This window comes from Antedon bifida, chromosome 1, assembly GCF_963402885.1.
Source record: "Antedon bifida chromosome 1, ecAntBifi1.1, whole genome shotgun sequence".
Lineage (NCBI taxonomy): Eukaryota > Metazoa > Echinodermata > Crinoidea > Comatulida > Antedonidae > Antedon > Antedon bifida.
The window spans coordinates 12,706,522-12,778,610 of record NC_136226.1 but is presented as its reverse complement, the minus strand read 5'-3'; the positions used below and the strand labels follow the sequence as shown (position 1 = coordinate 12,778,610).

At 32.6% G+C, this 72,089-nt stretch overlaps 2 protein-coding genes and 1 long non-coding RNA gene across 3 annotated transcripts; 2 read left to right on the top strand and 1 right to left on the bottom strand.

Annotated features, from left to right (window-relative positions):
* The first annotated feature begins 27,404 nt into the window (after nucleotides 1–27,404).
* LOC144852055 (uncharacterized) lies at nucleotides 27,405–47,721 on the top strand. The gene is made up of 40 exons (XM_078709752.1): nucleotides 27,405–27,464; nucleotides 27,727–28,159; nucleotides 28,897–29,064; nucleotides 29,416–29,535; nucleotides 29,791–29,984; nucleotides 30,102–30,186; nucleotides 30,373–30,558; nucleotides 30,820–30,924; nucleotides 31,023–31,292; nucleotides 31,485–31,637; nucleotides 31,935–32,119; nucleotides 32,394–32,574; nucleotides 32,804–32,926; nucleotides 33,192–33,320; nucleotides 33,985–34,104; nucleotides 34,461–34,703; nucleotides 35,090–35,203; nucleotides 35,503–35,625; nucleotides 35,959–36,078; nucleotides 36,449–36,577; nucleotides 37,037–37,171; nucleotides 37,441–37,563; nucleotides 37,939–38,061; nucleotides 38,445–38,573; nucleotides 39,109–39,351; nucleotides 39,499–39,624; nucleotides 39,929–40,054; nucleotides 40,326–40,454; nucleotides 40,651–40,760; nucleotides 41,216–41,456; nucleotides 41,656–41,799; nucleotides 41,910–42,035; nucleotides 44,231–44,343; nucleotides 44,771–44,948; nucleotides 45,224–45,311; nucleotides 45,484–45,518; nucleotides 45,670–45,986; nucleotides 46,146–46,235; nucleotides 46,541–46,671; nucleotides 47,296–47,721. Coding segments are annotated over exons 1-40 (5,949 nt in total). The 3' UTR covers nucleotides 47,297–47,721.
* A 207-nt stretch (nucleotides 47,722–47,928) lies between these two features.
* Nucleotides 47,929–53,126, bottom strand: LOC144842824 (ADP-ribosyl cyclase/cyclic ADP-ribose hydrolase-like). Its single transcript, XM_078699377.1, has 7 exons — nucleotides 52,756–53,126; nucleotides 51,784–51,913; nucleotides 50,041–50,259; nucleotides 49,700–49,773; nucleotides 49,210–49,302; nucleotides 48,581–48,667; nucleotides 47,929–48,378 (listed from the first exon to the last, which is right to left on the bottom strand). Exons 1-7 carry the CDS (start codon nucleotides 52,965–52,967, stop codon nucleotides 48,306–48,308), a joined length of 888 nt encoding a protein of 295 aa, XP_078555503.1. The 5' UTR covers nucleotides 52,968–53,126; the 3' UTR covers nucleotides 47,929–48,305.
* A 2,309-nt stretch (nucleotides 53,127–55,435) lies between these two features.
* Nucleotides 55,436–65,517, top strand: LOC144842855 (uncharacterized). The gene is made up of 4 exons (XR_013612187.1): nucleotides 55,436–55,565; nucleotides 63,738–63,827; nucleotides 64,548–64,603; nucleotides 64,896–65,517. It is a non-coding gene; the product is annotated as an uncharacterized LOC144842855 (long non-coding RNA).
* The last annotated feature ends 6,572 nt before the right edge of the window (nucleotides 65,518–72,089 follow it).

The following is a 72,089-nucleotide window of genomic DNA, read 5'->3' as shown; positions in this document are numbered from 1 at the left end:
TAATAATTTCTACTTGAACAACATAATAGTGCACTATTCATTCTTAAAGAAAGTGACCTGACGAAAGCCGCCCCATTAACAAACATTGCTCGATTCACTAGTAGACCAAATATTGATAGATTGATTGATGGATTGAATTGATTGAATTCGTTTGTTAACGTATTTAAGAACATACAGCTAAATATTAGTTGAAAAAAGAAACGTGCAACAGTTTGATTTTAAATTCTTGCCCATTGGCTTAATCCGTATTTGCATTTTAATGTTTATTAGGGAAATTGGTGTGTGGACGTTTAGTTCCCCAATGTCGGATGGTAAAAAATCGATGATAACAAGAAAATACGTATTTTAGTTTAACTGATATGTTTCCTATTGATGCAAGCCAAAAAATAGCGTTATTGTATTGAGCCGTGGTCACAGATTTGATAAATTACACTTCTAAAGTGGTAATTAGGTAACGAATACAATTAAATATACTTAGCACTGTTTGTATAATATCGACTTACTAAAATACACATGGTACAGTTAAATGTCAATTTTTAAAATTATTTTTGCAATTATCAAGGCCATATACATGACTGCAGTCTCGTGCTCAAGTCAGTGTTTACCGAACAACCGACCAACCGACCGACATAATAAGCTGTAGAGTCGCGTTGCACGCGACTAAAATCACACCACGCCAGGATGTTTGAACCATTTAGGGCTTACCACATGTGTCCTTATAAATTGATAAACTTAATATTGTCTCGATTATTTAGTTTAGTATTTAGTTTATTTACTTAATAAAGCCTACAGTACAGTATTAGTATTACATGGGATTGCACAACACCGACCGCAGATATACATATGCTGGCAAACAAGAGTGTTTAGTGTTTTTGTCACCGCCAGACAAAATTTGATGCATTTACTAATGCGAGGTATGAATATACCAAAAAACGACAAGAAATTATTTTAAGATAAGGATGGAATTTAATTACAATAATACACACAAAATACAACAAATGTTAAGCCTAAAAATATAGACTTGGTGCATCTTCAAATTAGGTTTGTTGGTGATTCATTATTAATTTCTTATTTCAACAACATCCTAAATTTCTTATATTTATTCGACCAGCAATGGTATATAATTACAACATAAATACAGGTTTTTTAAAACTCTTGACAGGTGCAATTTGAGTAAAATTTGCTATTTACAAAATGTTAAAAAGTAAATATTAAAACGAATATTAATAATGTTGTATTATATTTTGTGTTCTCTTTGCGTACCGTATTCTGTTTAATTGCCATAGGAATACAGTATAATGTACAGGTTGTGTGAACAACTTGTAATAAATAACTCATAATTTAGTATATTGTTTGTTTGTTTTTTGTTGTGAAATTTGGAATTAGGAATTTGCCTATTGTAATTTTGAAAGATAAGAATGTGTTATCGATACACTTAGATATTTAAATTAATGTTTGTTTAAACAGTTATCATACCTAGAATATGATCACAGTCCATTTTGTACTTTATTGGAAGCATGCAGTTGGTGGGTTTGCACATACGAAAAATACTACGAAATCATTGTGACTTTTAGCAGCCAAATTGAAAGGAATTAATTGAGGCCTACAGCAGATAATCTAAGAATTTTCAAGATACACTAAGGAGCAGGAATTGATCTCGATTTATTGTTTGTCTAAAGTAATATACTAGGCTTACGGATGCCGGTTCTTGATAATGTTCATACACAATTGGCAGAATATTTGTAAATAGGTATACGGTAATGCATTAACCCGGATCATATCAAAAAGTGTGGAAAAATCTATTGATTTTATTACCGATTTCTAAAGACATTATTTGAATTATTTCGGAGAGATAAATCAAAATTGTTACTGTTATACATACAAGAACTATACATTGAATAATGACTGAGAGGCTCATGGAAATAATACGGATTTACAACCTTACATAATATTGTTATATTTTGTTAATGACAATACGACAATGGAGTTAAAATACATCATTGTGATGGTTGTTGGCATTTTCATTTGCTCTCAACAAAATATAGTAGTTAGAGGTAAGTTTCATGATTTAACTATGAATATACAAATAGTTTGGGGTTTTTCCAGACTGACACGGAGGTCCCCGACTGACGAAACAGGTTTAGTAGACCCACACATTGTAGTCCACAAGAAGTGTTGTTTCACATTGATTCTACTTACATTACCACTTGCTGGATGTGGGTATAAATGTATAGGCTATATTCAGCCTCTGAGACCCACAGTCATGCCATATCGCCCAGAATGGTGCTGACATCCATTTTCTGCCAGCACCGATTCCAGTCTAATTACCCTTTTTGTCTTTTCTATGGGTCGGGTTTAGACATTATTTTATTATTTTAACCAGATTAATAATAAATTGATACTATTTTTGTGAAGAACAATATTAACAAGAAATATTTCTTGTTCTTTCTTCATTAACTAATGCTTTTTTTTAATTGATATTCTATTTAATAATTTAATAAATAATGATTTATTATAAATAATTTAGGTTTGACAATCAGTAGTACTGTAAAGATTGTGTATAGTCTGGAATGCTCTATTTAATCATAAAGCAGGGTCTATTGGCTATTAAATACATAACTGTTTTGAGGATGTAGATATATTATGATTGAATCCAGTTTTCCTTCTGTAGTTGCTTTAGCTTGTCGATCATTCAACTTTTATTTCAGAACAAAATCCGTAGCCTACTGATGTACAGAACAAAAATATAATTACTGTTCATATTCCGAGGCGTTACTCACTAAGTCACATACCCAAACATTCCAGTAAACAACATTTCTAATTTCCCAAAAACTTCGTCGTACAGCCGCCGACAAACGTACTCCCTAATCAAACAATTCTTCATCTACTAGAGGGTGAGCTGGCTTCACTCGCTCCCCCTCTAGGACGTGTAGACGATGGTTCTCGAAATGATAATGACTCGGGTAAAAAGTTTTAGAAGGACATTCTGGTTATGGTTACCATTATTTAAATGCTTTTGATATTCGTAAAACTAAACCTACTCACTAACCTGTTTCACAGTGTCTTAGATAATTAATTTACGTAAAGTGTTTATTGTAGATATGAAAAGTGGTAAAAAAGAATAACAAATGCTTGGTAAATGTATGTAGATAACAATCCGAAGAAATCTACTAAAAATAGTATAATTGTGTTATAAATATAATACAATATTGTGTGTATAAATGTGGATGGGCGTTTATTAGATGGTATTTGGATGGGGGCGGGGGGGGGGGGGGGGAGTGGCGATAATTGTTTTAATTGATGTTTTATTGGGGAGGTGTTCCGGGCATTTATTCAAATAAATACCATCCTAATTGGTATAATTAATACATTATTCCGCGACACAGTGAGCCGTTTTGGCCTAAGAAGGAAGACGTTTTAGACGGCTTGCAACATGGGCAGAAGTATCCCAGGGTCCCGACGGGACACAGATAGCGCACAGTATACATAAAGTCCTGGCAGCTTACTCAACAACTCAGCTATCGGGGTTTCATTCGATTTCAAACAAAAGACATCAATGACGTCAATTCTCTCGATGTCATTTTATATAATTATTTCCCACAATTTACTCCTATGTTTTATGAATATATTTAATTTGATCTGTATGTAATACTATACCTTCACACGCGCGGTCCGAAAACAAACAAAAACCAAAATGGCTATCGCCACCAAACACCAACGGCCAACTTAGTTGAAAAACAACTCCCTGGTTGAAACCAACCATGCAGGGAACTTGCAAGGTGATTGACACACCTTACCGTGAACCCGGAAATTACTTCTACCGCACGTAGAGTTTAAATTTACCGATTGAAATCAGAAAATTTCTTATAAAACCCTTTATAATATCTTCCTAAGATAGAAATATGGAACAATAGCGTAGTACTGAAAACTAATGTTATCAAATCTACGTTTCGCGGAACATCTGAGATAGATAAGGTAGATATCCAAGGCGAAGATTAGTACCGAAGTTTTTCCATTGTGCTCGCCTATGTCAGAATTAACCATAATTTATATATAGATACACACCAGGGAAGCTTCCCTGATGATAAACTCCATACGCCAAAACTATTTACCATAGGTGAAGGATTTGCCCATTATTCAATGATTATCTTTGGGGCGGTACAGCTTTTTATGCAGCGGCGGAGCCTAATATTGGCGTGTCTGATTGGTTGACTTTAATAATCCAATAAAATAAATTAAGAACACATAAATCAATACACATATTTTTGTTAGAGCACAGTGACGTTTTACAACGTGGGGGAGGCGTTTATTTTTTAAGTGTAATATTATGGTAACATGTGTAGTAAATAAATATAACAAGTACAACACAATTAATATAGAAAAAGTGATAAAATATAATAAAAATGGTATCAAAATGTTTGGTAAATTGTTGATCATGGCAGTCAATTAATTCTACTACAAATAGAAATGTGTGCATTTATTCAAAGCGGGGCGTTTGTTGGAATAGGCTAAATACGGTATTTACAAATGAAATATTTATTATACATTTATGGTAAACACATATAGGTACTTAAATAAATAATAATAAATGAATTGATTGAAAGTTAGATAAAATATGGTATGGTATAAGACATTTTGTATAGTCAAAAATAATCCTCAATAAAATTAGAATCCAAAAAAAAACATGGATATCATAAATGTATCTTATGCTTATTCCCTGTAAGTTTAAAAAAAACATTCATTTCATTAATGTTATTGTTACTTTACAGGAATCACAACAACAGAATATACTACAATTGTTGTAACTGTGTTTGAAAATATGACTTCCGAAGAGACAACTGAATTGTCTACTACTCAGTTTACCTCAACAATGTATGAAGATACAACGACGGCGGAAGAAGCAACAACAGAGAATGAGATATTAACGACAAAAGAACCAACAACAGTTGATACAACTACAAGTGAAGATATAACATCTGAGGATACAAAAACCAAACTGTCTACCACTGAGGTTGATTTTACAACAGAGAATGAGATATCAACAACAGAAAACCCAACAACAGGTGATAAAATACAATAAAACAAATGGTATCAAAATGCTTGGTCAATTGTTGATCATGGCAGTCAATTAGTTCTACTACAAATAGAAATGTGTTTTAATTTAAAATTGTGTATATAATGCATGTGGCGGGGCATTTACTAAAAGCTGGGCGTTTGTTCGAATAAATACGATATTTACAAATGAAATATTTATTATACATTTATAGGTACATAAATAAATAATAATAAATGAATTGATTGTAAGTTAGATAAAATATGGTATGGTATAAGACATTTTGTATAGTCAAGAATCCTTAATAAAATTAGAATACAAAAAAAAACTTGGACAGACATGGATATCATAAATGTATCTTATGCTTATTCTCTGTAAGTTTAACAAAACATTCATTTCATTAATGTTATTGTTACTTTACAGGAATCACAACAGAAAAAAATACAATTTTTGTAACTATGACTGAAAATATGACTTCCGAAGAGACAACAACTGAATTGTCTACTACTCAGTTTACCTCAACAATGTATGAAGATACAACGACGGCGGAAGAAGCAACAACAGAGAATGATATATTAACGACAGAAAAACCAACAACAGTTGATACAACTACAAGTGAAGATATAACATCTGAGGATACAACAACCAAACTGTCTACCACTGTGGTTGATTTAACTACAGATGAAAAGATATCAACGACTGGAGAAATTACAACTGCTGATACAATTTCAAGTGAAGGTATGACTTCCGAACATACAACTGAAGTGTTTACCACTCTGTTTGACTCTACAACGGACAAGAAAATATTAACAACAAAAGAACCGACAACAGTTGATACAACTACAAGTGAAGATATGACTTCTGGGGATACAACAACCAAACTGTCTACCACTGAGATTGATTTTACAACAGAGAATGATATATCAACAACAGAAAACCCAACAACAGGTGATAAAATACAATAAAACAAATGGTATCAAAATGCTTGGTCAATTGTTGATCATGGCAGTCAATTAGTTCTACTACAAATAGAAATGTGTTTTAATTTAAGATTGTGTATATAATGCATGTGGCGGGGCATTTATTAAAAGCTGGGCGTTTGTTCGAATAAATACGATATTTACAAATGAAATATTTATTATACATTTATAGGTACATAAATAAATAATAATAAATGAATTGATTGTAAGTTAGATAAAATATGGTATGGTATAAGACATTTTGTATAGTCAAGAATCCTTAATAAAATTAGAATACAAAAAAAAACTTGGACAGACATGGATATCATAAATGTATCTTATGCTTATTCTCTGTAAGTTTAACAAAACATTCATTTCATTAATGTTATTGTTACTTTACAGGAATCACAACAGAAAAAAATACAATTTTTGTAACTATGACTGAAAATATGACTTCCGAAGAGACAACAACTGAATTGTCTACTACTCAGTTTACCTCAACAATGTATGAAGATACAACGACGGCGGAAGAAGCAACAACAGAGAATAATATATTAACGACAGAAAAACCAACAACAGTTGATACAACTACAAGTGAAGATATAACATCTGAGGATACAACAACCAAACTGTCTACCACTGTGGTTGATTTAACTACAGATGAAAAGATATCAACGACTGGAGAAATTACAACTGCTGATACAATTTCAAGTGAAGGTATGACTTCCGAACATACAACTGAAGTGTTTACCACTCTGTTTGACTCTACAACGGACAAGAAAATATTAACAACAAAAGAACCGACAACAGTTGATACAACTACAAGTGAAGATATGACTTCTGGGGATACAACAACCAAACTGTCTACCACTGAGATTGATTTTACAACAGAGAATGATATATTAATGACAGAAAACCCAACAACAGTTGATACAACATCAAGTGAGGTTATGACTTCTGAGGATACAACAACCAGACTGTATACAGATGAGAAAATATCAACGACTGGAGAAACTACAACTGCTGATACAAATTCAAGTGAAGGTATGACTTCTGAAGATACAACTGAAGTATCTACCACTCTGTTTGACTCCACAACGGACAAGAAAATATCAACGACAGAAGAACCGACAACAGTTGAAACAACTACAAGTGAAGATATAACATCTGAGGATACAACAACCAAACTGTCTACCACTGTGGTGAAATTAACTACAGATGAGAAGATATCAACGTCTGAAGAAATTACAACTGCTGATACAATTTCAAGTGAAGGTATGACTTCCGAACATACAACTGAATTGTCTACCACTCTGTTTGACTACACAACGGACAAGAAAATATCAACGACAGAAGAACCGACAACAGTTGATACAACTACAAGTGAAGATATAACATCTGAGGATACAACAACCAAACTGTCTACCACTGAGGTCGATTTTACAACAGATGAGAAGATATCAACGTCTGAAGAAATTACAACTGCTGATACAATTTCAATTGAAGGTATGACTTCCGAACATACAACTGAATTGTCTTCCACTCTGTTTGACTCCACAACGGACAATAAAATATCAACAACAGAAGAACTGACAACAGTTGATACAACTACAAGTGAAGATATGACCTCTGACGATACAACAACCAAACTGTCTACCACTGTGGTGAAATTAACTACAGATGAGAAGATATCAACGTCTGAAGAAATTACAACTGCTAATACAATTTCAAGTGAAGGTATGACTTCCGAACATACAACTGAAGTGTTTACCACTCTGTTTGACTCCACAACGGACAAGAAAATATCAACAACAGAAGAACCGACAACAGTTGATACAACTTCAAGTGAGGATAGGACCTCTGACGATACAACAACCAAGCTGTCTACCACTGTGGTGAAATTAACTACAGATGAAAAGATATCAACGTCTGAAGAAATTACAACTGCTGATACAAATTCAAGTGAAGGTATGACTTCCGAACATACAACTGAATTGTCTACCACTCTGTTTGACTCCACAACGGACAAGAAAATTTCAACGACAGAAGAACCGACAACAGTTGATACAACTACAAGTGAAGATATGACTTCTGAGGATGCAACAACCAAACTGTCTACCACTGAGGTTGATTTTACAACAGAGAATGATATATTGACGACAGAAAAACCAACTACAGTTGATACAACTTCAAGTGAAGTTATGACTTCTGAGGATACAAGAACCAAACTGTCTACCACTGTGGTTGATTTAACTACAGATGAGAAGATATCAACGTCTGAAGAAATTACAACTGCTGATACAAATTCAAGTGAAGGTATGACTACCGAACATACAACTGAATTGTCTACCACTCTGTTTGACTCCACAACGGACAAGAAAATATCAACGACAGAAAAACCTACAACAGTTGATACAACTTCAAGTGAAGTTATGACTTCTGAAGATACAACAACCAAACTGTCTACCACTGTGGTTGATTTAACTACAGATGAAAAGATATCAACGACTGGAGAAATTACAACTGCTGATACAATTTCAAGTGAAGGTATGACTTCCGAACATACAACTGAAGTGTTTACCACTCTGTTTGACTCTACAACGGACAAGAAAATATCAACAACAGAAGAACCGACAACAGTTGATACAACTACAAGTGAAGATATGACTTCTGGGGATACAACAACCAAACTGTCTACCACTGAGATTGATTTTACAACAGAGAATGATATATTAATGACAGAAAACCCAACAACAGTTGATACAACATCAAGTGAGGTTATGACTTCTGAGGATACAACAACCAGACTGTATACAGATGAGAAGATATCAACGACTGGAGAAACTACAACTGCTGATACAACTTCAAGTGAAGGTATGACTTCTGAGGATACAACTGAAGAGTCTACCACTCTGTTTGACTCCACAACGGACAATAACATTTCAACGAAAGAAGAACCGACAACAGGTGAAACAACTACAAGTGAAGATATAACATCTGAGGATACAACAACCAAACTGTCTACCACTGTGGTGAAATTAACTACAGATGAGAAGATATCAACGTCTGAAGAAATTACAACTGCTGATACAATTTCAAGTGAAGGTATGACTTCCGAACATACAACTGAATTGTCTACCACTCTGTTTGACTCTACAACGGACAAGAAAATATCAACGACAGAAGAACCGACAACAGTTGATACAACTACAAGTAAAGATATAACATCTGAGGATACAACAACTAAACTGTCTACCACTGAGGTCGATTTTACAACAGATGAGAAGATATCAACGTCTGAAGAAATTACAACTGCTGATACAATTTCAAGTGAAGGTATGACTTCCGAACATACAACTGAAGTGTTTACCACTCTGTTTGACTCTACAACGGACAAGAAAATATTAACAACAAAAGAACCGACAACAGTTGATACAACTACAAGTGAAGATATGACTTCTGGGGATACAACAACCAAACTGTCTACCACTGAGATTGATTTTACAACAGAGAATGATATATTAATGACAGAAAACCCAACAACAGTTGATACAACATCAAGTGAGGTTATGACTTCTGAGGATACAACAACCAGACTGTATACAGATGAGAAAATATCAACGACTGGAGAAACTACAACTGCTGATACAAATTCAAGTGAAGGTATGACTTCTGAAGATACAACTGAAGTATCTACCACTCTGTTTGACTCCACAACGGACAAGAAAATATCAACGACAGAAGAACCGACAACAGTTGAAACAACTACAAGTGAAGATATAACATCTGAGGATACAACAACCAAACTGTCTACCACTGTGGTGAAATTAACTACAGATGAGAAGATATCAACGTCTGAAGAAATTACAACTGCTGATACAATTTCAAGTGAAGGTATGACTTCCGAACATACAACTGAATTGTCTACCACTCTGTTTGACTACACAACGGACAAGAAAATATCAACGACAGAAGAACCGACAACAGTTGATACAACTACAAGTGAAGATATAACATCTGAGGATACAACAACCAAACTGTCTACCACTGAGGTCGATTTTACAACAGATGAGAAGATATCAACGTCTGAAGAAATTACAACTGCTGATACAATTTCAATTGAAGGTATGACTTCCGAACATACAACTGAATTGTCTTCCACTCTGTTTGACTCCACAACGGACAATAAAATATCAACAACAGAAGAACTGACAACAGTTGATACAACTACAAGTGAAGATATGACCTCTGACGATACAACAACCAAACTGTCTACCACTGTGGTGAAATTAACTACAGATGAGAAGATATCAACGTCTGAAGAAATTACAACTGCTAATACAATTTCAAGTGAAGGTATGACTTCCGAACATACAACTGAAGTGTTTACCACTCTGTTTGACTCCACAACGGACAAGAAAATATCAACAACAGAAGAACCGACAACAGTTGATACAACTTCAAGTGAGGATAGGACCTCTGACGATACAACAACCAAGCTGTCTACCACTGTGGTGAAATTAACTACAGATGAAAAGATATCAACGTCTGAAGAAATTACAACTGCTGATACAAATTCAAGTGAAGGTATGACTTCCGAACATACAACTGAATTGTCTACCACTCTGTTTGACTCCACAACGGACAAGAAAATTTCAACGACAGAAGAACCGACAACAGTTGATACAACTACAAGTGAAGATATGACTTCTGAGGATGCAACAACCAAACTGTCTACCACTGAGGTTGATTTTACAACAGAGAATGATATATTGACGACAGAAAAACCAACTACAGTTGATACAACTTCAAGTGAAGTTATGACTTCTGAGGATACAAGAACCAAACTGTCTACCACTGTGGTTGATTTAACTACAGATGAGAAGATATCAACGTCTGAAGAAATTACAACTGCTGATACAAATTCAAGTGAAGGTATGACTACCGAACATACAACTGAATTGTCTACCACTCTGTTTGACTCCACAACGGACAAGAAAATATCAACGACAGAAAAACCTACAACAGTTGATACAACTTCAAGTGAAGTTATGACTTCTGAAGATACAACAACCAAACTGTCTACCACTGTGGTTGATTTAACTACAGATGAAAAGATATCAACGACTGGAGAAATTACAACTGCTGATACAATTTCAAGTGAAGGTATGACTTCCGAACATACAACTGAAGTGTTTACCACTCTGTTTGACTCTACAACGGACAAGAAAATATCAACAACAGAAGAACCGACAACAGTTGATACAACTACAAGTGAAGATATGACTTCTGGGGATACAACAACCAAACTGTCTACCACTGAGATTGATTTTACAACAGAGAATGATATATTAATGACAGAAAACCCAACAACAGTTGATACAACATCAAGTGAGGTTATGACTTCTGAGGATACAACAACCAGACTGTATACAGATGAGAAGATATCAACGACTGGAGAAACTACAACTGCTGATACAACTTCAAGTGAAGGTATGACTTCTGAGGATACAACTGAAGAGTCTACCACTCTGTTTGACTCCACAACGGACAATAACATTTCAACGAAAGAAGAACCGACAACAGGTGAAACAACTACAAGTGAAGATATAACATCTGAGGATACAACAACCAAACTGTCTACCACTGTGGTGAAATTAACTACAGATGAGAAGATATCAACGTCTGAAGAAATTACAACTGCTGATACAATTTCAAGTGAAGGTATGACTTCCGAACATACAACTGAATTGTCTACCACTCTGTTTGACTCTACAACGGACAAGAAAATATCAACGACAGAAGAACCGACAACAGTTGATACAACTACAAGTAAAGATATAACATCTGAGGATACAACAACTAAACTGTCTACCACTGAGGTCGATTTTACAACAGATGAGAAGATATCAACGTCTGAAGAAATTACAACTGCTGATACAATTTCAAGTGAAGGTATGACTTCCGAACATACAACTGAATTGTCTACCACTCTCTTTGACTCCACAACGGACAATAAAATATCAACAACAGAAGAACCGACAACAGTTGATACAACTTCAAGTGAGGATAGGACCTCTGACGATACAACAACCAAGCTGTCTACCACTGTGGTGAAATTAACTACAGATGAAAAGATATCAACGTCTGAAGAAATTACAACTGCTGATACAAATTCAAGTGAAGGTATGACTTCCGAACATACAACTGAATTGTCTACCACTCTGTTTGACTCCACAACGGACAAGAAAATATCAACGACAGAAGAACCGACAACAGTTGATACAACTACAAGTGAAGATATGACTTCTGAGGATGCAACAACCAAACTGTCTACCACTGAGGTTGATTTTACAACAGAGAATGATATATTGACGACAGAAAAACCAACTACAGTTGATACAACTTCAAGTGAAGTTATGACTTCTGAGGATACAACAACCAAACTGTCTACCACTGTGGTTGATTTAACTACAGATGAGAAGATATCAACGTCTGAAGAAATTACAACTGCTGATACAAATTCAAGTGAAGGTATGACTACCGAACATACAACTGAATTGTCTACCACTCTGTTTGACTCCACAACGGACAAGAAAATATCAACGACAGAAAAACCTACAACAGTTGATACAACTTCAAGTGAAGTTATGACTTCTGAAGATACAACGACCAAACTGTCTACCACTGTGGTTGATTTAACTACAGATGAAAAGATATCAACGACTGGAGAAATTACAACTGCTGATACAATTTCAAGTGAAGGTATGACTTCCGAACATACAACTGAAGTGTTTACCACTCTGTTTGACTCTACAACGGACAAGAAAATAACAACAACAGAAGAACCGACAACAGTTGATACAACTACAAGTGAAGATATGACTTCTGGGGATACAACAACCAAACTGTCTACCACTGAGATTGATTTTACAACAGAGAATGATATATTAATGACAGAAAACCCAACAACAGTTGATACAACATCAAGTGAGGTTATGACTTCTGAGGATACAACAACCAGACTGTATACAGATGAGAAGATATCAACGACTGGAGAAACTACAACTGCTGATACAACTTCAAGTGAAGGTATGACTTCTGAGGATACAACTGAAGAGTCTACCACTCTGTTTGACTCCACAACGGACAATAACATTTCAACGAAAGAAGAACCGACAACAGGTGAAACAACTACAAGTGAAGATATAACATCTGAGGATACAACAACCAAACTGTCTACCACTGTGGTGAAATTAACTACAGATGAGAAGATATCAACGTCTGAAGAAATTACAACTGCTGATACAATTTCAAGTGAAGGTATGACTTCCGAACATACAACTGAATTGTCTACCACTCTGTTTGACTCTACAACGGACATGAAAATATCAACGACAGAAGAACCGACAACAGTTGATACAACTACAAGTAAAGATATAACATCTGAGGATACAACAACTAAACTGTCTACCACTGAGGTCGATTTTACAACAGATGAGAAGATATCAACGTCTGAAGAAATTACAACTGCTGATACAATTTCAAGTGAAGGTATGACTTCCGAACATACAACTGAATTGTCTACCACTCTCTTTGACTCCACAACGGACAATAAAATATCAACAACAGAAGAACTGACAACAGTTGATACAACTACAAGTGAAGATATGACCTCTGACGATACAACAACCAAACTGTCTACCACTGTGGTGAAATTAACTACAGATGAGAAGATATCAACGTCTGAAGAAATTACAACTGCTGATACAATTTCAAGTGAAGGTATGACTTCCGAACATACAACTGAAGTGTTTACCACTCTGTTTGACTCCACAACGGACAAGAAAATATCAACAACAGAAGAACCGACAACAGTTGATACAACTTCAAGTGAGGATAGGACCTCTGACGATACAACAACCAAGCTGTCTACCACTGTAGTGAAATTAACTACAGATGAACAGATATCAACGTCTGAAGAAATTACAACTGCTGATACAAATTCAAGTGAAGGTATGACTTCCGAACATACAACTGAATTGTCTACCACTCTGTTTGACTCCACAACGGACAAGAAAATATCAACGACAGAAAAACCTACAACAGTTGATACAACTTCAAGTGAAGTTATGACTTCTGAAGATACAACAACCAAACTGTCTACCACTGTGGTTGATTTAACTACAGATGAAAAGATATCAACGACTGGAGAAATTACAACTGCTGATACAATTTCAAGTGAAGGTATGACTTCCGAACATACAACTGAAGTGTTTACCACTCTGTTTGACTCTACAACGGACAAGAAAATATCAACAACAGAAGAACCGACAACAGTTGATACAACTACAAGTGAAGATATGACTTCTGGGGATACAACAACCAAACTGTCTACCACTGTGGTTGATTTAACTACAGATGAAAAGATATCAACGACTGGAGAAATTACAACTGCTGATACAATTTCAAGTGAAGGTATGACTTCCGAACATACAACTGAAGTGTTTACCACTCTGTTTGACTCTACAACGGACAAGAAAATATCAACAACAGAAGAACCGACAACAGTTGATACAACTACAAGTGAAGATATGACTTCTGGGGATACAACAACCAAACTGTCTACCACTAAGATTGATTTTACAACAGAGAATGATATATTAATGACAGAAAACCCAACAACAGTTGATACAACATCAAGTGAGGTTATGACTTCTGAGGATACAACAACCAGACTGTATACAGATGAGAAAATATCAACGACTGGAGAAACTACAACTGCTGATACAAATTCAAGTGAAGGTATGACTTCTGAAGATACAACTGAAGTATCTACCACTCTGTTTGACTCCACAACGGACAAGAAAATATCAACGACAGAAGAACCGACAACAGTTGAAACAACTACAAGTGAAGATATAACATCTGAGGATACAACAACCAAACTGTCTACCACTGTGGTGAAATTAACTACAGATGAGAAGATATCAACGTCTGAAGAAATTACAACTGCTGATACAATTTCAAGTGAAGGTATGACTTCCGAACATACAACTGAAATGTTTACCACTCTGTTTGACTACACAACGGATAAGAAAATATCAACAACAGAAGAACCGACAGCAGTTGATACAACTACAAGTGAAGATATGACTTCTGAGGATGCAACAACCAAACTGTCTACCACTGAGGTTGATTTTACAACAGAGAATGATATATTGACGACAGAAAAACCAACAACAGTTGATACAAATTCAAGTGAAGTTATGACTTCTGAGGATACAACACCCAAACTGTCTACCACTGTGGTTGATTTAATTACAGATGAGAAGATATCAACGTCTGAAGAAATTACAACTGCTGATACAAATTCAAGTGAAGGTATGACTTCCGAACATACAACTGAATTGTCTACTACTCTGTTTGACTCCACAACGGACAAGAAAATATCAACGACAGAAAAACCTACAACAGTTGATACAACTTCAAGTGAAGTTATGACTTCTGAAGATACAACAACCAAACTGTCTACCACTGTGGTTGATTTAACTACAGATGAAAAGATATCAACGACTGGAGAAATTACAACTGCTGATACAAATTCAAGTGAAGGTATGACTTCTGAAGATACAACTGAAGAGTCTACCACTCTGTTTGACTACACAACGGACAAGAAAATATCAACGACAGAAGAACCGACAACAGTTGATACAACTACAAGTGAAGATATAACATCTGAGGATACAACAACCAAACTGTCTACCACTAAGGTCGATTTTACAACAGATGAGAAGATATCAACGTCTGAAGAAATTACAACTGCTGATACAATTTCAAGTGAAGGTATGACTTCCGAACATACAACTGAAGTGTTTACCACTCTGTTTGACTCCACAACGGACAAGAAAATATCAACAACAGAAGAACCGACAGCAGTTGATACAACTACAAGTGAAGATATGACTTCTGACGATGCAACAACCAAACTGTCTACCACTGAGGTTGATTTTACAACAGAGAATGATATATTGACGACAGAAAAACCAACAACAGTTGATACAAATTCAAGTGAAGTTATGACTTCTGAGGATACAACACCCAAACTGTCTACCACTGTGGTTGATTTAACTACAGATGAGAAGATATCAACGTCTGAAGAAATTACAACTGCTGATACAAATTCAAGTGAAGGTATGACTTCCGAACATACAACTGAATTGTCTACTACTCTGTTTGACTCCACAACGGACAAGAAAATATCAACGACAGAAAAACCTACAACAGTTGATACAACTTCAAGTGAAGTTAAGACTTCTGAAGATACAACAACCAAACTGTCTACCACTGTGGTTGATTTAACTACAGATGAAAAGATATCAACGACTGGAGAAATTACAACTGCTGATACAATTTCAAGTAAAGGTATGACTTCCGAACGTACAACTGAAGTGTTTACTACTCTGTTTGACTCTACAACGGACAAGAAAATATCAACAACAGAAGAACCGACAACAGTTGATACAACTACAAGTGAAGATATGACTTCTGGGGATACAACAACCAAACTGTCTACCACTGAGATTGATTTTACAACAGAGAATGATATATTAATGACAGAAAACCCAACAACAGTTGATACAACATCAAGTGAGGTTATGACTTCTGAGGATACAACAACCAGACTGTATACAGATGAGAAGATATCAACGACTGGAGAAACTACAACTGCTGATACAAATTCAAGTGAAGGTATGACTTCTGAAGATACAACTGAAGAGTCTACCACTCTGTTTGACTACACAACGGACAAGAAAATATCAACGACAGAAGAACCAACAACAGTTGATACAACTACAAGTGAAGATATAACATCTAAGGATACAACAACCAAACTGTCTACCACTGAGGTCGATTTTACAACAGATGAGAAGATATCAACGTCTGAAGAAATTACAACTGCTGATACAATTTCAAGTGAAGGCATGACTTCCGAACATACAACTGAAGTGTTTACCACTCTGTTTGACTCTACAACGGACAAGAAAATATCAACAACAGAAGAACCGACAACAGTTGATACAACTACAAGTGAAGATATGACTTCTGAGGATACAACAACCAAACTGTCTACCACTGAGGTTGATTTAACTACAAATAATAAGATATCAACGATAGAAGAAGCAACAACAGTTGATACAACTACAAGTGAAGATATAACTTCTGGGAATACAACAACCAAACTGTCTTCCACTGTGATTGATTTAACTACCGATCAGAAGATACCAACGACTGAAGAAACTGTAACTTTTGATACTACTTCAAGAAAAGGTATGACTTCTGGGGACACAACAACCAAATTGTTCACCACTGTGGTTGATTTCACAACCGACAAAGAGATATTAACGACGAAAGAACCAACACCAGTTGATATAACTTCAAGTGAAGATATGACTTCTGGGGACACAACAGCCAAACTGGATACCACTATTTTTGATATCACAACAAACAATAAGATATCAACTATAGAAGAAACAACAACAGTTGATATAACTACAAGTGTAGATATGACTTCTGGGGATACAACAATCAAACTTGCTACCACTGTGGTTGATTTTACAACCGTCAAAGATATATCAGCGACAGAAAATCCAACAACAGTTGATACAACGTCAAGTGAAAATATGAGTTCTGAGGATACAACAACCAAACTGTCTACCACTGTGATTGATTTAACTACCGATGAGAAGATACCAACGACTGAAGAAACTGCAACTGTTGATACTACTTCAAGAAAAGGTATGACTCCTGAGGACAAAACAACCAAACTGTCTACCACTGTGGTTGATTTCACAACCGATAAAGAGAGATTAACGACGAAAGAACCAACACCAGTTGATATAACTTCAAGTGAAGATATGACTTCTGGGGATACAACAACCAAACTGTCTACCACTGAGGTTGATTTTACAACATATGAGAAGATATCAACGACAGAAGAACCGACAACAATTAATACAACTACAAGTGAAAATATGAGTTCTGAGGATACAACAACCAAACTGTCTACCACTGAGGTTGATTTAACTACAGATCAGAAGATATCAACGACTGAAGAAACTGCAACTGTTGATACTACTTCAAGAAAGGGTATGACTTCTGGGGACACAACAACCAAACTATTCACCAGTGTGGTTGATTTCACAACCAACCAGGAGAAATCAACGACAGAAGAACCAACAACAGTTGATACAACTACACGTGAAGATATAACTTCTGGGGATGCAACAACCAAACTTGCTACCACTGTGGTTGATTTCACAACCGACAAAGATATATCACCGATAGAAGAAACAACAACAGTTGATGCAACTACAATTGTAGATATGACTTCCGGGGACACAACAACCAAACAGTTTACCACTGTGGTTGATTTCACAACAAATAATACGATATCAGCAACAGAAGAACCAACAATAGTTGATACAACTACAAGTGAAGATATGACTCCTGGGGAAATAACAACCAAACTCGCTACCTCACTAAGAAAATCAACAACAGAAGAAACTACAACTATTGATACAATTACAAGTGAAGATTTGACTTCTGGGGACACAAAAACCCAACCGTTTACCACTGTGGTTGATTTTACAACAAAAAATACGATATCAACGACAGAAGAACCAACAATAGTTGATACAACTACAAGTGAAGATATGATTTCTGGTGAAATAACAACCAAAGTGGCTACCCCTGTGGTTGATTTCACAACCGATAAAGAGATATTAACGACGAAAGAACCAACAGCAGTTGATACAACTTCAAGTGAAGATACCATAACTTCTGAAGTTGCAACTTCTGTTGCTTCTACATCAACAGGAGAGACAATAGTTGGTCAAACAACATTAACATTTGGCACTTCAAATATAATAACTACAAAAGAAAAGCCGGCTACCGTGGTAACTAATTACGACACAACAAGATTATTTTCAACGATTGATATTACAACAGAAATTCCAACTATAAATAGTATATCAACATCTGTCCTCTCTACATCTATAGAAGATACAACAGATAGTCAAAAAACTTTGACATATGGAACAACTGAAGTTGGCACTTCGAAAATATCAACTACGATTGATGTTGCAACAGAAAATCTAATGACAGATACTATATCAACTTCTGTCGCTACTACATCTACAGAAGGAACAACAGATAGTCGAACTACGTTAAAATATGGAACAACTGAAGTTGGCACTTCGATATTATTAACTACGATTGATATTGCAACAGAAAATCCAACAACAGATACCATATCAACTTCTGTCGCTTCTACATCTACAGGAGCGACAACAGATAGTCGAAAAACATTAAAATATCGAACAACTGAAGTTGGCACTTCAAAATTATTAACTACGATTGATATTGCAACAGAAAATCCAACGACAGATACTATATCAACTTCTGTCGCATCTACATCTACAGGAGCGGCAACAGATAGTCGAACAACGTTAAAGTATGGAACAACTCCAGTTGGCACTTCAAAATTATTAACTACGATTGATATTGCAACAGAAAATCCAACGACAGATACCATATCAACTTCTGTAGCCTCTACATCTACAGAGGGGACAACAGATAATCGAACAACGTTACAATATGGAACAACTCCAGTTGGCACTTCAAAATTATTAACTACGATTGATATTGCAACAGAAAATCCAACGACAGATACTATATCAACTTCTGTCGCCTCTACATTTACAGGAGCGGCAACAGATAGTCGAACTACGTTGAAATATGGAACAACTGAAGTTGGCACTTCAAAATTATTAACTACGATTGATATTGCAACAGAAAATCCAACAACAGATACCATATCAACTTCTGTCGCTTCTACCGCTACAGGAGCGACCACGGATAGTCGAACAACTTTAAAATATGGAACAACTCCAGTTGGCACTTCAAAAATATTAACTACGATTGATATTGCAACAGAAAATCCAACGACAGATACCATATCAACTTCTGTCCCATCTACATCTACAGAGGGGACAACAGATAGTCGAACAACTTTAAAATATGGAACAACTCCAGTTGGCACTTCAAAATTATTAACTACGATTGATATTGCAACAGAAAATCCAACGACAGATACCATATCAACTTCTGTCGCCTCTACATTTACAGGAGCGGCAACAGATAGTCGAACTACGTTGAAATATGGAACAACTGAAGTTGGCACTTCAAAATTATTAACTACGATTGATATTGCAACAGAAAATCCAACAACAGATACCATATCAACTTCTGTCGCTTCTACCGCTACAGGAGCGACCACGGATAGTCGAACAACTTTAAAATATGGAACAACTCCAGTTGGCACTTCAAAAATATTAACTACGATTGATATTGCAACAGAAAATCCAACGACAGATACCATATCAACTTCTGTAGCCTCTACATCTACAGAGGGGACAACAGATATTCGAACAACGTTAACGTATGGAACAACTCCAGTTGGCACTTCAAAATTATTAACTACGATTGATATTGCAACAGAAAATCCAACGACAGATACCATGTCAACTTCTGTCGCCTCTACATCTACAGGAGCGGCAACAGATAGTCGAGCAACGTTAAAATATGGAACAACTCCAGTTGACACTTCAAAATTATTAACTACGATTGATATTGCAACAAAAAATCCAACGACAGATACCATATCAACTTCTGTCGCCTCTACATCTACAGAAGGGACTACAGAAGGGACAACAGATAGTCAAACAACTTTGCCATATGGAACAACTGAAGTTGGCACTTCGAAAATATTAACTACAATTGATATTACAACAGAAACGACAGATACCATGTCAACTTCTGTCGCCTCTACATCTACAGGAGCGACAACAGATAGTCGAACAACGTTAAAATATGGTACAACAGCAGCTGGAACTTCGATATTAACTACAAAAAGACGGCCGACAACACCTGTAACTAATTATAAAACAACAAAATCACTGTCAACAACTGATATTACAACGGAAAATCCAACGACAGATAGCATATCAACTGATGTGACAACGGAAGCGACAACAGCATCATGTATGTACAGATTTGTAGGCATAAAATCGATTATAAGTTCATATATATATTATCCTTCAAATGTTTTATAGATAATACTTGTGGTTCATATGGCTTATGAAAAGTGTTTTTGTATATTAACTGTTGAAAAAAGAGTTTATTTAAAATTTATATTTATTTAGATTGTCCCGAAGGTGAGAGGAATTGTGTAGGAACTGATAAATGCATTGACGAAGCTCTCTTCTGTGACCAACAGAGACACTGTGGTGATGGGTACGATGAATCAATTGAAGCTGGTTGTGGTAAGTAACAAAACCCAACGGTAAAATTGTTTTAATCAATCATTACAGTGATAATTGTGTGGCGTAATGATCGAAAGTACTATAATCGTATAAGGTATTTTATTTCTGAGACACCAAGAATTTACATTATCGAATTTTGCCTATCTAGCAACTTTAAGCATTATATATTTTAACTTAGCCTCCTTAATTTCTTTCTTTGTATGGAAATCTGACTGTTAATCACTAAATAATTCAGATCCTGTAGTGTAAATGAAAGCTTTATGTGTGTGTGTGTTTCAGGCATTTCTGTCACAGTTTACACTATTACAAATTAAAAACTAAGAATCATTAATTAATCTCTACTTTTAACTTGTCCATGACCAAAATTCTTCCACAGGCGTATCTACATTATAAGAAAGAGCATTCAGATATTTATTCGCTATAATCATTATTAGTTTTTCGCGCCGCGCCTTTAGGCAGTTATTAAGAGAACGGAATCACAGTAAACAGTAAATGTGGTTATTGTTTACTACGGCGGGAAAAAATGGGTATTTTGGAAACTGGGATTGTGCATTCTCAAACCCCAAAGCATGTCTGGGAGAAGAGAGTCTATGAGATGGGACAGGTAGTCTGAATATGTTCTCATGCATGTAGTCAAGACCTGTTCAATCAATGTTTTCGTTTGGCTGTCAACGTAGGCATTTATCATTGAATAATGGTCAATTACGTCTTCTATGGTTAATAGTTTTGGCGAATGGTGTGTATAGTTGAAGAATTGTTTGATATAGTGAGTACCTTTGCCGGGAAATTAGAAATTGTGTTAAGGAATGTTGGTGTATGTGGAATATGCACAGTACTATAGTTTAGTTTAGGATTATATTTTAGTTCTTTACATCAGTAGGCCATGGACTTTGTTCTGAAATTAAAGTTGATTGTTTGATTTAATTATTGATTGATTAGCTAAATCAACAACAGAATGAATCCAATCATAATTCCCATCCTCAAAACAATTATGTATTTAATGTTTTATATTATTTTCATACTATATCTTACGTTACACTAAATGTTTACTAGGCCTATTGTCTGTTAAGCAAATAAAATTGATAATAAATCATTATTTAGAATATCAATTTAAAAAAACATATACGTATACATATACATCCATAAACATCAAAATGACCAGATTAAAAGGTATATTATATTTAAAGAACCGTTACAAACAAAAGCTATTTTCAGGTTTTGCATATTATATATTTGATGCTTTCAGTTTGTGAAAAGGACAAGGAATATCAATGTAGTAATGGAAAGTGTATTCCTATTGATTACCTTTGTGACGGATATCCATATGATTGTATTGATAATGAAGACGAAAACCATAAATCATGTAACGGTTAGTGGATTTTGTAGTGAATTTTAGTTAATCCAACTTAAACCATTTAAAACTTTGTCTTCTCACCTTTGACATTGGCAGTATGTGCCCTTTAAAGTAACAATTTACAAACTATACTATAATTACAACTTTTTTTAAAAATAATAAATGTATAACATTTTTATGAATTTTCTTTTAATTAGATGTATGCGAGTTCCCACCTAATCTTGATCCAGACTGCTACTTTCAACCTTTTAAGTTTAGTTATAAAGGTGGTGAAAGTGTAACGTACGAATCTTACCCTGGGTATACCCTAGTTGGCAGTGAAACAAACACCTGTAATAAAAGTTCATGGATTAACAGCTCTCCTGAATGCTACAGTAAGTGATCATTGTGTTTTGAATACCGGTACCTTATAATCATATGAGTAGCTTAAGATGAGTGTTAAAATGTCTGTGGCATTATCTTCTAAGGCACACCTTTCATTATTTTATTTCATGTGACAATAATAAATAATTAATGAAATTATAATACATCTAATACATACACTAGAAACATGTTTAAAAGCATTCAATGAATGCAGATTATTTTAATGTAAAATGCATAAAATCCATCAATTTTATTGTTGAGTGATTATTCTAAAATCATGATGCCGCTATATAACTACCAAATAAATGATAAGGAATTTACAAACACTATATTTTAATTTCACAGAAACCTGCAATAGTTTACCATCACCAGATAACGGAAAGATTGAGGCAACTGGTAGCATTATTCATGGTCAGATAGCTACGTTTACTTGTGATGATGGATATCAGATATTTGGTGACCAAATCGTGATTTGTACAGATGGAAACTACAATGGAAGTTCTCCATTATGTTTAGGTAAAATATGCCTTTGTATTTTATTTAATTATTTAAAATTCCATTCTAAAATTTAAATTTCTGTTGAAATCTGACCTTTTGTATTAATGTTTGGACTGTAAGTAAACTCAATCACTAAACTAAATCAGTACAGGTATTTGGAAATATCCTGCCTGGCAGATAAGCACTGGCAGAACTGGCATTTCTATAGTGTCTCAACAATTGCCTGGTGGCTTCCTCACTTGCCCTCATGGCTACCATCACCAATGATTGAGTAACTTGTCTGTAAATGTTTTACTTCTAAAACATCACTTATATATAATAATTTGTTTTCAAAGATATTAATGAATGTGCTTCAAATCCATGTAAATATGGACGTTGTACTAATTATATTGACTATTTCAACTGCACATGCTCCACGGGCTGGCAAGGAAGCACATGCTCTGATGGTAAGGCAGTCAAAGTTTTTTCCTTTTCTGAGATTCTTTGATAGAAAACACTTTAGTATGTTACCTTGTACTGTAGATTAGAATAGAAAGCATACTCACTAGATAATTCTCAAACAATAACTCAATCTTTCACACAAGTGTGATTAAATCTCGCACTCTTATGCTTACCATACCACTCATTTATGGTATATTTTTTCGCACATTTAAAGTTAAACATAATATTAGTTCAGAATTGCATCAGAGTCATTAAAGTCTATAGACAATTTGAAAGTTTTGAACAATAATGGTGGTGAAGTTAAAGAAATGGCAATATAAGATACACAAAATCATCTTTATTTGTATGACTGTTTTCCCCTCAGTATAATTAATGACAATATTTATAGATATCTTAATAATGTTCTCTCTCCTTGCAATGTTACGTCCGTTAAGTCGATTATTGAATAAAATAAGGTTTTTATTTGAAATTACCCTACTTACAATTTGCCAAATGCGCACAGCAAAGAATCGAGAAAATAACAGTAAATATTGCAAAGGAGTTACTATTAAATTAGCATTTAAATAATTTAAAATTTCAAAATTGTTTAGCCTTAAGGACCCTGTCCCCGTGTTCCGCTCTCGTGTAGTATATAAATGTAAATGTATGGGATGTAATTCCATGTATATTGGTGAAATCAATAGATGGTTATCAATGAGGGACGGGGCTTCTAACATTTTTCAACATTTGCAGGATTCAGAACGGTGTAAGGCCCTCGCTAATGCGGAATGCTTTACCGTTCTGGATTCTGTAGATTACGCCTTTAAACTTAAGGTCAAGGAAGCCCTCCACATCACATGGAGGAGACCTTCCTATGACATAGGCGTCACACGTCATGCTTGCCATGCGATTGTTTGTTGTCCGCTTACTTTGTTTTTTATCATGGTAATTATTGCCTCATTTAAATGAAATCTGTGTTATTGGCATATAAGTATTCTAGGGTTGATTTCAGTTCTGATGATGAGAATAGTATTCTCGTAACATGTCACGATATTTTAAGGAAGTTTACCACAATTTGTATTTGAACTATTTAACCTTTTTTATGAACTCCAATTTATTAATTTTACTCCAGATATTGATGAATGCTCAAATGGAGAAAACGACTGCCATAACAATTCATTCTGTAACAATACATTGGGTACCTATGAATGCATTTGTGATGAAGGTTACTATGGTGATGGTGTAAACTGCTATGGTAACTACACTTTGTATATTACTTTAGGGCCTACAGTTAATTACACGTCTGTAATATATTATAATTTGTAGATTCAAAGAATTGATTGATATACCCCAATATTTAAGCTCTGTCTACACTATCAAACTAGTCTGAAAAAAAAGAAGTGATGTGCCTGAATATGGTGGTAGTGATATGACATCATCATGTATATATACAGTATATGGGCACATCACATTTTTTTCACATAAACCTTGATAATGTAGACATAGTGTCACCGAGGCTATGAAACCTTGATTCGATAGCATGTATGTTTTATTGCACCGATTGGTATGTATGGTTTTGTAAAACAAAAACGAAGTACACTAGTAAACAAGAAATATTTCTTACAAAAAACGCTGCTCGACATTTTAAAATTAATCATTTCTTCTTTCTTCAGATATTTTTGATTAATTATTAACAAGATGTCCTTTAATTCCAAAAATACATACAAATCAAAAATAGTTCTTTAATTATGAATCACATGCCCATTTAAAAATGGTCAATTTTGAACTTTAATGTGCTGTGTGTGTGTGTGTGTGACCTCAAGGCATGCAACTTAATACACTCTAGAGACAACGTGACTTCAAGTGAGAAAATTCTTTCCAGTCTGTTGATTCGCGTCAACTAATCAAAGGGCGAGAATCCAAAATCGTTCAACCGTGAGCCCTCATAGAATCTCTTTTCCCAGACGTTTTTTGGGTCCAGCAGCTGGGATCTATAAATTATAGTCGAGTTTACAAAGTCGCAAAACTGTCGGCTTTAGGTACTATAACTGCTGCTCGCTTTATATCTGAATGAGTAGTCCTCATGAGACGTAGCTGACTAGAGCAGCAGCATGAAAACCCATTACTGTACAGTAGTTATGCCTTTGTTTGGAAGTAAATTAATATTTCAATTAATTCATGACTCTAAGTTGTTTTAAAATTGAATTGTTTATAAATGCTATTTTTATTGATGTTTGTAATTGTCTCTTAGAATTTGTATTCTTTGAGTGGGATCAAAATACTGATGATAGCTTACGGTTAAACAGTGAACAAACGGAAGGAGCAGAATTAATTTCACCTACATTCAGACCACCATTTGGCTTTCCTTATGGTGGTAAATTTTACCAAGACATATATGTAAGTAAAAGAAACATTATTATTATATATATTACTATTTTTGTCCAAAACCAGACAAGTACTACTTAGTAATGTTGCATGCAAATTCACCAGACTCTTACCCATCAATTTTCTTCAATAAATTAAAAGAATATTAATAGATTATGATATATCATACAACTGCTAGATGTACTAAACGTTTTCCAATCTGAGATTACTACCTTATGCACTCCCAAACTCCTCCCACTATCAGGTGTAATGGCTGTTATGGTTGCGTATGTTATAATTTAGCTTTTGCATTGTTTTTTCCAATTGAATAATGTAGTTGTTTTTCCAGTCATCCTTCGATAATATTTAGCTAACTAATCAATCAATCAATCTATATTCATTTGTTTATTATTTCAGTTCACTGAAAATGGAGTGATTGTGTTAAAGGAAGAGAACGAGATGAAGTATGGATATCCGAATCCATATTATCAAGGATTCAATAGTGATGACTCTCAAGCAATGATTGTAGCCCCATTCTGGACTGATGTTGATCTATCTGAATCTTATGGTGATGTGTTCTATCAGGTAATTCAGACTAAAATTAGGTCTACTACTACAAATATTTCTACATAAGTTTTTTTTAATATGGCAAATATTTCATAATTATGAAACAAGACCCTCATATTCTTTATCAAATTAGTTCATTTTATATCAAGTTATTAATGGATCCCTATGCTTATGTTTATCCACTTCATGCCAATACAAAATTACAAACATTGTTTTTTTTTATGTATATTGCTGGAGAATAATATTCATACCATATTTTGTGTGTACAGATTTTAATACATATACGTAGATGTTGTAATTCCACTTGTTGTGACAATTGTATTTTTGTTTGTATCACGATTTTATAGGTCCACGACACATATGACTCTGTTATTATGGATGCTAACCAAAGAATTCAAAATAATCAGGATACCAGTAGTTTACAGTTTAATGGAACTTGGATGTTGGTTGTTACTTGGTATCAGGTCCCTCAATATTCTGCTAATTTTACACACGAACAGGTAATATTCATTAGCAATTATACACTAAATACTAATTATTATTTATTTTTTTTATTACTGTATGATTTATAATGATAAAGAACAATATACTTCGATTGTAATAGATTTTAACACAAACATTTTACATCTGATTTTTTTGCATAAATTAAGGAGTAAGCTTATATTCAAAAATTGAATCATACTACTAAGTATTATAAAATCCGTATTATTACGTCCATAAAATGCAAGATTTTTTTATATTAAACATTGTTTTATATTTTAGAGTAACACATTCCAGTCAGCATTAATAACAGATGGAATCTACGGAATCATATTTTTTAATTTTGAAGAAACTCGAATGCAATGGGATACTTTAATTATTCCCAACAAAAACGTAATCATTGGATACAAACGGGACGATGAGTATAAAAATGAACAATACACAATGGACGATCGATATAAACCGGATTTTGAAAATGGGAACACTGGTTTGAAAGGAAGATGGATTTTTCGTAGTGAAAGGAACTCAAAAGCAACTGTGAACCCCAAGATGGAGTGCCAGTCATGGTATTCAAAGCAGCCTGACCCTGTACATTGGACTAGTAAACTGGGTTCATGCCCTTGTGGATATGATCAGGGAAAACAAGATGTTAAATTTTCCCCATTTAACAATACTGTGTCATGGAATGGTCAGGAAATAACTGGGAATTACTCTGGTAAGTTACACTGTTTAATGTATTGTATTTTCTTTCTTTATTTCCATTCACATAATCATAAACATACACAAATAATATCATAGTTCAAAGACAAAAAAAAGAATGGAAAGGGGGAATCTTTGAAGAATAGCTGTTACAAAACAATATATATATATACCATGGAAGCCCCAGTGATCTAATCGTTACAACATCTGCATATCAAGCAGAAGGTTCCAGGTTCGAATCTCGGTTGGGCCGACTTTTTCTCATTCTCACAGATTTCCTCATCTGTATCGTTTCAAATTAATTAATTAAATTTCAGTACATCACCGGGCGGGTTAGAATTAATGTTCCGTGCGTGATGTGTTTATATATATATATAAATAGAAATATGACAAAAAGGCACATTGGGCATAGGCAAATAATTTAATTTTAAGAAAATGCAAACAATCTTATATTGTTTCTGAGAAAAGATAGTTTTCACAGAGAGTAACATTTATTTTTTGAGATGTACAGTATTATTTAACTAAAAATTATTTGATAAACAGTACACTAATTTAACACACTTACAGCATATATTTTAATATCCAAATTTGTAGATTTTTATTTATACAACTATGGTAAAACGGGAGGGAAACTGATTTTAATGAGTGAAGCTTTACACCAATGAGTGTTCCTTTCTGCAATAATATTGATAATAATAATAGTAATAATAATAATAATATCCATCACTGCTTTAATGTTTTATTTTTATTTAGACAAATTCATCTGTATCCGCACCACTTTGGAAAATATTTATGGAGCTGGATTGCAGTGCTGTTATCGGGAGGATCTGTCATTGATAGAAGGATTTTATGATGTTCAAATAAGCAGTTTTATGTTACAACACCAACCAAGTGACAGTGAAGGATATGCAACGTATCTGAGTATGTAATATATTATAAAAATAATATAAATGTCAGTGATAGTGGTTTATTTTCCATATCATTTGTGTTGTGAATTGTGTAATGGGTCCTCTAAGACTTTTACTGTTCCACTACAAATGAGAAATAAATATTTGTAATCATAAAAATGATATTGTTTGTGAAATGGTAAACATTGGTAACATTTATATAGCTGCTTGGGCTTAAAATACCCTACATCCTTAATTGGTAGAATGTCAGAATATCACCAGAAGGATCTTGATCCCAGGTAACTTTATTATCTTTCAACATTCCATCGTTATTATTCCTACTGTCTATTTTCATATTTTTGTCTGATGATCTGTACTTTGACAGATGAAGATGTTATTCCACGTTATTACTGCTGCGATGCATCTATGGATCAGAGCTTTTGTGACATGTACATTGAAAAACGTCCAATAGGAAAATGCGATGGGTACATCCCCCCAAAAACTGGTATGTCTTAATTTATACTGTAAAGTAGGCCTTTAATCATTCTGTGAGATAAGACATTGGGGATTCTGATAAGTGAAAGTATAGTTGTAGTAATACAATGATAATAATACAATTAATAAAGAATGATGATAGCCAGGTTTAGCCAGTGAACGTTGTAATGGGTGTGTAATGTCTACATTTCTATTTAAATAATTGCAGCCTTTTATTTAGCCAATTTTAAATAATTTTAATCAAAATATACTGGCGCTTTTTTAGGATGGATGTTCGGTGACCCTCATCTTCAGACGCTGGATGGACTAGATTTCACTTTCAATGGATTAGGAGAATATACTCTTGTTGATATTATGGATGGATTTATTGTTCTCCAGGGAAGAACTGCAAAATTTAAAGATGATGTTAATGCAACCATTTTTACAGCATTTGTAGTCGAACACTCAGGATCCACAAAGGTATTGCACCTTTGTTTGTATAAAATATATTTTAGACTGGGTGGCAGAATAAAGTAATAGTTATAATCTTTCACTACTCTGAATATTTTAAATGAATCTTTTTTTTTTATTTTACAGTTTCAGATATCTTTTATAAACAACATCACATATCAGATTCGATTAAATGACACTCACATTATCAACAACGCAGGCCTCAATGTTGGTATGTATTACTTATTTGTATAAAGGATTTTAGAAAATATACTGTATGTAATTCTGTATATACTTGTATAACATACACAATGATTAAATAAGCACTCGCCCTTCCATGTCACTGGCTAGCATGATATATATAATTATACTGTTCAGGTTAACTTTATCTAATATCATTCTTTTCCTCCTGTTTTAGGTGTTTACGTTCCACCGGAAGATCCTGGTTTTTCTGTCAGACTAGTGTCACCAAGTAATAGTAGTGACACCATTGTTGCACTTTGGTCATCTAGTTTTGCCATATCGGTAACACCATCTCTAAACATGTTTAACATATTAGTTTCTGTTCCGGAATCTTTTAAAAATAAAACAAAAGGATTGTTGGGTTTGTATGCTTTCTTTTATTATTTTATGTTAAAACAATACTCTATAATAGAAAAATCAACAATATTAACAAAAAAAAGTAAACAATCTTAAATTATATATATAATATATAATAATGATTGTTGTTTGTTTTATTCATCTTTTTAATCTAGTACTTTCTCTACTTTGTTTCTGCTTTTATCGTTATTCTTTATGTTCCCTGCTGATTATCTGTAAGTTTCTTATTAATCAATGTTTTTATTCATGACCTCTTTTCTTACAGGAATTTATAATGACAACAAAAATGATGACCTAACAACTCCAAATGGAACTACTTATAGTATAGTAGATAGCAATGATGATGAATTATTCTATTTCGGCGAGACATGTAAGGCATTTTGTATTAGTTGAAAACTTGGCCGATTGCAGTTTGATATCTTTTACTGTTTTAAGCATATTTTGTGATATACTCTTTCTTTTTTTTAGGGAGATCATCACCAAATTCTTCCTTATTCTACTATAACCCAAATGAAAGCTGGAACCATTTTAATGACATACATTTTGTTCCTGTGTTCTTTGATGAAATAAACAGTAGCAATTCTACTGTAAATATGTTTAGCAATACGAATGCAGCACAAGATATATGCGGAACTGATTTAAGCTGCCAATATGATGTTCTAGTAACAGGAGATGAGAACCTAGCAAAGAACACGAAAGAAACAAATAGTAACAACAAAGATGCTGCAGAAAAACTGGGTAAGCTGGTTGCTATACACGTATTTGTATTAAACATTTATTTAACATAGTCCAATTAAAAAACAATGAAATTTTAGAACACCGTTTGTGCAATGTAAGTGTTATCCATGTAACATAAAGAACAAAGAGTTTATTTATATTAAGTATAATATTAAACAATATATTTCTTAATCATCATTCTCTTTCTTACAGAAAACTTTCCACCAAAATTTACAGATGTACCACAACAACTAAATGTAACCGTTAACCAAACAATAGAAATGACAATTGTTGCTGAAGATCCAGAGAATGGCAACTTAACCTATTCTCTTGAATCCGGGTCTGAAGCAAGTATTGACCGCCAATGTAAGTATTAAACACAAAGATGTTGTATTTTGATATGTTAATTAATTATTTGTATAGTAAAAGGTGAAAGTGAGTCCCATAGTGGAAGAGCTTTTAGTAACCCATTGTACAACCATTTCATTATGTCGTATGGGGTTATTCTTTTCCATGCCACCTTACTGCTGAGTGGATGAGAGTTGTTCTCAAGTTATAAGTGTATTATTTATTTCATCAGGTAATTAATATGAATTTTTTTGCCAAACAAATATTACATTTTATTTCTAAAATAAAATGATTAGTTATTGTAATTTTTCTTAGCTGGCCAATTTATGTGGACACCTGTTGATACACCAGATGTACAGATTACATTCATTGCTAGTGATGACCGTTCAGCAACTGTTGGTTTTCAAGCTAATGTCTTCTTGTGCAAATGTGACAATGGTGGTACATGTTTATTTGACAAACCCAGGCCTGACTCGAATGTTGCCTTGAATAAATTTGCGGTAAGCTTGTTATTGTGTCTACTTTAATTTTATATTCTACATTCTACGGTCAATTTTTATTGTATCTTTATTTATTTGTTTGTTTTTGTTTAGTTATTGTGCTATTTGACTGCACCACAGTTTGTATTATGCAACCGTTCCAACCCTAACACATACATCTCTTTCTTGACTTAGCTTAATTACAACCAACAATTTTTAGATCTCACTTTTCCCTAATTAGACATTTTTTTGCAGTGGACCTGTTTTAATATATATATATATATATATTTCACAGCTTGTTGAATGCGAATGCCCACCGGGATATACTGGTTCTAATTGTAGCAAGGACTATGATGCATGTGAAGATGAATATTGTTATCCAGGTGTCACCTGTATAGATAACCCTCCACCATCTGTAACTGCTAGTTGTTCATCATGTCCAACTGGTCTTGAAGGAGATGGAATCAAATGTTATGGTATGTTCAGTAAATTTTGAATAATACTGTTTTTTTGTCCGTACTATTTACGATTCTGTGCTTACAGAACTAAATCAGTGCTTTATTATTAAGGTCTTTGTCTGGTGCAGAAGACTTCTGACTAAATGACTAACTGATATATAAAGTTGAAGAATCTGAACAGGTTTGCATGTTTGCATGATTCAGATTCATTTGTCTGTTGATTATAACAATACATCTTTTTTTCTAGACATCGATGAGTGTCAGACTAACCAACACGACTGCGAACAAGGTTGTAACAATACGGTTTCTGGGTTTGATTGTTACTGTTATGATGGATATAGACTTCAGCAAGTCAGTGGCACATGTGTCGGTATGTCAGTTGGGAGTTGAAATGACCCTTGAAACCTAAAATTGTTATCCTCACCTTCCTTCCCCCACCCTGTCTGTGTCTGGTGTGAGATATAGGTTTAAATCCATTTGTAAGTTCACACAAACCAGTTCAGTTTAAGTATGAAGTTTGAATAAAATGTTGTTATTTACAGATTCGAAAATAAAGCAGAATTATTACTTTTATTATTATATCACTTTTAATTATATTTCTATTTTAATTCTATCTATTTAAAACTTTTTTCTAGATATAAATGAATGTTTAGATGCGAGTGACGATATTTGTGCAGATGCAAATGCAGGGTGTATTAATACACAAGGATCATACAATTGTACCTGTAATGATGGCTATGAGGGAGATGGAAGTGTATGTAGTGGTAAGATTGAATGTTATTATACTTCCACTATGCAATTTAATCTTCAGACGTAGTAGCCACTTCTGTAAACAATTAGAAACTATGATAAGTTGATTGATTGATTGATTGATTTTATTCGATATTCATACACAAAAGTTAAAATATACAATGTACAAAAAGAATACCAGGATAACCCATTAAATCGACAAATAAAAGTAAACTTAATCATAAAGTAAAGTTAATCACATTGTGCTGATATGAGTATTGAAGGCAAAACCTTTTTTTGAATAGAGTCAATCCCAGATACAGAGCAGAAACTAAATTAGTTTATCAGTTGAAAGTGTTGCAGTGGGTTGTTTTTAGTGAAAATTTTGCATAATAATAGAACAATATTAAATTAATGAAGTTGCGAAGTTTCATTGAAATAAAACAATTAGAATACCATTTTGATGAGACATAGACGTAAACTTAAACGCCTTGTTTATTTTTTTTTTTGTATTTGTCATTAAAGCATTTTTCTCAAAACACTGATTGTAACAGCCAAAACTTTAGACTTAGATATCTCTCGAAGTGTAGACAAGACATGGTATAAAGATATTTTTTAGCATTTTAAATCTTGGATTATGTAGTTTTAGTATTTTGTGTAAATAAATTTTTATCTATTATTGGTTTTTTCTTTGACTAGATATTGATGAATGTAGTAGCATATCCTGTCATGAGAAAGGTTATTGTAAAAACAGTATTGGATCTTATTCGTGTGAATGCCGAACAGGATACTTTAAAGTAGATGAAAAGACATGTACAGGTAAGACATTTGGAAAGACTTTGTTTTTAAAACTGCATATAACCTTGGTTAATGCTACATTAAAAAAATGATTTAAAATGTATTCATGTGGGTCAGGCATGGATATCAGTCATACAAAAGTCAAATCTATTTTTAGAAAGGGCAACAAGTTATCGGTATCATCACTGCGCTTGGGTTTGCGATGGTCGATGACCAACTTAGGTCAGGTCAATCAATGTGTCGTCGATTGTCATTGCAAATCGAAAGGGGATCAGTCCTCTTTAGCAGTGTGCAGTGCAGAGTCTGTAAACATATGATGGAACACATGTACTAAAAAATACCATAACACTAAACTAAAATATTCTTATTACTTTCAGATATCAATGAATGTAATGATGCCACTAAGGTATGCGACACAAACGCGTACTGTACCAACACTGAAGGCTCATATACTTGCACATGCAAACCTGGTTATACGCAGAACGAAACTATTTGTAGTGATATTAATGAATGCGACTTGACACATGATTGCCATAAAAATGCCAATTGTTCTAACACCCCTGGTGGATTTACATGCACCTGTAAGGAGGGATATGAAGGAGATGGAAAGATTTGCAATAGTAAGTTATACTTTTAGAAATTACTTGACCTGTCAATGATGCCAAAAAGTGAGGCTAATCTGGCAACAGACACTATGTATGTCAAATGGATTTTGTGTTTTACAAACAAAATGATACTAATTCATATTTATATAATAATTTCGCCTTAAATAATAGTCCAGTCAAAAATCACCCTCACCCTGGCATAAGCTTGTACCCTACTAAAATTCACAAAAGTTAGTTATTGCCTTTTTTTTTTATCGCAAGTGGCAACAAATATTTTTCTAATTTATTTAATTGTTTTATTCATGGAAAATAATGTTTTTATATCTTCGAACACATTACAAACTATTTTGTTGTTTTGTCGGTTATTTCTAATCAATATGAATATTTTTCTACACATTAAGAAATTAGCTTTTGCAAAACAAAGGAATGTCCAACTAACTCTACATGTTATGAAGACCCTGGTGATTGTATATGTAATGATGGCTTCTATGAATATCAAGAGGGCCGGTGTATTGGTATGTATAGTATTGAAAATTGAATAATTGTTCAGGGTTGTAGCCAGAACGAGGCGCCTCGTACGGTTTTTAAACCTCTCGCTGCAGCCTTAGTTGTCTTTAATATTTAATAAATTAATCTTCTCTACTCGGAACAGTTGACCTGACAGAGAACAAAAAAATGTTCATTTGTGTGCCGCATTCCTACAAAACAAAAAACACTTAACTACACATCTTTACTACTATCAGTGCAATGAATAATGTATATTTTGAATTGATTGTTTTCTGCTCAATTAAAGTACAATATTATATAATTTTAGATTATGATGAATGTTTGGGAAATTCTACACTCTGTGGATCTGTTGCAACTTGTCACAATGTCCCTGGGTCATTTGAATGTGTTTGCAATGCGGGATACATGAGGGACGCCGATCAATGTATAGGTCAGTAACATTTCTTATTGCTTTCATGTACACATTTTTTTTTCCTTAGTGTTTTTTTTGTGATTTATTTTATTATTAATTACCTGAGAATTATCCGAGTTTTGCTCCTAATGAAATGTATTCCCTGAGTTTAGATCAATAACAAATTGATTATTGAATATGAGTATATTTTTCATTTATTCAATACTATTAATATCAACATATTTTATTTTTAACTAAACTAAACTATGGTAAAGATAGGGTTAACATAAATTCAAGTTTTCAGAGAGTCACATTGGAAGTATCGTAACAGAGTTTTTTTTTACTTCAAATTCTTTTTACTATAATTTGCAGACATTGATGAGTGCTATCTTGATATTAGTAATTGTTCTCAGAAATGTGAGAATCAGATCCCTGGTTATAACTGTTCATGCTCAGATGGTTTTGAACTTCAACCTGACAATACTTGCAATGGTATGTATTTAGTTGTGTAAATAAGATTAATAACTAACCTGTTGCATTGGATGATTTGTCCTGGTTATGATGCTAGGACTATGAGTTGTATTTTCACTTCCTGTGGTCGTTATGATAGAATTGAGCGTTCTTACTCAGGCACTGAACTTTTTTTCTGGTAAGAATAATTATTTTCCTGGTTTGTTACCAAAACAAGTTCAGTAAAATTAGGTCAAACTCATGTATTTCTAGATGCAAATTGAATCAGCATGCCTTTAGACTTTGCAGGAGAAACAGGCCGATATACTCTACAAATGTTAAAGAATACTAACTGAATACCTAATAATTATCTAATTGCTGAATAGTAAAAAAAAATTGTTTTATTGTTTAGTTCCAGAGAAAAATGAAACCTGTGATAAAGAATGTGGTTCTGAAGGATTATGTTATTTTTTGAATGACACAGAAGCATGCTACTGCAACAAAGGCTTCATGATTGACCCATCAAATGAAACATGTATAGGTAAATTGTTACATTTATCTTTCCTTTTTTTTCTTTATTACATGTCAATCAAATTCAGGCATAGTTATGTTTTGCATAACCCATTGTCTCTCTGTTGTCACTTATTAAAACATTTACTAATAGTTATCTGTTTACACTAAATTAAACATACTGTTCAAGGAATTCTCCAGTTGTCCAAATGATGCTATCCATTTGCCAATCAACTAGAACAGTTTGGTTTTCATTAAATCAATATTTTGCATTGCAGTTTCGTTTTTATTGTGTATAACATAGTTTACTACCAATATAATCACATTAACCAAGCCAGACGCACAAAATAAAAAGTTTAATAAATATAATAAATCTGACTGACTAGCCCTGTTTTAAACATATTTGTAAAGCCTTATTAGGCATATGAAAGCAAAAACTATATTAGTATAAAATAATATACATGACAAATCTTGACATGAATGTTTTCAGATATTGATGAATGTGAACCAAATGATCATGCTAATCATACATGTGATATGACATGTATAAATGAAGAAGGTGGATATGCTTGTAGTTGTTATCCAGGATATCGTCTTGACACAACAAATAGAAGAACATGCAGTGGTAAGTCTTTATAAAATATTTACAGATGTTGTTGTTTTCACAACTAAGTTCTCTAAATTATACTTAGAGAACATGCATATGCCTATAATATGCCTAAAATAACTTTACAATAAAAAAAATAAAAATTGATATTATGGGCCGAAATATCAACATGCGCCCTCTATAGCAATATTTTGCCAAATACTTCACTCAGTGCTTTCAATTTTTTGTTAATTAGGCCTAGTTCTTTGCACACATTTTATATATCATTTAATTATACTTTATTGTAGAAATTGATGAATGTCTTGATGGTACAAACAACTGTTCAAGTAATTCAGTTTGTACAAATACTGATGGTGGATTCAATTGCACTTGTTTAGCTGGTTTCACTGGTGATGGTTATGGCTGCTTAGGTAAGCTCATCAAACCAGACAATATATTATGAAATATCCTATCCTATGTGGAACCTATATTTCGCCATTTTAAAATGTCAATCGTGAAACATAATACTGTATTATTAGGTATAAGATGATGTCTTTATATTTTTGATTCAGATGAATTTCTCAATGACAGTGTTTTAAAAAACGTTGTGTACATTTATTATACATTATTTACACTAAGGTGCTAGTGAGGCATGATTGCATACATGTACCAAGCTGTTAAAAACAGATGGGGTAGTATCACAGTTGCTTACAAACCTGCTTTCACATAATATTCCCCAAATGAAAAGAAATATTTTATATAGGCCCTATAAGAATATTATATTTTGATATCATTTTTTTTCTCAGATATCAATGAATGTGACAAATCACAGTGCCATAATGTTAATAACAGCACATGTGTTAATACAAATGGGTCCTACGAGTGTGAATGTAATGCTGGATTTATACAGAATGGCAATGAATGCGCAGGTACTACCAATTCACTATGTCTACAACACTGACCAAAAATAGATCAATTTATGTACAGACAATGATATTTATTCAGTACTGATTATTTTAATTATGCAAAAAATCTTGTAACTTAAGAATAGAAATGATAATAAAGAGATGATAATAATGATAGTGGCAATGATGTTGAAAATTATAGATCGTATGCAGATTTTGGCTGGACATTGATTATCAAATATAGATGATAATTCACTTGTATAAAACAGCATTAACTACACTTATATAATGCTTAATGCACAAAGCTGCTTCACATTATTACCCCAGTAATTCTTTGGATGAAACATGTATGGAAACCTACTCCCATAATGCAACTAGACCTTTACCTTTCATCTTACCATATATAGATATGGATGAGTGTAATTCAGTGGACATATGTGGTGATTACAGTGTTTGTGAAAACATACCAGGAAATTATACATGCAACTGTGAACCTGGATATGAAAAAATAGACGCTGAAGGAAAAAATTGTAAAGGTAATAATTAACACTGCAATCCAAAAATGCAAAAGTAAAATTACAAGCATCTCTTATTCTACCTATCCTTTTAAATGACATGCAGTGCAGTTAACCAAACATTTACTTAGCATGCAATGAACTGCACCTAGCTGCAACAATATTGTACAATTATTTAATATACACTCCTGGTTTACTATCCAATACAACACCAGAAGGACCCCATTTAATCTAATGACTTGTCGAATGTATTTGTGTGTAAAACACCAGGGGATTTCTATCTGTCTATGTATGTTAATTTGAATTTTTTTGCTCTATTCTATGCTACAGTATAATGATTTGATACAAACTACTATTTTCCCTAGATTTGTATTTATACATACATAAACCATTTATATTGTGCCATATCAAAAATTCAAGGCGCATTACAGATAACTAAAACTAACTGTTAATGTTAAGCAATGTTATGAAAAAATGTAATTTATGCTTTTGTAATTAGTTAGTTTAACTTTATTTTGTATTGCTTGTAAATATTTGTTATAATTGATAATTACAGACATTGACGAGTGTAATCAACTACCTTGCAACTCAAATGCCAGTTGTGAAAATACAGCAGGTTCATTTGTTTGTGTCTGCAATGAGGGTTTTTATGGTAATGGATCATATTGTGAAAACTATGATGAGTGTTCTCGTTCCCCTGGACCATGTGGTGAACATGCCGATTGTATTGATACAGTTGGTTCTTATTTATGTAACTGTATTACAGGATATCATAAAAATGAAAATGACATTTGTATCGGTGAGTAAAGTCCTTTTCCTAAAAGACTTGTAGCAAAGTACCACCAGATATATGGCCATGGAGTGTCTTGAACCTGTGCAGATAAATTTGATTAGTAAATAATATTGTAATTTAGTACCTCAATTTTTTATATTTTTTTACGATCAGACACAAATGAATGTGAACAAGAATTGTCATGTCCTGAAAACTCTAATTGTAACAACACTATTGGAAGTTTCTCTTGTACATGTAAAGATGGCTATGATGCAAATGATGCAAGAATCAGTTGTGAAAGTAAGTTTATATAAGGTGTTAACAAGTAAATGTCTCTATCTTTTCTACATCATTGAATTTTAAGTGTATGTTTGTTATGGTACTTTTATAATTGTCAGATTTATATAAATCAGTGGTTTCTTGTATTTGAAAGAAGGAGGGGTGGGTTGTACTCTAAACTAAATTTAAGATTGCACCTAATTCTACCCATTCATGTTTGAATATTAATGTGTATTGTCTGTTATATTTTAACCAATTTAAAATAAATTGAAAACACATTTGTATGTAACACACAATGTGTTTTCTTGTCAATTAATAATCTTAGATATTAATGAGTGTGCAATTGAAGATCTGAATGACTGTGATGATTATGCCAATTGCAAAGACATCGATGGTTCATATACATGTGGTTGTAAAGATGGATTTATTGGCAACGGCACATATTGTGTTGGTAAGTTTATTTACCATTAATGTCTAATATTTTAATATATGTTTTTAATTATAATAATTCTATGCACATTATATAGTTTTTTTGTTAATTGTTACATTCCATATATGATGTATGAATCCCATAACCTGATTTCTGAGCTAGAGACCCAGTTGTTAGATTACAATGAATACATTTATTCATTACAATATTATTATTGTTGTCTTTAGGGCACAAAGAATTTTAGAACTGAGCATTAGAATATGATTACTAATACTGGAATTTTAATTTACAGATGTTGATGAATGTAAAAACAACCATTGTAATGCTACCATTTTTGAAAAGTGTGACAATATAATTGGTAGTTATATGTGTATTTGCCAAACTGGTTATTATCGTGATAATGCCAGTTTACCATGTACAGGTTTGTATACATTTGTATAATATCTATAATATGAAATTAATTTCTTGCTATATATTATAGTACTCTACTGTTTACTGTATTTACTTTACCTTATCGTAATTTTCATTTTATACTGCTCACAATACAACATTGTGTCATGATAAAGTAATTGTTATTTTAATTATTTATATTTATTATTTTAATTGTGTTGTTTTAGGTGTGGTTACCCAAGAATTAAGTGTTAATTTTACTGATGTGAAAGGTAACAGAGTTGGATCTGTAAACATCGATAATGAGGATACACTTAAGTCAGGCCTAGCAAAGGATGTGAGTATAACAGATAATATTTAATACTGGTAGTCAGAGTTTTATGAAGCTATTGTTTTTTAAGGGCCATTCAAGTGCGTTTGTGTAAGTGATTGAGAGGGTGGCAGGGTGTAATGGATGGAAAATGGCCAGGGTTTAGGGTGTGGAGGGTTGGGGGGGGGGGGGGGTTTTGATAAGCAATACCCTTCTGTGTTGATCCACCATTGTAATTCAAAGATGATAAATGGAAAAATTCCCTAACCAATAATTCTTTAGAATAATATAAGCAGTTATCTAAAAAGCTACAGTATCCCTTTCGTTATGCTAACTTTACTTTAATACGCTCCTGTATTGATCCACAATGGTAGTTTAAAAAGCACATAGGATTCTAAACCAATTTTTGCATTTCTAGTAATTCAAATTTTACATCTTTTTTTTAGATTTGTTTTCCAATAATTTATCTATCTTTAAAATAGGTTCTTGACCTGTACAAAAATAGTACAGAAAGCAATCAGTATTTGGACACACAAGTTTTGTCATATGTCCTGTACAATTCAGTAGTGAATGTCACCTTCCGCATTGATTTAATATCGGAAACTCATCTCACACTCAACGAGACAAGGCTATTGTTTTTGAATGGGCTGACTGGTAGAAATTACGATATACTACCTCCAAATAGCCATGTGGTTCGCAGTAGCTTAATCGTTGAGGAACCAGGTTTGTCATTTCATATATAATATTTTGATTAAGACGCCTAAAAGGCTAAAACAATAACTCATTAGGGCTGTTATTAGGTTTGTTTTTTGCAATAATTTAATTCTAATGAAAGATCCACTTTTGTAGTGCATTATAGTGCAATCTTTATAACCAATGAAATACACTCCATCAAAACTTTTGTATTATATTTGTTTTTTAGTTATAAATCCATGCAATGAAGATACAGATGATTGTTTGGAAAGGAACTATCTTAATTGTGTATTTGAAGGGCATGATAATTATTCATGTGCTGATTGCAAAAAAGGATACTCGGATGTTGGTAACAATAATAACATTTGTGAGGGTAAGATGTGCTTTGTATGATATAGTTGATTTGTCATTGAACACTAGTAATATGTTTTACAGTATAGTGTACAAATAATATTTTTTTATTTTTCTTTTTCAATGTAATAGATGTAGATGAGTGTAATGATGAAAACTACTGTAATCTTGAAGAAAGTGTTTGTGTAAATGAAGATGGGAGCTATTATTGCTCTTGTAGTGTTGGATATGTTTATCAATCTAGATACAATTGTACAGGTATGTTCAAGAATCCATACTTTGATGCAGCACTAAAGCTCTGTCTACACAAACTATTCTGAACATACCGCCCAATTCCCAGTGCTGTATTTCCACATACTATCCATTTCCAACGTATCATATGAATATTTGGTAATACAGCATCTCATTTACATTACATTTGGTTCCTGTATTATTTTAGGTTACTACTAGATACTTGTGAAACACTTGTGATGTTGTAATACCAAATATTCCTATGATACTTCGGGAATAGATACAGTACCGAGAATTGGCCAAAAGTACTGATCCTGAGTTTTAAAGCTATAAAATCTCAAATTAAGGGATTAAAATTTTAAACACTACAATTCATTCTATGGTACTGTCTGTTGTTATCACAATGGAATAAACTATTATTAGATTAGACAATTTAGTACAGTAGTTATACAGTTATTATTTATATTGTGAACATTTTGAAAAATATATGTTAAAATGATGCTGACACCTTAAAGGGGGATTCTGGGTTTAAAATTGCTTTTAAATATCGTTTATTTATTAAATAAAAAATATTATAACAATATAGACATGTCAGAATGAAGAAGTAATAACGAGAAATTAAAAAAAATAAATTTCATATACATTTTAGGGTAAATTTATGGAAAGTCTGTTTTTCAGCAGCTTAGGGAAGCTCATTAATATTCATGAGATATTCACAAAATCACGTCATCGGTGGATTCCAAACTCGCGACGTTATGTACGTTGTGTTTACATCCCTCTCCCCTGTCAAACGACGACCACCCGATCATTGTAAAATACATTTTTTGTAGATTTTCTACCTAAAGTGTAATATTAACAGTAGCAGCATATATTTATTTGACATTTAATGAAATACAAAATTTAGTACAGATTATATGTAGATTGTATACAGTTATACTATTTTTATACCTCGAATAGTACAGATCGTATTATCGGCTTCAAGTACTAGGCTAGGCCTAGCCTAAATCATTTTTTGTCATGGGTGAGAGCCATTCTGACTAGGGATTCCATGCCACGATGGCTACCCTACGTTTTAAAACATTGGGGCCCATCATGGGCCTAGCTAGCCTACTACTAAACGATTGGCCCATAAATAACAAAACTCAGTGGATCCAAACCCATCCTATCAACCAAACTCCTAAACAATCTAAACCTAAAGCGTTCTACAAAATCGGCTGTAAATATTGAGGCAAAACAAGGTCCGATCGCCGTCCGCACGTATGGTGTCCCGATCGTCTAAGTAGGCCTAAAATAGGCCTAGTTTACTCTCCAAAAAAGCGGATACTGCATCAAGCAAGTAGACCAGGTAGTAGGAAGGAGACCTGGCCGATCCGGTCCAGTTAAACATTGAGCTAGCTAGTGTAGTAGACCCTATGCGAATTGATACTACCAGGCCTTTTCACTTGTTAAAATTAGCAATACTTATGTTTACAAATATATCTCTCTCATTCGAGCTATATTATCTATACCATTCCGGTAGGTCGAGTTGACCTTCAATCAAATACTGTACATCGTTCATGTTGTGATTATAGACGGGGTATACTCGATCCGACCAGTTTGGTATTGTATCTGTATATGCTTATCACGTGACGATGCCAGGCATGGGCAGAGAGAGCACGTGTATCGTCGTCTCGCTCTCCTCGCTCAGCAGGAATGTATACGTTACGCTTCATTGATCTTGAAGGCTTTCCCTAAGTCAGTGCGAAAATCGGCAAACGTAAAGTGCAAACATATCTAAGTTTTCACTGTTTTGATAAATTTTCATAGAAAATTGACTTCATAAATGGGAAGACCGACTAAAATTACATCAGATAAGTATAATTTTACAAAAGTAATTGATATGGTTAATGATAACGAGTCGTCGGAAGATTGACCATTTCACGAATTTCCTATTCTGTAACACAGTGTCATATCGCCGTAGCTGCACTTGTAATCTGGCCTCATTTCACAGCCTTCGTTCTGCTTCACTGGGCGCTTATATAAATTGAAACTTTTACCGTTCAAGAGACAAACAAATATATTTTACATTTTTTACTATTCATTTTAAACCCGGAACCCCCCTTTAAATTGCTGTCATGCTGATCTTTTCATTCATGCATAATGACGTGACGCAGATGTACTAATATGCCTAAAATGCTAGTTGTTTTCTTCTGTTAATTATTTATATAATTTTGATATTATAGAGGTAAAGACTTTCAGAACAGAATCTACTTTGAAGGATGCAGTCTGGAAAGATTCCCTAAGCAATAATTCTACAGACGAATATATAGAGTTATCCAAAAATCTATCCATTTCGGTATGTTACAGTAACTTTATTTTTTATTCAAATTAGTTTAATTTGTAAAACTATAGAATAGTTCAAACAGCCTCAATAATGCACTTATTTTGAACCCACAAATACATTTGTGATTGTATTGAAAATTGCTTCATTTGCTAAAAACCATGATATAAAGAAATAATTTATTGTGATGTTTTAATAAAATATCGTTTTTATTTAAACTTCAATTACAAATTTATATTGAATAAAAATCGCATAGTTGACTAAAATCATTTTTTTTTTTATACTGTATCTATTTTGCCTATATACTATATGCTACTACAAAAGTTCTGACATAATGATTGTTCTGTAATTAGTATTGCAAAAATGTACCCCAAATTTGCATAATTATTTTTTTACATGATAAAGTAACAATTTACTAATAAATTATACTTGTTATTCACAGATTAACAATACATTCAAAAATGAAACTACATATGAAGGTAATGAGGTCTTGGGTTTTAAGGAGGGTAGTGTGATTGGTATCTATATAGTATACTTTGATGTAAGTTCATCAATAGATGAAGATGATGTAATCTCGTATCTGAACAAGAGTGAATATTTGATTAGCAATACAGCTACAGGTGAGTTCACACTATTGTTAATTTAAATATTGTATTTATTCATTTGCAATAGACTGAACAACAGAAAAAAAACATGATAAAAGATAAAACATAGATGTTAAAGCTGTAAATAAAATTGAAAAACACCAAAATAATTAACAGCTCTCTGATTATTATTTATTTTGACAACAATGGAATTGATATAAGTATGAATTCTTCTGTTTGACCAAAATTTTTTTTATTAGTATTTATTTTTAGCATTTTTACTCTTAATGCTTTTAATATTTTTATTTCAGAATTAAATGTTACTGATCCTTGCACTGGTTTTGACTGTGAAAATGAAGGAAGTTGTGCTGCTGATGATGGTTTTGTAAAGATTTGCCAGTAAATACTATGTATCTTATTAACAGTGCGGTAAAAAATAATGTTATCATAAAGGTCATCCCTACAGTAGGTTGATCAGTTTCTACACAAGTTTTGTTAAACATAATTTTTTAAATGTTTACACTAGAAAATCAAAATACTAACTTTTCATTGTAATATTGTTTGTTTATAGTTGCATAGATGGATTCAGTGGAACATATTGTGAAGGTAACTGTTTTATTATCATTCATATGTCAGCCTTATATTACTAATAGCGAATTAAATCACTGTCCAAATATGTGGAAATCCATTCACAAGAATGCTTGTTTACTTTAATATTCATATCCAGACTCAGAAATACATTATGTTTTTTACATAGATAAAGATGAAGAAGAAGAAGAACCACTAGGCATATTTATTGCCTTTATTGTGCTGGCTGCCCTTCTAGCTGCAATCTTAGCTGCTCTTGTTATCTATTACCTCATTGTTCGTAAAAGAGAATACACTAGAAAACGAAAATCATCATCATCATCATACGATAACCATTTTGCTGATGATGCCTCATCAACTGCTGACTGGGAGTATAGGAGTACTAGTGGTAGTGATAATATTCATATTGTGGGTGCAATAGATCATGAACGAATGCAACATTTAGCTGAGGTTGTCGGGAAAATGAGAAAATCTGAACATTTAAATGTAAGTAACATTTGTAAACATTACTATCAGTCAGAAAAAAACAGTAATGGAGTGTCACGTGATATTAAGTTAATTTTATGACAGTATACTTAAGTGACAACGACACACTTACAAAAATTCTGATGCAATATTTTTTCTTCTGAAAACTGTAATATGCAGGAGCATGTACGTGCCAGGTCTTTAATTGAATATTCAGGTACTACCAAAATGCCAATTACTGATTTTTCTCGAAGAACAACAATTCCTGAGGTATTTTTTTTGTTTTATATTTGTAGTTGAAAAGATTATTTTACTTTTCTAGTGATTTTTTTAAAACAATTTTTAAAGACTTTCACTTTATACTTCCACAGACAACAGACAATAACATTTCAAATCTTGTAATTTCCTTTGGGACTAGGGTAATCAAATAAAGCATTGTACTTTGTTTATTTAATAGCGAACAGATTTCATGGAGACTCTGAATCTCTTTTGTATTGGTATTCAATTGTAATTTCCTTTGGGACCATCATATCATTAATCATTGTGTACTTTTTATTATATATATTATTTTATAGCAAACTGTTCGTACAGAAGACCCTGAAGCTTATAGCCGTGCGTTACGATCAGTGAAGATACCACGTGCAGATCTAGGAGATGACGAACACGTACAAACTACACACACAAATCTTACACACAATTACTTGTGGTGAGTATTTTATTGCTGTTATATTTTAACAATTATGTTTTATTTAAAATTAGCAGAAATGAATTTGCATAATTTTGTTTGTGAAATGCTCAGGTGTATCGATACAAACTACAGTCGCATCATGCATCTCTTACCAGCCTGCCCTTTTCCTAAAGTTTGGTAAATCTAATGCAAAAGATATAATATTAGCTTAAGAACTTAATTGAAAGTTGCATGCCTTGAGCTTTCCTGGATCTGCAACTAAAATGGTATCTGCAACTTTATCTGCCTCTGCAACTGCATCTAAAACTGTATCTGCAACTGCCTCTGTATTTTCAACTGCCTCTGCAACTGCCTCGGCATTTGCAACAGCTACTGCAACCATTGGTTATTTATCCTGGAAATATATCTGTGCATAGAGTATGTTACCAACTTTTCTTGTGGGAAATTTCTTATGTGATGTATATATTTCTTTACAATGAGTGCAACAACCATTCTCCCATGGTACAGGGCATGATACACAGTACCTTTGATTTATAGTAATAATTATCAGTAACTAACAAACAAAAATGCAGTGGTATACAAAAACAAAGCTAATATCTATTTTTCCATTTTAATTTAAGCCATTTTGATTTTAATTTTCAGATTTGAAATAAAAGAAAACAAGAAAGAGCACTGATCAATTATGTATTTTAAGTATGCCTTCTTTGCTTCTTATTACGCAAACAATTTACAATTAGTTATTAGTAATATTACTCAGTTTTGTAAGTCAGATAGTTGACCATCTTGGAACCTCCCTCTGAGACAATTAACGTTTATTTTTATCTAAATATGCATAATTGCAAACAAAAGAGCAATGCATATATTAAGATTTTGCTTTCATTTCATGTTCTGAATGTCAACTAAGTTATTTAACACTCTCAGTTGAATCAGTAGTTGTACAGTATGTCATTATAATTAGGTTTTAGCGCTTTAAGTGTTGTGATATTTATGTTTTATAGTATTTTGTAACTTTAGAAAGTTGAATTATAGAAGTAGAAGTTCTAGAATAAACTACGAACTACGAGACGATTTTCATTTCAAAATTTAATTTTTATTTTGTCAACCTCTTCCAATATACAACTAATTATCACATTATTCTCAGAATGGAAACCCCTTGAAAGATAATTGGAGCTGTATTACACAAATTAAAGAATTGTGTAATTATTTGACAGTGTCCCCTAAATAGGGTGTCTCTTGAATAGGGGTTCTATACTGTAAATAAAACGAATTAATATGGCAATGCTAAATAAACCACCATTGACTGTTTTTATCAGTTTAATTTTGTATAATATTTTTAGAACAAACTAATAACTTCTGTTATATTGTCTGTTCACAATAAACCTAAGTAGTTGTATGGTGTTCTTATTGTATGGTGTTATTATTGTATGGCGTTCTTATTGTCTGGTGTTCATATTGTATGTTGTTATAATGTTAAACTAGGCCTTACTTGTGATTAAACAAAACGGACCATTTTAAGCCTTGTTAAAACAATATGTTTAAGCAGGGAAATTATACGCTCTTTTCTGATTAAAGAAACCATCCTTTGTATATACAGTATCATAAAAACACTGCTTGCAAACCAGGTGTATAGAACTCCATGTTTTTAATAACCACTACAATCGCTTGTTTATCCTCCTTGTACATTGTGCATGTGGATTGGAAGTACACTGCAGATTTAATGTCTCGCTGTAATGGAAAAAGGTTACATGTCGTAAATTCTAATTTTATTTTATTACGGAGCATAAACTATTGCAAATTAGGTGGCGATCCAATGCACTGCAGAAACAAAGTCGTATTTAAATAACTATATCGTCAATCCATTTTACTATTTATGTATAATTAGAAAACTTTACTTTAACAATTAATATGCTTAAATTAAGATACTTACTCGGGATCATCAACACAGGCATATTGGAATCCATAGTGTTTAACAGTGTCTTCTAAAACGGTAATGGAACCTGCACCACATCTTTCTCTAAATAACATATTCATTATCTTCAAATATTTAAATAGCATATCCTACGATAATGTCCTATTCTATAAGAAAACTTCATAAGTAGTTGTTATTAAACATTTGGAAATAATATACTGTTACGGTACTGGAGGATTTTATATTTCATTACATCGTAATATTATTATGAATGTGTAAACCGGCATTATATACAGTAGGCCTACAAAGCCACGAAGCTAGAACCTGATACACTGTGCTTTAACTTTTAGCTGAACTGTATTTCATTATAAGTTAAACAGTTTTCCCCCATTTAACTTTTCTTAAACCAACTCTCTTTTTCATTATTTATCGGTATATAAAAATATGCACTAATGTACGAATCATTATCAAGTCTTTTCTTAAATACCCGAATGTATTTGCACATAACCATTGAACATTGTATAATTGCAATGATACATAATGTGTATGCTTAGCCTAAATACATGTTATATATTAGCAGTATAGTATAGAAAAGGTATATATTGCACGTCGCCTCACATAAATCAACACAATACATCATCACTTACTTGATTTCGCCACCAAGATCATGGACAACGATAACATTTATTCCTTTTACGTAGCCTTGCCTTAGGTTTGGCAGCTCAGATAGTGCGAATATACTGTAAAAGATCACAGACACATTACAACTCAAAACAGGATATGGTAATCAATCATAATCTATGCTGTTTGGAAATGCTACAAAGTTCGTCAGAGTACGTATGTGTTGTAACATTTGCTGCATATTATGTGTTCATTGCAAGTATCAATGTTTAATTCGCCGAACTTAGTGTGTGCGGTCTTGCCTAATTTTAAAACAATCTGTGTCTCTAAAGTCTCTCATGCAGTTTCAAGTGACAACAAATTGTCTTTGCTTAAGTCTCTCGCTCATCCATGCCACAACGGTGCTAATCATTTTAGAACATCAATAGTTACATAAAATACTAGTAAACTTCTGTAGTGTTTATAATTTAACATAAACTTTAAATCATCGTGAACGTGAGCTTAACATATGTCTACCTGTTGTTTTGGAAAGCACTGTCTCGGGTTCCATTTAGGACTACAGTAACATAACCACTTGATTGCTGAGCGAGCTATAATGTAATTTAAAATATTCAAATTAATACATTGCCAATCGATAATGTTGATTTTAGATTATTTTGGTGAAAGTGCAATGGTGATGAAATGACGATAATGATCATTCAAAGTCACAAGCATCAGGAGTATTGAGAAGTCAGGGGCGGATCAAGGATATTTTAAACGGAGGAGCGCTAACATATAATTTGTAGTCTGTCAATTTTATCATCCGGTTCTGAATGATGATTTTTTTAAAAGAAACAATATAGGCCTAGTAGGCATACCACTGCAGAGGCCGCTGAGTAATACTCGAACATGTTTTCAAAATGACATCCACGGTAACTTGGGCATTGTTCGTAGTTTATTCCCGGTTCTGCTGTCTGTCCACACCAGATCATCCCGCCAACTAAGTAGCCTATTCGAAAGTCTGCAAGCGTTTTGTACCTTTTCGTAACCAATGCAAGCTGGTGTGCGATCTCAAACGTCCCAGACCAAAGAAGAGTCTAAAATGTCAACAAATTCATGAGTTAATGGAGTTCATTTATTAAAATATGTTATAACGGCTAATACATCTCTTTCTGTAATTTGTTTTGGTCAACATAATGATTAAAATAATAAGCTTATCATTCGACCAGGACATGGAACCGAGTATTATTGTTATAACTCAATACAACGTTTGTATATTTGAAATGCTGGCAGAACAAGTAGTAGGCATTTTAGACAGTTTTGATCTATAATACTGCCATCAATTGGTTGTTTTTTTGTGATTGGTGATGTTATGGGTTTTTTTTTATTAGTGATGTTCTTAAAGATATAAACCGCGTTGTTTAAATAGTACGATGTTTTTATAGCTGTAAATTACAGAGTTAATAGACTACAATACATTTAAATATAATTTTAGAAAAATAGAACCTAGCCATTGGTTAAATAATACATTGCAATTGCAGTAGTTAAATATAGAATTTTCCAGAGAAAAATATTATTAGTCGCACGGCCAAGCAACTAATACTGTTCAATTAAAATTAATTTGTAACTTCTTAATTGGAATATATAACAGTATTAGATGTTTAATACCTGTTATAAGTAAGGTGAAAAGAGGGGTCTAGGGTCGATATAATGTCAAGTATCATATTGACGTCAAAAACAAAACAAATACTTCGTTCTATTTGGCTCCAGGCTTTGTTCTTTAACCTCAACTATTTATATGGAGTTTAACCCTGACTTAAGTACATACTTAGGCTTGATTTAATGATGATTAATTTTCTAATTCCTAATTAATATAGTTATTAAGAGGTGGCTAAACCTAGATGTTCTTACGCATAATGCAAAACAGTTTGTCATTTATCTCATTACATTAAGGCATCCTATCCTGTGTCATATTTTACTAAAATAGAAAATGCAATACAATTGAATAAAATGAAGGCCATTGATGAATTAATGGTTGAATGACGTCATGTTAGGAAGTGTGTCCACTATATTATTTCACGTCATTTTTTGTATAAGAAAACTGGAGTCGATGATAATAAAAAAAATCGCGGGAAATAACGTAATCATGTAGGCCTATTCATTGATTTACAGTAGTAGGCGTTGAAAAGCATTTACTATAAAGTATTATATTTGTCTGAGAACGCCTACGCATAAATATAGCGAACCAAACTGTCATTTATTACGAAAAGATATAGTTTTTAAAACTATTTTAACATTTGTAGATATTCATATCGTAATGACAAAGCATCTGAATCAACAGAATACCATGGTCTCTCAGTTAAGGACATTTTTGTTTCATTTTCGCAAATTTATCCCTTTTTTACACCCAATAGATAGGTATATACAACATGGCTCGTTTACTGAATTTACAACGGAAGATCCCCTGTCCGTTTACCAACAGTTGTTGTCACAATTAGCTCTGGTAGTTTATTATGAGCTGCATGTGTTATTCAGTTACATAATGTCCCATCAGCAAGCAACACTCGTCTAGTAGACTGTAAAAACAGCTTTAAAAAGTATGGATATTAAAGACAACAAACCTGATTTTCTTTGACTGGTTCTGTGATTGACCGTAAGTAAGTCTGGTAAGAATCTCGTGTTGTTTCACATGGTTGCTGATACTGGAAACTTTTCAGAAATATTCCGTATAGCAGGCTACAGTTTATTTTACTATTATGAAAGATAGTAAATTAAGGATATAGGCCGCTATGCAACATTTCGATTTTTGTAAATGGCAAAACGGTTTATATTCTCTATTGTATGGTCATTGACGATTCATCGTACTGGACAATACAGAACATTAGGTATTATCTGATCAGTATCAGGATATTCTGTAATACAGTGTCATATTGTGACTCCTTTATAACGTTGGGTTAAGCTTATGGCATATGATAAGGGCGTCATATGTGTATCATTTGTTTACTATTGTATGTGTTATTATATAAGTTGATTGAACGTATGTGTCGCTGTATTACAGAATTTGCCTATGATACTGGACAAATTAATACGCTATCGAGAAAAAAGAAGACAATTCATGAGCACAACAAAGAACTACAGAATTATTATATTTATGTATACTATTATTCGAAACGATTAGGGGATTATTTACCGGTATGCTGATCATGAGAGACTTTTAACTCCTCTCTGTCGCTGCCCCGGGCCTAATCCTGCGCTATGAGCATCTACGTGTTGCAGACTAAACATACATGGTTGTTATTATTTGTTATTATAAAGGTAAGGAAAAACATTTCTCTAGAAAGGGAGAAGATGACATAACGTCATCAATAAAGATTATTAAATGTGTAATGATGTACCTAATATGTTATATAATAGTTTTCGACAACCGATCTCTGAAATTGGAGCACACGTATTATCCATTGGCAAAAATAATTAGCTATCTCTGAATTCGAACCCTGCTGATGGTGATTTTTCTTGCCAATAACCGGAGAATAGAAGTGATATTACAATTATTATTAGGCCCTTATAAATATATGTGACGTGTATCAGCCTACCTTTCGTCCTGCGGACAATTTGTGTTGGATAAGCTACTATGAATACAATCGTCATATTCGTGGCAGCGTGCAAGGAATATATCCTGCAAATTTGAAGTTGTTCCCGTATTTTCTGCATCCGTTTGAATAAACATGCTTGAACTACACAGGCCATGTAAAAGACATAATATAACGCAATACTGTAATGATATTCTAACGTAAATGGTTGCCATTTTTAGATAACAGGGTGTAGGCCTACTATTGAAACTGTATCGTAGGCCTAGATAACATCATCAGGTCAATGATTAAACTATTTGTCATATGATTGTACCTGGTTATAAATAGTTCTTTGTTCAATAATTCATTAATTTGGTCACAATAACAATATACAAGAAAAGAAGCAATACACAAAAGTAAAACACTTCAATAAAATTAAACACTAATTATGCTAACATGTAATAATTATTTCAATACTTATCTAATTCCAAAGATATGATTTGGTCCGCTTCATTATCAAACTATAGGTAATAGGCCTATGTTAGTATAAGGGAACTTGGAAAAAAATTCTTGAAAATAAGCATCAATATAGACAAAATCATACGATTATTGGAAGCGTTTGTCCCGACAGGAATAAATATTCTGCTGGTGTCGAAATTCTCGCCAAAATAAACACATATAAAATAAAAATAATGAAAGTTTTAACACCAGGAGTGTGGAAGTGATACTTAGTAATGTCTTCCGTTTCTACATTATATATTATAGTATGATTAACCTGTTAGTGCCTTTCGGACATCAAAGGGAAATGTACGTCAGACACGGTCTTATTCCCTTTAGCGTATCATCCAACTCATGTTAACGAACTTGTAAAAATCTTGGAAATAACTCAACGTTGTAATTTACAAGGTGATTGATTACAGTGTAATGATTGTAAATCTACTTTTGAATGAGCTAAACTAAAATTGGTAAGTAACCGCACCGAGTGCTAAATAATGTTCACACCTCAAGGGGACAATGTTGTGATTTGATTTACATGTTTCGATTCATTGAAACAGTACGCATAATCAAATCAATACTTAGATTAAAAAACATTTAAATGTAATTATGTAAATGTTTAAATGCATTTATGATGAGGAGAACAGTTTTAAAATCAATGGTTAATAATGACAGATATCAAAGAGTGCACATTAAAAATTGCTATTCTGATTTCCATGTTTGTGTTGTAAACGAATATATTTATGTTGGTTCGACTGAGCTATTACTTCTATTTCTATTTTATGTTTAGCTGATAATTATAAAAGATGTTTCAATAACATCAACTTAATTTCCGAACAGTTCATAGTTCAGGTGGTAGACCTCAAAGTCTTCTCGGACTTGGAAGTCCAGTGTACAATTCTGGCTCGTGAACCAAGTTCATTTTTCGTATGGGGTAAGATGGTACCATTTTTCTGGTCCATTTTGTTACCTGACCTATGAACAAGCTTTGTATTTTTGGTTTCAGTACTTTGTACAAAGTACCTTACAAAGTATCGTGCAAAGTACCGTACAAAGTACCGCATGCCACGTGAATTGGTTTTGAAAATACCGAGAGGCAGGAGGATACCATCTTACCAACATGATCTTTGTACGTGGAATGTACAGTAAGACGTTGTTGTTAGAATTCATGATATACATATGTGAATCCAGGGACAAGTTAAATTACTGTAATTTAACTCTTCCCTGGTGAATCGGAGTGTATATGTGAAGATATACTCCTTGTTTTACGGTCTCTGTACATTATTTTGTCAAAATACAGCATTTTTCATCAAATTATAAAGCAAACTTTAGTGATAGCTCTTTCATAAAATGTGTAGGTTACATATAAAGGCTTATTGTCAAATACACGTTTCAAATTTCCTCGAAAAATTAGATAAAGTTCTAATTCGATTTTTTAACATTATATCAGGAAATTAATCCTATTGTTATAAAATAGAAGCAACTTAAATGATAATATAACATAAATATTTGTGCGTAATATTGTAATGTTATTAATCACACCGTGGTTTCAAACTGCATTGTTACAATAATGAAACTTTGTCGTTATGAAGATTTGAAATTGTACCAAAGTAGTAGGTATATTATGGTGCTGAAAAACAATTGTTCATAACGTGTCTATAACATTGTATTGTGCATTGTACATGAACACACAAAACACATTGTAATGTTTGAAGCGTTTACGCGTATTATAAATAATTTTGGGAACAAAATTGTTCATAAACAACAAATGTTACACCCATTTTATTATTCGTAAGTTTCAGGAGACACTAAGCTAATGGAGAAAGGCTGTAGTCAGCAGACAAGAAACGATACGTGCTGTTTAGTGTCGCTAGACATAATACCGTATGAACTGTTACAGTTGTACATAATTAGCAAGATGTGGGCTGTGTAGCCGAGTGGTTAGAACACTTGTCATACAGGGGTTCAATATGAATACGAAATTCACCTTTACCTTTATAGCCTACTATCAAATATAATTATTCGTAAACAACAAATGAAATTGCCCATTGTATTATTTGAAACGTTTTACGTGGGATCAAACGACATAATCACAATAATTAAACTTGGAATGTTGTTAATAAGATTTGAGTTCGTACCACTCTCAGGTCTAATTATACATGGCTTCATTCATTGGCTGATGCTACAGCAGTTCTTTTCAGCTTCACTGTATATAAGTTTCCGAGAATTCACAGCTTTGATTCAAATTTGAATGTTACTATACGGGTGCAGACCATTTTCAATCATCATGAAACACACAACGTTAATTTGCCTTATTTTCATGTTCATGTGTACAACAGGTAAGTACGTTATTCGTCATATACTCATGTTTGCATTTTTTCTTAAATACGTACTATGAGACCGTATAAGAATTCGATAACAGGTAACTGTAACCTAAGATTTAAATACCGTTTATAAACAAAGCATAATAGTTCATTTTTCATAAAATATGTGTTTGTTTAATTGAAGTACATTATTGTAGGTGAATGTAAGTATTTTTCAAACGAGCAATTTAAAAAAAACCAGGATATTTTATGCTTTACTTAGATAGCACAAACACAGACACTTTTAGATTTGCCTCACTTTATTTAAGGTCGATATAAAGAGAATTTAAAACGGTTAAGATGAAAATCATGTAAAGTGAAAATATTACGGAGAATTGAACTCCAAACCTGCTTTCTGTGGGAATTTTGTTTAGGTTAATTGTTTTCACCATCGCATATTTTTTGTTATCTTTACCGTTTCACATTAATTTCACATTTTCTGTATTTTTGTTCTTGTACAAATTCTCTAAAATAGTGTAGTGTCTATAATAGAAAGGAACCGGATATAAATGCCTTTATAGATTAAAAGCGAACACAATTTAGTAATATTGTCTTTAAAAGAATAATTGATTTCCTCTTTTCAGGTTAACTAGGTTTAGTTTATATCCACTTATTTTATTTAGGTCGAGTATCAATAATTTACGGTTGAATTGGATCAGTCTTCAGCACATTATTAACTGTATTACTCTTTTAAGTTCATTATACACCAAATAAATAGTAATCATATATTCTTATAGTTATTGCTAGATAGCATAATCGATTTGATATTGAGTTTTCATAATGAACTATACTCTTTAATCAATGCTATGTTTAATATTCTTAAAATTGCCAAAGTTGACATCATCAATTAATGTTATCATTGTGGTCATTTTCTCGTAATCGTTTCCTCAACCTTAACAAATCAATTCTTTTCGTCACATCTTTAGGTGCATGTAAATCTGTCATTCATACAGTATTGCTTGTCATGGAATTTTATTTACTAAAATGATTAATTCATTATTATATTTTTTCACGCCATCATCATTATTAATTAATCACTTTTGTTGGTTTATAAATACAAAGAGCATCTGGTACACTCTGTATTAAATCAATCATTGTTTCTAACATAATATTAAAATATCAATCATAAGTGTTGTCAACTGCTTGTGGTACATTGTTGGCACATAATTAATTTATATCATACATCAACATTACCATTAATCAATATTTTTATATTTTTGAAAACCCCATTGTTTATGCAAATACGAGATTTTCAGTTACCATTCCTTCCAACAATATTTTTAGTTCAGTACGTCAAACACTCAGTTATGTATGTCTTTTTTTTTTTTTTTTTTTGTTCATCTTTTCACTAAACAATTGTCTTCTTCATGAATACTGGTTGTAGACAAGAGCATTATTAGCATTCAAGTATGTATTCCAATTTAAGGTTAGAATTGGTTTCATTGCATTTGCATCATGATTGAGGAAACATAGCGCCCCAGATCATTTAAAGGTGTGTGATCGCACGATCTACAATGTTGTTCATTCATTACAAGCCTAATTGATAATTTCCCTTGTTGTATTCCATATTGAAATTTTAAACAAAAAACTAATCGAATTGCTTTCGGTGAAAATGAAAATACATTTTTGGTAGACATATAGAAAAGATATCCAGCTAACAATGTGCAGTAACTCATTTAAGTTTGAAAACAGTTTCAAAATCAATTGACGTGCAATAGAAGTAAGTGTAATTAGTTTTTTCTTATACAAAACATTTTGTAAAATTTTTCAATCATTCAAGATAAATTCATTTTTCTCGTAAAATGACCTTCAATTAAATTCATTAACCATAAATAAATGTCACGTCACCGTTTTATTAAGGTAAATTCATATACAAATCATAGTTTGTATAGTTCATATGATTGTCCTTTCGGAAATCCAATTCGGAATAATTGCCTAAAGATTAAATATAACATGCCAACCTGTAACTCGATATTCTATACAATATACATTTTTGTATTTGCTAATGGGGATTTTAATTGAACATATATGTATAAAAAATGATTTGAAAAACGTTTTTATTGATAAGATAAAGAAATAGTCAAGTTTAATTATATTGGAAATTTAAAGAATAAAACCGATGATAAATACCTAATATCTACCTCACCTTGATATTTTTACAGTTTCCATTAAAATGTCTACAACTGGTTACGAGGCTTAATTCAAAGAGAAAAAAAAGATTTTCAAAAAACTTTATTATGTATCTGTGATCCACTTTTACAATTTTATCACATAAAAGAAAGAAATAAAAACAGACAGCAAAACATTAGACATGGGAAACGACTTTATTATCAATCCAGTTTCAGGTAACCTGAATTTTAGTAAGAATTATGTTGCATTGAAGTGTGCGTGTAACATTGCTCGCAACAAAATATGAAAATTTTTGGGTTGATTTAGGTAAATTTCGGTCAAATTCGTATAGTTTTTATCAAAATGTTGTATATAAATCTAAGTGTATATATATGGTTATTAGTTATTGAATTACACACCGAATGCAACCGAAGTAAGAGAAATCTTAATTGGTTAACAACAATACATCAACTAGGAAGACCGAATATATATATCATCATTAAAACTAGTTTTAGTAGTGTTTCTGATACCTTCAATAATAATTATTTTAACATAAATCACGCCTTAAAACAATTGTTTGTGTAGCGTTTGAAAGAGAAGGACTAATAGAGAAGTGAAGCTTATGTTTATAAAAGAAGTGTTTTAAATGCATAACACACTAATATCGGCTCAGATAATGGAATTGTTCTGAGAGCCAATTAAGTCATGTATTCATAAGAATCGTTCTACGTAATTAAAAAGAAGAAGGCTTCTATTTATGGTATCAATACTTAATAATTTGACAAGTGATATTGAGTTTAATTTACAAAGGAAACATTCAAAATTTAAACAAACCTCACTAACACATGTACATACTATTTTAAACTTTGGACAATTTTAGTGAGATAAATAAAAATAACTATTTTTTGTGTTATACTGTAGTTTTCAACTTGTATTAAACGTGTTTCTTTAGTATAATAAATATGTAACATTAGCCGGTGACTGCAACAAATCTCTCTTTTAGTACGTGTACATTAAACGAACACAAATTTATTTTTACACTGATGTGCATATATTAGACACAACATTTTTAATAACAAACAGAAAATCGCTAAATGTTTTTTCCATTTCCAATTGCGCCGATTTAAACTTTGATTCATGTTAATTAAAACTGTCAGTGATCTGAGATATTCTTAGGCCGGAAGCGTTAAATATCGTTACATGACTGATCGCCCATTTTAATGAACTGTTCACCTTTTTATCCATATACATTTGGCGTCTTAGTTAATTATGTTTTACATTAATTTTTAACCATACTATATCCAAATATCTTTAGAGCGCACTATTAGTGCCCTATTTCGCTTGATTTCTCTTTCTCTTCTATCCACTTTTACGTTTACCAGTTTACCGTTACACGTTACTTGATTGCATCAAGACGTGAGTACACACCGGTTTAACAAGATCTAATCAGGTCTGACAAACCTCCAGTAGAAAGTTTCACGAGTATCCGTGTCGCAAACTGTCTAGATATCCAAGCTCAATCGCAGCATGAACCTGTCTTTGCTTTAGTGTTTGTTTCTTATATATATTTATTACTATTATTATATTTATTTATATTACTTTCATCATTTACTAAAGTCTACATGCTTACAAACAAAACCGACTTTTGCAGGCTATCTCTTCCACCTAGAATAATCTACCTTAACCAACCTATTCCAGAAAGAATTAAAAACGAGATTTATAATTGAGAAGGCAGGATTAACGGATTTTTCAATCTTTATTTATACTGTCAAACTAGAACGATATCGAGTTTTTTCGACATAATTATGAAGATTTATGTTTCTGAGATTTCTTAAAACTTACTTTAAATATCGGATTCGGCCTACATATAATATCTATATTGTATACTATAAGAAATATAAGCTCATATAAATCAAATGAAATTCAATATTTCATCACCATAAATGCTATGTTTATTGATGTAAAGCTTCGTCTCACATTGCACTAACAGCAAATAGATTCGAATACTTGTTTACTAATGATACTTTGCCACCAATACCTATATTTAATAAGTGGCAGCGATCGTAACAATAATAGTGTAAGATGATGATGCGGACGAATTTGTCATTATTTTAGTTTGAAAGCAGTCAAAGGCCTGACAGAGCAGTTGTCAATTTGAATTTAGCGTCGAAATATATCAATACAAGGAATTCAACTTCGATTGAAACATTTTCGATGAATCTGGCATATTCTCATTTTTCTTACTGTCGTCCTAAAATGTAGTACACTGCAATAATTATTATCAGTATTTTGTATCAGATTTTCCAAATACCATTTCCATTTATGCGAAGGGAAACACCCTTAAAATTAAATAATTTTTTTATCTAAATGAATACCTTTCATTAGCTTAAGTGAAACACTTAAGCACTCTATCTCACTCAAGTGTGGTTGGTGAATATGGCCACTGGACCCATCAAATACTTGTGCTTTTTAATTTAATCTTGGAACTCTACACTGAAGTAAAACCTATACAGTACGGACAATGGACGTTTGTAAAATATAGTTACAGCAGTTTATATAAAGTAGAAAGTAGGAAAAAATAGTTTACCGCGGTATAACTATGCTGATTAATTTTGAATTTTCTCTTCGTTTATCAGTCAACAAATCAATTAAGGAAAGTTGAAGCAAGATATTAACCGTTATTCTTTCTGAGTGCATGTGTTAGCGCATTGTGCTCAACACCGTAATTCCAAATAGATTTAAAGGGCGGGTTTCAGTAAGCCATTTTTGTTCCGTTTTTACGTTTGAAAATGAATGAATTTTCTTAACATGGTGATATTGACATTATCTTAAAATTAATCCGCAGCACTTAATGCCTGACGACAAGGGCTGATCCTAAATTATATTGTATTAACCTTTGAATAAAAAAAATGATTAACTTCAAAATGACATCTTGCTATGTTTTAACGCTATTACTTTAAGTGATTAATTGAAGTTCTATTGACATCAAGACTGCATATATAAATAAATTATAGATGAATGATTGAGTCAAGAATTTAAAAGCCGAAGCGATTAAGTATATTAGGATTATGTGTTTTTCCAACATTCCCATTGTATTCGAATAGAGTTCATCCAAGGTTATCAAATAATCATTGTTTTGAATTATGTATTGGTTATCGATTTGCCATTAATAAGAATCTGTTTTCTACTGAAAGTGTATACCGTTATTAAAATACGATGTTGTTTAAAATACGTAATATCTTTTTAGCAGAAACGATGTTCATAAAACAGATATTACCATATTCACTTTTTGGGATGCTGTTCCTGCCTGCCAGCACCGAGTCTTCTTTAAAAAATAGTAAATGGTTGTTGAGCTGTTGCCGATAGCAACGTTTAATTAAAGCCATTATGTAAACCTAAAATCACGGCGTAATTTAACGATAAGGAAATTCAGTATCTTTAGTCAAATAAAATGTGATATTCTGCCTGAGCTTAATCTAAATTAAAACATATTAGTTTACTTAGTGGGACTGTCACGTGATGTCTGGGTGAACGTTTCCGAATTATACAAGCTTAAACCACATTATATAGCAATTCAAAGCACTCGCTTATTACAATTAAGGTATACTGTAACATATTACAAAAAGCAGGCATGATGATTTCCTGCAGTACTTATAGAAAAGAATATCGTGTTCTTAATATGAAAAAAAGTAAGTCACAATTTTCCCAGTACCGTTGTACTGTAGCTAACGTGAATTAAAATAGCTAAATTATCATTTGTCATGAGATAAAAAAAATCTAATGGCGTACTGTAATTGTTCATTTAAATTCAACATTATATTAATTTACCTTGTGTGGATCATTTTAAACATATAAAGTTTTGAATACGTATGCTTATATCCAATGTCAATGTGATTATGGGTTATCTTCATCGTACTCGGTATTTTTCTTCTATCTAATTTGTTATCTATAGTTATTAGAGGCACGCATAAACAACATTTTCCTTTTAATAGACTTCATTTCTTTCAAAAACAACCATCTGAAGTGTTAAACAAACAAGTGAACTTTTTTGGCTAAAATGATACACTAGACCTTAATTATACAGTGAATGACACACACTTCTGATATCATTCTGATTCTACGATAATGCTGAAACTTATTTATATTTTTTTCATCTTTTGAAGATAAGGACGTATTGTGTGTCTGTTTATAATTGTAGTAGAAAACAGAGTGCACCGATTTTCACGTGAATTATCTTTGCAATTATCTCGATAACTGTTAACTGACAAATTGTATTTTCTGAAGTATCAGTCAATTTCAACCACTTTATCTATTTTGTAAACTTATTAAAAACAATGTCAACGGCAATATGCACGCTGTTATACAATTCATAATTAAATATTGTTTTGTATAATTGAAATGTCTCCCGATAATTCTATATAAACACAATGTGAGACAGTTTTAGTTACGTATTTAGTTTATCTGTAGTAAATTAATAACAGAACCTATAGGTTCATAAGATGTGAGAAGAGATACTGGTTGGTATTGTGAATGTGCTCGTTGTTTACTTATTTTATGCTATTTTATGCTTTGCTGAAAACAAATAGATGGGGTTTGATACTTAATTTGTTCGACGAGATAACCACAATCGATAAACTGACTTAAATGAATGAACGAGTCTTTGAAACTAACATTTATTATTAAAAAAAAGAAGTCAACATTAATGGGTCAATTGGCCTGGAAGCTTAGGTTGCTTGAGATTAAATTGAAAGTCTCGAATAGGTTATAAATTGATTGGTTTCTAATAAACACAGTTGAGAGTAGGAGTGGATTAGAAGGCATGATATTCAATCAGGCAAAATCAGTCAAGGTTAAAAAAAATACCATGAAATCATTAGACAAATTTATAGTGTTAGACAGTAATGATTATTATTAGGATTTTTTTGTCGAAGTAATAGTAATCAACGTGTGATGTATATTTTAAACGATTTTTATTCCGTTATGTAAATAGAGAAACTCATTAACAGTCATATAAATGATAATTTTTAAAGAAAAAAATATAACCAGCTTTAGTCGATCTAGTTCAGGACGTTTTATTTTAATCTGAATTGTCTTATTCTCCGTATACTATCTTGTTTAGTGTTTGGAGGTCTAATTGAAAATATTTAAATAATACTGAACATGTTGTATTTATATTTTAGTGAATATCGTATGCATAATCCATAATGGATTGAAATTGATCATTACACATTTATTATTGCACAATGCACATTCTGTATTTCTGTATTTTATATTTTGAAATCATGTTTGAATTTCGTATACTCCATGGGGTGCGCCATTATTTGATTAGAAATATCAAGTATGGCGACTTATTGCACAACCCACACACACTAACACATCATGTTCCCAACAAAAATATGTCTGGTATTAACCAATTGGAAACATTGATGTATTTAATTCAATGCTTTAAAATCATTCTATATACAGTGTGGCTTCTCATCCAGATTTATGTAAATGAAACAATACACTAAATTGGATTTTCATCTATATTCAATATCACTTGATTCCAATTGATTAACCACAATATCATTACAGTTTCATATTATTACAAAATTGGCTAATCATCAAACCAATCTAATGGAAATATTCAACTTGATTGCACTGCCAAATAGAATAATCTTTGAAGCAATTTAGTTATCGGCACGAGTATAATACTTAACCATGATATAACTGATTTAAGAAAAGTGCCGTGTTCTTTGACTTGGTGCACTATACGGTAATGTCAATAAAACCGAATGGTCTACCGATTCGATTCGAAATGTAATAATAGTATCATTACTCGAACACATTAACACACCAGCTTGTTAGAAATCGACATTTCTAATGGCATCGTACTGTTTTTATGAGTTTAAAATGTTTGCTTATCATTTTGTAAAATGTAATTCAAAAAAAATAACAAGTGTGAACAAAAAGCACTCTCTGCTCTTGGAAATGCCAGTTGCAGACCTATGTATGTTTATATTGACGCGCCGTTTAATAGTGTCTTATTTTTTTTCAAAGGTGCTTTAATAGAGAAGAGAGTTCCTTGTAGCAAACGATGCAATTACAAGATATCCTGTATTGCTAAAGTATGTAGTTCGCATATTGCTGGTAAGTGCTCATAACTACAAAAAAAATTGCTACTTCCTGGAATAGGTTATAAAAGATTCTTTAAAAGGAGGACATCAGTAATGTAAACACATACAAACTCATTATCACTAAAGAATATTTGATCACAGAATAGATTGGTAAGAAGGCTAATTGATCTGTTTTGAAACAGGCAACACCTGAAGTGCAGTGTCCGGGTTAATTATAAGCGAAACGTGCGTAAACCGAGGTGGCAGTTTGTGGCTGATAAATACACACAACAGCAAAAGTAATCATTGCATTAGCAAAATGCTTTGAGATATTGACTTCACAATTTCAAAGACACTATCATTCAATATAGATACAAATCATGCAATGTTCAAATATAATACAATTTGATTATCGTGTTTGTGTGTGGTAGCCTTAATAGTTGTAGTTAAAATTAATAATTTCCAATACCAAAGTGTGCACATCTTTGTGGTGCCACAGAAGATCTGATGTCTGTTACGTCAGATTGTTAAAATAAAATTCATATGACCAAACACTGGTTTATTTTTATTTCATTCCACGTATGGGACTCGCAAGCCAGAAGTCTCAGCTAAAAGTTCTTTAAACGCTAAATATCCTTCTTGGTGTAAATAATGAAAATGTTACATAAGATAAGATCAGAAATAATTTCTGAAAAAATGTCAACAAGCTTTGTTTTCCTAAAATGTACTTTAATTATTGATATTTACTTTTCAGGTAAAAGAGACTATGATAATCTACGCTTGCCACTATTAGAAATGTTTCGGAAAGATGTAAGTTTAAAGTTTTCATTTATATTAAAATATTTGTAGATAAATCATCATCATATACAAAATTGAACATTCACATTTCACTATTCTTTTTATTCAACCACTGACAATCACTGCATTCGTATCTTCATCGCTTGTATCATTGTTTTATTCATATCCGTTAAATCAGAGAAGAGTGAAATTGTACTCTACCGTTGGTTGAAGTGTGCGCATGCGTATCTCTGTTGAGGCAACTTGAGTACCGTATGCATTAATACTCCATGTTACTAAACTTTATTTTGTGATTTCTTTTTAGGCATGGAACACGAATTATATGGACAAATGATCGTGTCGTTAAATATTTAAATGGTGTAACATGAAACGTTTTAGTTAAATGATAACTCGTGGTATTTGACACCCACTAATTACATTTGTTTGGGTATCACTAGACGTTATAGTGTAATATAGTATAAAAACTTTTTAAATGTCAGATACAAAAAAAACATAATTATTTGATTAATTTGGTAAATGAGATATTCTATGCCATCCAATTCGAGGAAATTAATAAGGAAGTTTAATGGCATGCGCCAACGTTTTAAGCATTAGGGATTGTTAATCAACTAAACGTAACGCCTTAGGGATTATAATCTATATTAACTATCAACGTGAGAAAAATTGCTGTTGAGATTGAGTATTTTGAAAACAATCACAGATATTACATTTATCTTATAGAGAAAAAACGATGTTAAAATAAATAAAATGTTAAGTTATTAGAGAAAAAACAGCTTACTTGTGTTGCTTTCGGAATTCAATATTATGTTGGCTCTCCAAGAATGGATTTGTTGTATAAAATTATTATTTTGTATTTTAGGCCATGGCCTATGTATATTTGCAAATAAAATCCCTATGAGTAACGTCTAGGGGAAATAAATAATGTTTCAACTATCATTATTGGAAGAACGATCACGCCTATCGACTTTAAAAGGTTAGCTATTTGAGTTTAAACGTATATTGTTTTAAAACATAACCTCGCTTACTTATCGACAGAATAAACTTCGTGAAATAAGCTTCTTTTTAAAAATTGCTGCTAGAAAATTTGTAAAGTTATAGGCCTATGGATAGATTATTTTCAGTGATTTACTATCGTTAACCGGTTAACGTTTCACCATAAAAATAGTAATTTCCTATGTAAAATTGATTATTCTTTAGATTTATATCTTCCCTTAAGAATTATGCCTCGAATTTACATAAAATGTCAATTTTCGTATAAAAAAAAAGACCTCGGCTTTTTTACAACGCTCACTGGGCTACATTCCTTTCGGAAAAAATGTTTGATTACTATCAATGTTGTTGCAAAGGTATATAATAAACAATATATTTTTTTAAACCGGAGCTACCCTTTAAGCTACATTGTTTGTTGAATTATTTTACGCACAGGTGATTAGACAATAGCTTTGAAATCTCTTAAGCTTTAGTTGTTAATTAAAGTGACTGCCTCATTGGAAAGTGCATGTAGTGGTGGAAAATAAGCGCAATTAAAAACCAGCAATAAAGATTGAAGTTGAGTGATTATCAATACTACGTACAGTGTCCTACATTTTAAGTGTTACAAGTTAAAGTTAAGGTATGTGTGCTATCAGATGTTTTTTTACTCCTTTGACCTGGTATTTGTAGACTAACCGTAGGCCTGTTTATCCATTGACCCCGGTAGTCATGGTAGGCTCGCTATTGCTAGGATCAGTTATATATATTAATATTGTCTCCCGTGGTACAGATATTCATACAAAACGCGTGGTCCATCTTTATATTAATCAATAAAATAGTGATTACGTAGCCATAATTGTTTTTAAAAAAAAAGGAATTATTCATCGAATTTCACTCGGAAACCGCGAGTGCATCCCGCTCATGTAAAGTTAAATGTTAACTATCCAAATCAACGGAAATCTTTTTGATTATGAAGTTCACTTTATGGTTATTTGATTGCCGTTGTAACGTTGGTAATTTATCCAGCTTGAGTCTCAAATCCTACTTGTAGTATTTATTAGAAATGTAAGCCGATATACGTTCCAGTAAAATTATTATCAGTTAATGAAATGTTTTAATGTTTTAGCTTGAGTAGTTAGACGTGTTGTTGAAGCACTACTCAGATTTCATTCATTTAATTCAATGACATAAAGATTAATAAGAACTTATCACCTTATATAAAGGTCAGAAAATTAGCTACGACAAGTATAATTATAACGTGATTAGGCTGTCAGTGGTAAGTAATCTGATGGTTACAATTGCATATTTTATAACATAGGTATCTTAGGCTGCAAAAAGTAATAAAAAAAACAGACAGAAGTGCTTGCGGCTTTGATAATAGAAAATTTACTCCGAATCAGTAAAATATGATCATTCGGTTTTCATCCCGACAATTAATATAAATTGCCTTCGAAGTAATAATAAAAATCACATTTGCATTAAACACTGTTGTATAGCCTACGATCTAGGGCATCAATACAAAAAATAACCTTCTTTTATCGTATGAAAATATACCTATTACTACACAAGGCAATATTTTTCTATCGCATTTGTTATTGTAACTATTAATACATTTGGTTAGTTTTATGGAAAGAATGAAATGAATATATTATATTGCCTTTGTATGGTTTTAATCGCTTTTTCATTTTTGTAATGTTTTTGTAGATCAACTTGTATCTATGAGTTTCAAAACAGCTTGCTATTGTTATACTATCCAATGAGTCTATGTTTTTGTATTATTATTTTAATTTGTGAATCTAGTCACTCCCAACAGTAGAAATCCATTCACATGAATTTAAAGAGAGGCATAAGGAGTATGCTGTTATTTAAATGGAGTCATAGTGGAAAGGGTTGTCAGAAGACACGATACCCTTTCAAAATCGGCTGAACAAATCCTGAAATCAAATTATATTGCCTTTTCATGATGGTTATAGCAATATCGGACACTTTTATATTAAATGACAATCATTCTTAAAGACAAACTCTAAAATTCTACAGAAATGAGCAGGACGTTGTCTCGTCTCACCTGTTCTCATAAATATTCAGATTTAATACAGGTAAATCGAATCGAACTTTACAACATTTACATACTATCTTTAACGCAATACAGCCTTCATATAATATTTATATATTCATCATAATAATATTGCCTATAAATTACAGCAATCAATACGAATTATTTTATCTGATATAAATCATGAAATGTGTATATTATTATAAAACATGTTTAATATTGTGTAAACTCACTTAGAATTATATCTGATCAGAGGTGTTTTCTCTTTTCATTTGAAACTGCTCTTCTTCAACACATTATGTGGCCAGCATATTCCTATATATAGTGAACTTTGGACTCTGACTTGCATAATGGAAGACGAAATTGACATATTTCACAGAAAATTTCTAAGACGCATTTTAGGCATCAGATGGCCTAATATTAACAAATAGAGGTTTATATAACAGCACAAACGAGGAAAAGTGAAGCAGAGTGATTAAAGAGAAGACGCTTGACATGTGTGGACACATTTATCGTCTAGACTCTGATATCCCACCTCTATCCAAATCTATAAGAAAAGCCAAGACGACCCAAAACCACCCAAAAGAAAATAAATAAGTCTATGCACACTTTGGCCAATTATCGCTCTGATTGGTAAGTCGCAAGACGTTCAGCGTTCGTGATGATGAATATTATAAAGCTATCTGACTTTGGACCTATTTTTTGGATTTCTCAGAATCACCCAACCGGCACATTATCTAAAATTCATTCAGATCATCGTTTAGTTTAAAATACAGAGGCCTACTTTCAGGGCACTATACTTACTGTTAACAGCTCATTTGCTAACAACATAGCATTGAATATGCTTGTTTTCTGGTTATGCAGCCCGCGTTAAACTTTGATTTATTTATTTTAATAGAAACAATTCTGTCGCATTCATTTTGTACAAAATTGACTATCGAACATCTTTACGAAGAATAATTAGTAGTGACATTTTACAGACCACTCATGTACTTTATTTTCAATCTGCATCCGTCTATAAACAACTTACTTAAGGCCAATTCATCTTAATTTATTTGTTATTTATGGAAATTAAATGTGCAAATAGGGAATTAGAATGATAATTTGTAGAATGTAGAAACAGTGGGCTTACAGAATAAACTAATTCAATCGTAAATATAATTTAATTCTTTGTTGAAAGTTCATTCTCGATCTCTGATTGGAAATTGAATTTCTAGTCTGTTGACTTTTAAAGGTCTTTAGAGTATTCGGTGTTTTTGTCCGATTGAATATAGTTTCCTTCCCATATGATACATGAACATTCATGTATAGTTTCATAAAGTTATAGAAATATGCAAAGGAGATAGGAAGTAGTTCAGTCAGGTTTCAAGTGCGCATGCGTGCCAATGGCAGTGTCCTCACTCGATACCTCGACACGTATTTTGCGGAGTCTATGTATGTAAGTATACAATGTAAATGAAACAACATAAATACGCAATATAATGAAACTTACCACTAATAGCAACTAGAAACAAGCAACAAGGTAGGCAGAAGACTGAAATCTGTCAAAATTCTTTTGAGAACGATAACTTGTTTTAAAGGTTAGGTCTATATTTAATAATGATCCATCGGATTTACCACCGAAAACAAGTGGTTGCAAATAATGTTATATTTTTAGCCTAAAGAAAAAATACTAATTAGGCGCGCCTACATTTTGTACTGGTGTTTTCGAATCGCTTACATAATAACATTAAACGAAATATTCTAATAATCAATAACATGAATTAATTATTATTAATTTGGCTTCGGCTAAGTTCTTACATTTGCAAATGGTAATTGAAGAGCTCGAACATTATAACAAGTTGACGTCTATTCGTCATAGTATTCCTATGTATACCAGCTTTTAAGCGAGGCGTCATTTTCTCTAATGATTAAAATAAATTGCTGTCTATAGAAGTGCAGCAACCCTTTAAATTGAAAGCTTACGGTAATTGTACTTATTTTTGTTTACGTTTCTCCTTTTAAGAATTAATGACAGTCAATTTCGTTCGGGTCACAGGTTAAGTTGATCCGTTAAGTTATTGCAATTTTGTGCGCGCTGTCGATGACAAAATGTGTAGTGTGTGACGAAAGACTTTTGTTCGCCGTATTCCAACATCATCGTACGAACAACCTTGTTTTTCAGTTTATATGGGATAAGCCTACTAACCATTTGCATATATATTCAAACGGTTAGTAGGCTTATTTGCCATTCGTCCAAAACATTTTGTAGTTCGAAGAACGAGATTCGATCCCACTCACTAACACTTGTTTACTTGAAACATTGATGACGACAATGTTTTTCAAATAAATAATTGATTCGAAATATCTTTTGTTTTCGGAAGAACAATGACTTATGGCAACATCAGCCGAATGAAATTTCTATTATTGCATTTTGTAATGCAATTAATTTTTGCTTGGTTGAAAATTGAAAATCTACTTACGCAATATAAACCGATTGAAAATACTACTTCAACTGGTATTTAATTAATGGTATTTAACTTTGCTTTCAACTTCGGTTAAAAGTTCACAGACTTTGTTGGTAGCTTAATTTTGGTTATTGTGATTTTGATTCCTATTTATGTAATAGGAATAGTTTATCACATCGTTTCTGTTATAATACTGGCAATAAAAGAATAATAATATCGCAACGTTTAAAGAAAATAATTACCTGCTAGACGAGCATAGCATTATGAATTGAAGTCAATAATCTGCTGTGTATTTTACTAATAATAATAATAAACGGTATAAGTTAATGACGTGTTAATCAAAAAACAAACTTGAAGTACAGTAAGATAGCGCAACAATTATAGAGGGAGTAAATACACCAAGCCATCTAGTTAGTATCATCCATTATTGGAATTATTGGTTTTACTAGGCCAACAATATAGAATGATTAAATTTTGTCGAGTACGTTCATTGTCGATTGGGCGCCCGTGTATCCTTCTGTGAAGTACCAGTATGTAACCACAAAGATAATTTTATCATGCGACACAAAGGCTTTATTTAAAAATCGGCCCCTTCTGGTTATTAAAACAGATGAGTAAACGGTTGGAATGGAGTGCAGAGGGGGTTGTATGCAGGAGGTTTGTCAAATAGAATGACCTGGTTATCTTGTTTGTCTGCTGTACCATACATATGTATTATATGCATGCCACCTTTCAGAACGTAATCTCCATGAATAATCTCCCCCTTAAAACGTCACCAGGGAGTTCAAATCGACATTTAAACTACTATGATACGAAATTACTTTCGTCAAATACACATTAGGCCTATGGGATTCTAATGTTTACTTTGCTATATTTTTTTCTCTTCTAAAGCCTGTTTTCCACTATTTGGCGAATTTATTTGCCCGAATCGAACAGTTATAGTTCGTTATGATTGGTTTGCGCGTTTTTCGCATCTCAAACAAATTTGGAAATATGTAAATTTATATTTATTCAACACAATTATTGGTTTTAAGCCTTTTACAAGACATGCGCAAACCAATGTCGATTATGGAGTGGAAAAAATCTTACAGTTTGTAAAGGTGTAGGCTATGTAATCCACCACAAAACTATCGTAACAAATATTACATAACAGAATATTAAACCATCGAGGACATATGCAACAGTCACCGTAACAATCTTCAACACTTCAAATAACTTATATACTATTCAATTATGGAAAACACGTCTTGAATAGAGTAGTTTTAACCTATGGCTTGAGGAAGAACCCCTCATTGCTTTTATACCGTCGATCATCTTTAATATATCAGGTACGGTAATTAATTATATGATAACACAAAGATCATCTCATATACCTTGGCAACTGTAATCAAAGAAAATTCCACTTATTTACGTTGGACGTTTTTCCTACTCAAGTGCTGTTACATCTTATCCCGTTAAAACATTATGCTGATTATTGAGTTTATCAATCTGTGTAATGACGTCGTGACCGCTTTAAAGTTAAATTGTTTGTGCAAATACGAAATACGTGAATTACGTAAAATTACTTTCATTTCAAATAATACACTCTGGAGATTTTAAGCCTCCCTTTATCCATTTCGAATTAGCAATGATTCGACAATTATAAATAAATATGTGATATCTGCAAATGAAATTATGTATATTTCTATAATTAATGATGGTACTGTATTACTTTTTTTTCTAATTCATTTATAGTTCTGAAGTGTTCATCATGGGTTTTTTGCTTAGTCTCAGAAGGTTAAGGAATAACCAATTTGGTGTTTTTAGTATCATACGAACTATATTTATTACTAGGGAATGTGATTGAGTAAAGGATACTGTTAAATTGAATTTGACTATATATTTCTAGGCACACTGCTTCACCAAGCAGCAAGTTGCACTATTGACGATCAACGTGATCGGAATCTAATAAATTAATCAATCAATCTTTATTTATCTCCATCAAAACAAAAAACACATTAAGATAATGTAATATACGTGATAACAA

Coding starts and splice junctions, on each gene's coding strand:
- LOC144842824 (XM_078699377.1), bottom strand. CDS start 52,967: ATGGCAACCATTTACGTTAGAATATCATTACAGTATTGCGTTATATTA. Junction 50,260..51,783: donor AACCAGTCAAAGAAAATCAG/GTTTGTTGTCTT, acceptor TTGACATTTTAG/ACTCTTCTTTGGTCTGGGAC. Junction 49,303..49,699: donor AGTGCTTTCCAAAACAACAG/GTAGACATATGT, acceptor GATCTTTTACAG/TATATTCGCACTATCTGAGC.
- LOC144852055 (XM_078709752.1), top strand. CDS start 27,405: ATGTTGGTTGTTACTTGGTATCAGGTCCCTCAATATTCTGCTAATTTT. Junction 30,187..30,372: donor CAACGCAGGCCTCAATGTTG/GTATGTATTACT, acceptor CTCCTGTTTTAG/GTGTTTACGTTCCACCGGAA. Junction 31,638..31,934: donor AGCAAGTATTGACCGCCAAT/GTAAGTATTAAA, acceptor AATTTTTCTTAG/CTGGCCAATTTATGTGGACA.